Source organism: Narcine bancroftii, chromosome 1 (assembly GCF_036971445.1).
Source record: "Narcine bancroftii isolate sNarBan1 chromosome 1, sNarBan1.hap1, whole genome shotgun sequence".
In the NCBI taxonomy this organism is placed as follows: Eukaryota; Metazoa; Chordata; class Chondrichthyes; order Torpediniformes; family Narcinidae; genus Narcine; species Narcine bancroftii.
Window position 1 is genome coordinate 400,292,428 of NC_091469.1, and position 72,089 is coordinate 400,364,516.

Sequence of the window (72,089 nt, forward strand, 5' to 3'; positions counted from 1 at the left end):
TTCAAAAGGACATTAATCCAGCTCATGAAGACCTTTTCCTCTACCACTGTGGCTAGTACAATGTGAATTTGGACACCTCTCTCTCACACAAAGCTTTCAGGTTTACAAGCAACCCCCTAAATTGTTTAATACCATTTTACATGGCTCAGTTGACAATGTAGTGATCATTTCTTTTTGCTTGTTATTTTAAGCCCTACATCTCATCCTTCTGCAGAAATGAGTCTGTGTTGTTATCTCTTATATGGTCTGCAAAAAAAAAAAAATTCTTCCATTCCAATTCCTCCAGCATCAGACAGAGCAGCAGAGTTAGCCCCTTCAGCCCATCAAGCATGTTTCATCATTCAAATCATGGCTGATGTATATTTCCTTTCATCCCCATTCTCCTACCTTCTCCCCACAACCTTATTAAGCAAAAACTTAACAACCTCTCAAGTATACCGAATTACTTAGCCTCTACAACTATCTGTGGTTCCACACGTTCACCACTCTCTAATTGAACAAACCTCTCATTATCTCTGTTTTAAATGGCCTTTTGTTGAGACTGTGGCCTCTGATCCTAGACTCTCCCACCAATGGAAACACTTTCCATGTCCAATCTTTCTTGCCCTTTCAATATTTGCTGTTTTGATGAGATTCGCTGTCATCCTTCTAAACTCTAGTGAGTACAGTCCCAGAGCCATCAAATGGTCATCATTTGTTAACCCTCTCGTCCCTGGGATCACTTTCATAAATCTCCTCTGGATCCTCCTAAATACCAGCATGTCCTACATTAGATATGGGGCCCAAATCTGCACCCAGTACTCAAAATGTGGTCTGACTAACACCTTGCAAAACCTAGCATTAGATCTCTGCCAATATATTCTAATCCACTCAAAATGAATGCAAACATTGCATTTGTCTTCCTTACTACTGACTCAACCTGCAAGTTAACCTCTAGGGAATCTTGCATTAGGACTCCTCAGCCCCTCTTTACCTCTGCTTTCTGAATTCTCTCCCCATTTAGAAAATAGATGTATTCTTTATTCCTTCTAACAAAGTACATGACCATAATCTTCCACATATTCCATTTGCCCCTCTTATGCCCATTCCTCACAACTTATGCCAGTCCCTTTTGAAATTCCACACTTCCTCAACCCTAGCCTCTCCACCCTCGACAATGTTCAGCCTGCATGTCATAAAAAATCATAGAAATGCATCTATCATTATAACCACTGTGCCCACCCCCCCCCCCCCCCAGAAAGTATCACATTCCTTTCCACACATCCCACCTGAAAAGCTCCTTGTATCACAGAATCTGGTTCTCGTTCACCCACACAGATTGATAGATTCTCACACCTACTGGGCCAGTAGTTTCTCTGTAATAACATTGTTGCACACCTTCATTCCTAAAAAAAAGAGAAAATCTAAAGGGCTTCTCAATCTTAGTTGCATAACTGCCCCCTGAAATGGAGAGATCTCTATGACATCTGGATTCAATATCCCTGCTTTAGAACTCACAAAACCAAGGTGTTTTTTTGTTAAGGGTGCATGTGTAGAAGTCAATAAGAGTACAGGATCACCAAGTCCTTATGACCCAAATGATCAATCTCTAGATTTAAGATTTCACTTGAATTCAATCTAAATGCTCACTCGTGAAACATCACTGCTTGTGCCTTTCACCAGAGAAAAACTAGCAATGTGCAAATTGTACACAGCCAATGACATCCAAGACAGAAGGAGAGCTAAAATTCCAAGTGAGGAACACTTTTTTCCATATGAATATCAACACAGAAATTTTGGATTGCCAAAATGAGTTTCATAATGAGCTTATTGTCATGCACATTGGACAATGTACATATGCATGTGCATCCAAATTCTTACTGAACAGGTTCTTGTGGAAAACAACACCACAACAACTTTTAAAAAAAAAAAGCATCTACAATAGTAGACTTAATTTAATTAGTGTATTATAACTCACTGTTTCCAGACCCAAGAGAACCAGGAGTGGGATTGTAGTCATTCCTCCCTGAATCCATTCTTCCAGAGTCACCTGACCATCATGATCATAATCTATCTCTTCCATCATCTCTTGAAGAATCTAACAAAAAAAAGAAAACCTTTTATAAACACGGGCATCTGATTTTGCACACAACTTAATCTATGTATTGGCAACTTGAAAATCCAACCATCATATTGACCAATTCAACATCCCCAGTGACCCAGGTTCAATCCTAACCCTATGTGGAGTTTGGGTGTGCTCCCCAAGACCACATGGCTTCCTCCCACACCCTGAAGACAGCGGTTGGTAGATTGATTACCCACTGTAAATTTCCCCAACTGTGTGGGTAACTGATAGAATCTGGGAAGGGGTTGAAGGGAATGCAGAGAGAATAAAATGGTCATGGTTAGTAAAGATCCGGTTTGCTGAAATGCCCCTCTCTGGGCTGTATGACTAGATGGAGCTAAAACAGAGACTAGAAGAAATGAAGAAAAGGAAAAGCCACCATGCAAATACATGCTGCTGGGTTCAACCAGCCTGCCGATACAAACCAACAGATCGCTGCTACAACTACACTCCACGTTCCAATATTCTTTCACAATCCACAAAAGTGCTGGAGAAACACAACAGGTCACATAGCATTCAACTCATGTTTCAAATCTTTGTACAATGTAAGAGAGAACTACCGTGGAAAAAAAAAATGGTACCCCATTCTCTGTACACGTATAAATGGGTCTCCAATAATCAATGACATAATTTTCTTTTCCAGCTTGTTCACCCAGTTAAGCTGTTCAGTTACTCGTCTATGACAACTCGTGAAGAAATAATTATTCTCTTCATTGTTCTTCTGCAATACATTTGTTATACAGTAAAACCCCTGGCATCCTGTACCTATGGGGATTGGTAGATGCCGAATAAGTTAATTTTCTGGTTGCTTGAGATTCAGTGTTGTGTGGATTAATGAAATAACATGAGGCACACCAATTTTAAACTTCCACATTTTTAACTTTTTTTGTGATTTGGTCACATACTTTGTTAGAAAGGATAAAGAAGGGACTGGCAATTCTTTTGCCAGTTGCTTGAATTCTGTATAACAGGGGATTTACTGTATTTCTAAATAAAAGGTAGATGTTCTATGCAATCTACTAGTTATAAAGATTATAATAAATTACGTAGTTATGGTGGAAATATGGGATACCTCACCATTTTATTTGTACTGCGTTGGATCTGTTTTGGTGCTCTGTCAAAGAGCACATCTGGGAGGCAAGATATTTTCATTTAAACTTGAATGGTGATTATCACAGTTCTACATCTTGGCGCCTCACAGTTCGGCGGGCAGCAACCTCCTTTGAAGAAGACCACAGAGCCCACCTCACTGACAAAAGACAAAGGAGGAAAAACCCAACACCCAATCCCAACCAACCAATTTTCCCCTGCAACCGTGTCTGCCTGTCCCGCATCGGACTTGTCAGCCACAAACGAGCCTGCAGCTGACGTGGACATTTACCCCCTCCATAAATCTTCGTCCGCGAAGCCAAGCCAAAGAATTTGGATTCAGAGTTCAAGAAAATAAACAACACACTAAGGCAGTTCTAGGCAAACACTAATTCTATTTAGAGTCCTTTATTATTGTTGACGCTGCTGATCTCCAGAAACACCTACACATTCAGTTATGCCATTTTAGGGTGAAGTATTGAGAGAAAAATCTAAATTGTCTACTTTTAAATGACTGAGCATTTTTTTTGTGCAAAAGGAATCTCTCTTCCAACTGAACAAGGGACAAGCCACTTTAATACAACAACATATCAATGTTTCAATCAAATTAGCAAATTGTTATTTTATGAAATCTTGGCATTTAAAAAATTAGGTTAAAATCAGTATGCTAATTTTTGCCACAAAATAGATTAAATGGACCAAAACAATGGAGTAAAGATAAGGTTTTACTATCTTAAGTTGGAAAATAAAGGGGAATTCAAGAAAAAAATTAATTCTATAACCATTAATTATATTTTTTTAAAATCATTGCCTGGAGCTTACTGCATTTTCATCAGGAAATTGGCGAGGAAGTTCTCAGATTTTTATTTTAGTAGATTTTATTATTGTTCCCTCTATTTTAAAAACAGAAATGTACTAATAATTATTGTTCAGATTTCAAATTTATTGTCAGATTACATACATGACATCACATACAACCAAGATTCCTTTATGCTGTGGGCGTGTCAAAATTACCACTAATAGGTAGTGTAAAAAATAAACTGTACACAACGTAAAAAAAAACTGTAAACCAATAATGAATGTAAACAAACTGATTGTGCAATACAGAGGAAACAAAAGAAAATCAATAAAGTGCACAAGTAAGAGTCCTTAAATGAGTCATTTGGTCTCATTTGCTTATGATGGATCATGTCAGCACGGGACAACACGGCATCTGGCCGGGACTGCACGGCAGCCTCGCATCTGGCCGGGACTGCACGGCAGCCTCGCATCTGGCCGGGACTGCACGGCAGCCTCGCATCTGGCCGGGACTGCACGGCAGCCTCGCATCTGGCCGGGACTGCACGGCAGCCTCGCATCTGGCCGGGACTGCACGGCAGCCTCGCATCTGGCCGGGACTGCACGGCAGCCTCGCATCTGGCCGGGACTGCACGGCAGCCTCGCATCTGGCCGGGACTGCACGGCAGCCTCGCATCTGGCCGGGACTGCACGGCAGCCTCGCATCTGGCCGGGACTGCACGGCAGCCTCGCATCTGGCCGGGACTGCACGGCAGCCTCGCATCTGGCCGGGACTGCACGGCAGCCTCGCATCTGGCCGGGACTGCACGGCAGCCTCGCATCTGGCCGGGACTGCACGGCAGCCTCGCATCTGCCCGGGACTGCACGGCAGCCTCGCATCTGCCCGGGACTGCACGGCAGCCTCGCATCTGCCCGGGACTGCACGGCAGCCTCGCATCTGCCCGGGACTGCACGGCAGCCTCGCATCTGCCCGGGACTGCACGGCAGCCTCGCATCTGCCCGGGACTGCACGGCAGCCTCGCATCTGCCCGGGACTGCACGGCAGCCTCGCATCTGCCCGGGACTGCACGGCAGCCTCGCATCTGCCCGGGACTGCACGGCAGCCTCGCATCTGCCCGGGACTGCACGGCAGCCTCGCATCTGCCCGGGACTGCACGGCAGCCTCGCATCTGCCCGGGACTGCACGGCAGCCTCGCATCTGCCCGGGACTGCACGGCAGCCTCGCATCTGCCCGGGACTGCACGGCAGCCTCGCATCTGCCCGGGACTGCACGGCAGCCTCGCATCTGCGCGGGACTGCACGGCAGCCTCGCATCTGCGCGGGACTGCACGGCAACCTCGCATCTGCGCGGGACTGCACGGCAGCTGCATATTTGCACTGCATCGAATGGCAGTCGCCTATCAGCACAGGACACAGCAGCCACTCCTTCAGCAAAAGACTGCATGGCAACAGCACATACCTAAGAGAGCTCCAAGAAGAGAAACCTCATCAGTTCCATTCCTCATAATCCTAAAAATGATTATGTTATGTGAAAATTCAATACCATTTGAATCTTCAACTGATTTGTTTCCAATATATGTGCAAGATGTTAATTCCAGGTCATACTTAATCCTCATGATAATAAAAAGCAAAGGATGTGAAGAAAATCCTTATTAAATTTTAAATTTTTGATCTCTCGTCCTTGAACCATCTAGTTAAAGAAATAATTTAATTAAAATACACAGATTAACAGGAGTAGGCCATTCACTCATTTGAACTTGCTCTGCTAGTCAATAACATCAAGTCGGATCTTGAATGTGAGGCTAAAACAATCCTGTCTATTCCTGATAACGTTCAACCTCTTGACTGGAATCAATCAATAACTGCCCTAAAAATATTCAGAGACACTGCTTCCACTGCTCTTTCAGGAATGCAGGTCCAATAACTCTCATCACCGTGGAACAAAAAAAAATCTCATCCCCGTTTTAAATGGGAAGTCTTTTTGATAAATAAATAGTGACTTCTCGATCTCGATTACTTGCATCCAGAAGTTACTGTATGTCCTCTCACATTAATATCTTCAAAGTCTCATATGTTTCAATAACGTCATCTTTTACTCTTCTAAACTTTAGCTGGTATAATCTATATCTGACCAACCTTTATTCATAAACAATTTAACCATTTTAGGTATTAGTCCAGTGAACTTTCTCTGATGTTGGTGCTTCAATTTATATACTTCCTGCCATGTGGAGATCACGATCCCCCCCTCTCTCTCTCTGCAATTTAATATCAGTGAGAATCTTCCACTTCTCTATCAATCTCCTCCCAGATTTCTTTACTCGCAGGCAGGAGAGGTAACGTTAAATTCTCCAACCCAATCTTGCATCTGAAATTAATTGTCTCTGGAACTTTTACTGTTGTATAATTCACAAGATCAAAGACAAATAAAATTTACAAACTAGAAAGATTTTTAAGACAATAATTTCATTGTCTGCATTAATGGTACTGGACTTTTTTTTCCCCCCCAGAGTTGTATAATTGTTGAAATCTAATTTCCCCAATTGAGGTGGTGGGATCAATCAGAAAGGGAACTGAATTATTTGTCCAGTAATATAAACCCCATATCATTTTGCATTTCACTGTATCAGTTTACGTGACATTAAACTATTCCATTCCATATCACAGAGAGAGATATCAAAATGACTTTTCACATGAACTTAGAGAATAGGTAAATAACAAGACTAACCTAGTGGGGAAAATTATAGGTGAGTGGGAGAGATTGGAGAATAGGGGAGGGACAGTGTTACAAGAAATAGGTTGCATGGGAAATGTAATTGTCAAGTTTGATTCAATTCATGCAGAAGGATGGGAGTTCCTATTCATCAACAGAAGACCTAAGTAAACCATAGGCATCAGCAGAGAAGCAAGAATGCAACTATGCAAGAACAAGAGGAGCAAGTAGACCATGTGGATGTTATGTCCATGAACACATACAATGCAAGATCAAGGCAGCCACAATAAAAGATCTTATGCAACAGGCATTCACACTCCACCTTAACCTCCATTATAAGAGGTAGTTAGACATAACATTAAAATAGGCAAGGCACAGAAGGTGTTGTTTGAATCTCATGACATTAATGTAGAAGGGCAAAAGGATCACCATGGAGAAAGTTGGCCAAAGGTCCCATTTCTATGCTGCAAGATCCTTTGACTTTTCCCGTCATAAGATGTACACATAAACAGTGCAATCTCACAACCCCACTTTACACCTATATATTCTTCTTTGGCTTGGCGGACAAAGATTTATGGAGGGGTAATGTCCACGTCAGCGGCAGGCTCGTTTGTGGCTGACAAGTCCGATGCGGGACAGGCAGATACGGTTGCAAGAGAAAATTGGTTGGTTGGGGTTGGGTGTTGGGTTTTTCCTCCTTTGTCTTTTGTCAGTGAGGTGGGCTCTGCGGTCTTCTTCAAAGGAGGTTGCTGCCCGCCAAACTGTGAGGCGCCAAGATGCACGGTTGGAGGCGAGATCAGCCCACTGGCGGTGGTTAATGTGGCAGGTACCAAGAGATTTTTTTAGGCAGTCCTTGTACCTCTTCTTTGGTGCACCTCTGTCTCGGTGGCCAGTGGAGAGCTCGCCATATAACACGATCTTGGGAAGGCGATGGTCCTCCATTCTGGAGACGTGACCTACCCAGCGCAGTTGGATCTTCAGCAGCGTGGATTCGATGCTGTCGGCCTCTGCCATCTCGAGTACTTCGATGTTGGTGATGAAGTCGCTCCAATGAATGTTGAGGATGGAGCGGAGACAACGCTGGTGGAAGCGTTCTAGGAGCCGTAGGTGATGCCGGTAGAGGACCCATGATTCGGAGCCGAACAGGAGTGTGGGTATGACAACGGCTCCGTATACCCTAATCTTTGTGAGGTTTTTCAGTTGCTTGTTTTTCCAGACTCTTTTGTGTAGTCTTCCAAAGGCACTATTTTTGCCTTGGCGAGTCTGTTGTCTATCTTGTTGTCGATCCTTGCATCCGATGAAATGGTGCACCGAGATAGGTAAACTGGTTGACCGTTTTGAGTTCAGTGTGCCCGATGGAGATGTGGGGGGGCTGGTAGTCATGGTGGGGAGCTGGCTGATGGAGGACCTCAGTTTTTTTCAGGCTGACTTCCAGGCCAAACATTTTGGCAGTTTCCGCAAAACAGGATGTCAAGCGCTGAAGAGCTGGCTCTGAATGGGCAACTCAAGTGGCATCGTCTGCAAAGAGTAGTTCACGGACAAGTTGCTCTTAAATATTAAATATTAAATATTGATGATACTGTTGATCCCAACCATATTGAAATGATGACCATTAAGTTTCAATGTGCAAAAGGTTGTGTTCCATTTCTGATGAAAGAGCACTGGTCTGAAATGTTATTTTGTTTCCCTCTCAGTAGATCAGACGACAGATGGACATAACATCCACATGGTCTACTCACTCCTCTTGATCTTGCACAGTTGCATTCTTGCTTATAGACTATTTCCTATATATTCTGTATTCACTTCAGATATTGCAGCATTTTCATCCAGAGTTCACGCTATATTAATCACCAAAAGTATTTTTTTTAATTATTCAAGCCACTTTTACGACTCGTTCAGAATATTTAAAATTAATCCTATTAATCTAATGAGGAAAGAAAATGTATATTTTTAGGCAATTCTTGATCCTTATGTAGTGAGCAAGTAACAGGGGTCCTTGAGGAGGAGAGACAACATTTAATTTCTAATTAAACTCATTAACCAAGGTTAAAAATCAGCTCATTACATTACATTTAACTTGACTAAAAGACAGCACTGCTATCAAATCAAAATGGTGAAAGTTTAAACTGGCCAGTATTTGACTTTTTTTCCCACTATATCTCTGACTGACTTGATTTTGAAACTATGCAAAGTTGCCTGAATTTGCATTGTCACTGGTCCCCAGAAGTTTACCAGAATCATGCACCTGAAATCCAGTGGTTAATCATAATCTCAATTAATATTCAGAAAACGTGCACTTGGGATCCTTCAAGCTTGGAATTCTGAAAACAAGCCTGCAGGCTTTGAGACCCCTTAATAGAGTTCTGCTCTGCACCGCAAAAAAAAGATGTGCAAAGTGTAAAGGTACATTGTAGTTATTTAAATACTAATTTTCTTCCATAAATAATATATTTAAATGATGAATTATGAATCAGTGGAAGGTATCAGAAGAGGGAGTATAGGAGGAAAAAAAATTGTAAGATGCTACCTTAGCAAATAGAGAAAAGAATGCAGAGCTAAATGAGATGATAATTCCAATCCACAAATGGATCTTTAAATAGTCATATGTTAGAACTGAAAAATCTCACTATTTGTACATCTGGAGAAGACATACTTAGACAAATAGTACTTAAACTCAGTTACATGAGAAAATACATAGGCAATTTGTTATATTTCTATACTTCTGAATCTACTGCAGTCATGCAAACCAGTTATGAACTAATCCCAACCATGGGGAAAGTTGGACTTCCATGGTTTATTATTTATAAAGCATTTTTAATCCATTTTATTACATTTTAGCATTTTAATATAAATATTTAAACAGAAGAAAATTTCCCTCAGTATACATGTTCCTAAAATGCTGACAATACCACTACATTTCAACAGTTGGGGAATAAAACTGATTGTCTTTTCTGTTCTGCAGCCTCCCTCACATCCATGACATTATTATTTTTTTTCTTTCACACTTACGGGACCATAAAAGCACAGATGGTCATTCAGCCCCTTGAGCCTGTGCTGACTCAAACAGCAAACTATTCAGTTCATTTTGTTACGTTTTTCCTTATGACTTGTAAAATACTTCCCTTCAAATGTCTTTTGACTGTGTTCCCACCACCTCAAAACCCAGTGAATTTCAAATCATCACCATGAGCTAAAAAACAAACTATTTTGCCTATCCCACACTGCTGCAATCCCACGTATTTTCCCTTCAATGTGTTGTTTGTGAATCATTGACTGGCCTCACTTAAATTATCCTCTCTAAACCAGCCATGATCTTGTCGATTTCCATTAACCTACTTTACTCTCAATAGAATTCCAGCTTCTTTAGTGTTGAAACCACACATCCATACGACCATTCTATAACTCTTCACTGAATTCAGGAATGGAGAAAGTGGAAAACCAAGCCAAGTCCATTGCCTGCACTATCCTCCCAACCACTGCAGAGATTTATGCGAGACAGTGTTTCAAGAAGGCAGTCAACAATATAAAGGACCCCTGCCACCTTTGTCTCTTCTTGCTGCCACCTTCATATAGAAGCTTGAAGACTGGGAACTTCAGTTTCAAGAGCAGGTTTTTCCAACATCTATCAGGCTCTTGAACATCCCTGTACTTCTCACACCACTACTCCAAGACCACCAAAAGATCTGTTTGCATCATTGAAATATCACTTTATAAAATTATCTTATTAAAATTTTTCCATACATGTAGTAATGATTCATTAGTGTAATACAGATTTCAAAAGAACCAAAATAAATGATGATTTTCATCCCATCACACTCAACCTCCCCCTCAAAAAAATTATAATATACATACTATAAACCTTTAACTATAAAAAGAGAGAAAAGAAAGAAATAGAAAGAATTTTTGATTTGCATAGAGAAGCATCAGCCAACAGATCTCCAAATTCTTCATAACCACTCAGAGGAGAATCTCACAGGTTGAGATGCATAGAAAGGATATTATTACAAATTTAGTCCTATTATTTGGCTTTATGCATACCAAATCTGCATGAACATAAGATACATTTCTTAAATTATATCTTTTTTTTTTACAATTTTGTATCTCTTCATGCCACCTTAACATACACTTAACATACAGCATCAAACTTCCAAGTAACTGCAATACATTTCCTCGCTACTGCTAAGGCTAATTTAACAAATTCCAATTGATAAACTGATCATTTTAATTTAGGCCTTCTCCCCTCTAATAAAAATAAAACAGGACTTTGTGGAAAGTGGTAACTTGTTCCAAAAAAATTCCATAGATCTATCCAAAAAGGCCTTACATTGGGTCAAGGTCAAGTAGAAGGTAAGTAAGATCATACATCTGCACCTCATCTAAAACATTGATTAAATAAATCTGATTTCAATCTATTCAATTTCTCTGGTGTAAGATATAACTGATGTTAAAAAAAATTGGACTAATCTATATCTAACATTGATAGTATTAGTCATACAATCCTTGCATAAGTCTTCCCATATTTTTTGACCAATTGTAATATTCAAATTTGTTTCCCATCTCTGTCTAGATCTACGAAGTCCATGTTTGGGAGTTCCTGCTTGTAAAAATGAATGTATCATAGAAATATTTTTTTAACAATTCCTCTAATAAGAATTCTCTAATAGATTTCAGTACAACTAGGTAAAAAAAAATAGTTGGTCCGAGCTTATCCCTTAAATGTGCTCTTAATTGAAAGCAACAAAAAAAGGAGAATTATCTTTTTTCAATTGCTCAAATGATATTAATTGACCCCTTTCATAACAATCATCATATTCAAAAATTGATTATGTCTTGAAAAAGCTCGAAGGGGATTTGGAATTATTAGCATTTTTGGTGATATAGACACTCTTACACCAATATCATTTATTTAATTCCAAATATCAAGCAAATTTTTCAATAATGGTGTCTCCTTATCAACAACCATCAATTTCAGTGGTCACTTGTATATAAATTCTTCTGCTCTCCTCTCTCCTATATTATTCAGTTCTATATCAACCCATGCTTACTTTTTATTTTCAAAAAATGAGGCAAGAAATCTCATTTGCACCACTCAGTAATGATTTCAAAAATTAGGAAGCTGTAAACCTCCAAGTTCATATTTGTATGTTAATTTCTCATTGTCACACCTCTTGCTTTAGAACAGTGGTTTTTGAAAACCACTGTTTTAATCATACCTAATTGATTTGTTATGTGCCTGGTTTCATAACTCCAAAAGAATGACAATTTTTCCCAAGCAAATATTTCAGAAACAATTGGGCCAAGAGCAGTGGTCCTCAACCTTCCCTTCCCACTCACATAGCACCATAAGCAATCCCTTATTAATCACAGATCACTTATGGCAGAGGGATTGCTTAAGGTGGAATGTGAGTTTAGCAGGGCAGTTTGAAAGTCACTCCTTTAGAATTAAATGAAGATGACATTAGATATTCCATCCAATACATATTTGATTTCAGATGTTCTTTTTCAATTAAATGAGTTCCTTGGAAGAAAAACTCTCAGTTTCTTAATATATGTTAATGCCCTCTTTCTTTTAATCTTCCTGTTTAACACTGAAATTTATGAACTTCATCAATTTACTCATCTAAACAAAATGTAATTGATGCCCTTCCATCGCCTCCCCCAGCAGGCCTCCTCGAATTCCAACAAATAATACTTCATGTGTCAGAACATACCTTCTCCAGCAATCAAAAAAAAAGAAAGATATCGAAATAAAGATATAAAAATAGTTACATAGTCATACTTGTAGTGATACAAAAGAAAACCCTCCCAATGAGTGTTGTCTAAAATTACAACACTAACTCGCTCCATTTTACGGGTCATAACCAAGTTCACAAATACACACATAATCCCACAATAATCAGGAATCTCCACTCTCCCACTCCCTTGGCATACTCCAAATACAAGATTTAATTATTTTATTAATTCAAATGTAATCAACTAACTAATTAATTAATTAGTTAACCACAAATAAAATAGCTTCCCAGAAACCAAAAGAAATATGATTATTTCTTCCATCTTACTTATAAAATTACATTTTTTTTAAAAACTTAATTGCATCAAAGACACGGCATTTTCTTGAGAATGCACTTCAGGAAGACTCCGAGCAAATTCTTCCACTTACAGAAAGTTAACAAAGAATTTGTTCTATTCACTCGGAATAAAAATATTCAAAATCGCAGGGTAACAAAAGCCAAATTTGTATTCTTTATGAAAAAGAACTTTCTTAGTTGAATTGAATTATTTTCTATTCTTCAACAAAATTCTATCCCCTTCCCATAACAATGGGCATTGACGCTCCCTCGCTCCTTTGATCGCAAGACTTAATTTTATTAATATAGAGCACGGCCCTTGATTGGGGAGAGGATTTGGTCTCAGAGCTCTATGAGCTCTCTCAATTTCAATTACATTTTCAAAATTCTGCTTATCCACTTTCACCAACTTTTTCATTTTATTCACAGCATCTACACTTTATTGGTTTCTTTTTTCATTTCAGCCTTTAAACCATTCAATCCTTCTTTCATTTCCCCTTTCATTACTTTAAACTGTTGCATTATCATTGTGGATAACTTCTACTTTAGTCTCTTCAATTATCTCCTCTTCTTGTAAATATTCTTGTTCTTCATATTCAGCCAACAATCCTCCTCTAGAGCCCAATTCTTCTTCCTCAGGTGCCGAAGCCAATGTCCCCAACTTTTCAGTAAGTAACTGCTTTTCTCCCAGTAATGCTTTGGGTATAGCTGGACTGTGCATGCGTGACTTCTCGCGCATGCACGATTCAACTCTAAGTCACTCTCCATCACCATCTCTCCATTGTAGTGGATGAGAGATGCTGACAGAGGTCCCTTCCAAGGATTCACTAGATCGGGAGGCAGCTCCATGCTTCAACATCAAGGTAGGCCTCACTTCTTTTTTCTTCTTGTCTTCCCTTCGGGCTCCAGAAGTAGATGTTTTTTTTTCTTTTCTCGGAGGCATTGTAGGAGTAAAGGAGAAAGGTTTATGTATGTTTAAAATTTATTATTAAAATTAAAGCAGTTCTTATTTGGCACTTTTTAAAATAATTTCCCAAGAGAGTCAGCAGCCTACATGTTGATCCTACAGCATCACGTGACATCCCCACCCACTTTATTTTCTTGCACTAACAACAACTATGAAGATTTATCTATTTGTCATCTCTTTTTCTGTCTCATAGTGCAGGATCATGATTTAATTTATACCACTATAGTTCATGTATCTTGTGCAACTGTTTAGCTGAAGACAGAATTTCAGTGACAATAACCTCTCATAATCACATCCCCTCTCGAATCTTCACATTCTCCATAGAATTGATAATTAACATTGGTCCTTTCATGGCAGTTAGGGCCAACCAACATTTTACAAAGACTCAACATTGACCCCCTCCTCCTGCTGAAAATCAAACAAAAAATCTTCAGGCATTGCAAATCAAAGAAATAAAAATGGAAAATGCTGTGAACGTCCATGAGGTCAGACAGTAGGATGGAAAGAACAACAGTTAATAGTTCAAGTTTGATGAAGGATTCAGACCCAAACATTAATTCCTCTCCCCACAGATGCTACGTGGCCAAAGCAATTTCAACTTTTATAATTACTCTGCCTTTGTACTCCAGATAGAGTCACAGAATCCCAGGATACCATGAGTTTTACTAATTGCTTTCAACGTGTCCTGCCCTTTTCTTTTTAAAGAAGTATATTTTATTAACATTTTACAATAGACATGTTGAACATTGCAATTATGAAATGTGCTACAAGACCAAAAAGATAAAGTTACAAAAATGATCATAAGTAAAAGTTACAAAAACATGATAACAAAGGGAATAAATTTCAAACTCCTTCCCTGAAACAAGATTGAAGATTAACGTTCATAAATCAAAGTGGCACAATCTTAGATTAGGACAATACAATGCCAGAATTCCACATTAACATTAAATCTTAAGGTTATGGCAGTTGTCCACAGGCTCCATATCATTTAGAATTTAATATTTGAATAATGGATTTCATATCTTATTTTTTTCCAAATTTAAACAAGCCATAATGTCCCTTTGCCATTGTACATGTATACATGGGGCATTATCTTTCCATTTAATTAAAATTGCATGTCTGGCTATCAACGAAAAAAAAGATAAAACGCGACATTGAATTGAAGTTAGTAACACATCATCTTCTCAGAATGTTCCAAAAAGAGCAATAAAAGGATTAGGTTCCAATTTTAAATTGAGAATCGCCGATAATGTTTGAAAAAATTCTTTTCAAAAATTTTCTAAGTGAAGGCATGTCCAGAACATATGAATAAAAGTAGAATGACTTATTTTACATTGAACATATCGGCGCTGGGTATCACTTTGCTGAGCACAAAGGGATGTAGCGTTAATCAGTTTAAAAATAGAAATCCAAACCTCATTGGACCAGCGAAAGCTTCAAATCCTGCTTCCAGGTGTTCTTGATTTTAATTAGCGGGACTAGTCTTAGACCAGTCAATTTATCATAAATAAGACATATTAAGTCTTGATAGGAAGGCTGTAGTCCAAAAAATGTATCAAGGATATTCACCTCAGGAATATCAGGAATGTGAGATTGAACAAAGTGTCTAATTTGTAAATATATAAAAAAAATAGCTATAGGTAAATGAGCTTTACAATCAATTGTTTAAAAGATGCAAAATTAATGTTAATAAGAAGGTCTTTAAAAAATTTAATACCCAGTTTGTGCCAGTCATTGAAGGTAGAGTCTTGAAAAGGTTGGAAAAAGGGATTGAATATAATAGAGGCAGTGAGAGAAAAACTCTGAAATTCAAAATATAGACCTTCTAAATTGTACTCATATTCTCAAACTGTGTTGAATGACCAGATTGTCAGTTAACTTGTAGAAAGAAGATAGAGAAGACCCAAGAATTGTCAAAATGGAAATATTCTTAGTAAAATTTAGTTCCATTTCTATCCATGTGGGGAAGACAACTCGGTTATAAAATTGTCACAAAAGGATCAGGTCACGTATATTGACCACCCAGTGTTAGAATCTGAAATTAGGAAATGCCAAACCACCATTCTTTTTTTAGTTTTTTGAAGATTAACTTTATTTAAGCGGGCATTTTCTTTGCCATATATATGTAAGAAGATAAGAAGATATGTGAGTCAAGTGAATTAAAAAAAAGGTTTAGGAATAAAAAAACTGGTATTGATTGAAAAAGACACAAAAATGTAAGTAAAATCTTCATTTTAATAGAGTTAATATGACCAATCATTGAAATAGATAAAGTTGACCATCTTAGGATAATTTAACTTGTTTAACTAAAGTAGAAAATATTTCCTTAAAAAAGATATCTATAACTCTTCATTATTGTAATACTGAGATATGTAAATTGCTCTCTCACAATCATGAAAGGAAAATTAAAATAACTTGGTATAGGAGCATTTAAAGGTAAATGTTCACTTTTATGCAGATTCAACCTATATCCTTAAAACTGTCTAAATTGAGATAGCAAAGATAGTATGAATGGTAAAGTACTTGGATTAGATATAAAAGGCAAAAGATCATCTACATAAAGGGAAACTTTATATTCAATACGCTTCCTGTAAATCCCTGAAAAAATCTCTGCACTCACGAAAGGCCATTGCTAATGGTTCTAAAACCAAAGGAAAAAAGTATTGGACAAAGTTCGGCCTTGACAAGTACCCTGTTGAAGATTAAAAGATTTTTACAGTTGTAAATTAGTAAGAATTAAAGCAGTAGGACATAAATATAATAATTTAATCCATTTAATAAAACATGCCGCAAAATGAAAATTTTCCAGGATTGCAAATAGAAAACCCCATTCAACCTGATCAAATGCTTTCTCTGCAACTAATGAAAGACACATTCAGGGACAAGAGTGGCAGGTAAACATAAAATTTTCCATAAAAGATGTATATTAATGAAGCCAGTCTGATCTTCAGAAATAATTTAATGATAATATATTCTCCAGTCTGTGGATGAGTACTTTAGTCAAGATCTTCAGATCATCATTTAGTAAAGAAATTGGCCTGTAGGAAGAACACTCAAGTGGATCTTTCCCTTTTTTGCAGTAAGAGAAATACAAGCTTCACTAAAAGATGATGAATGATTACCCTGTTTAAATGAGTCAGTAAACACAAAACTTAATTGGGGCACAAGCAATTTAGAAAAAAAGATTTTAAAAGTTCCACAGGATACCCATCAGGTCCTGGAGATTTACCTGACTGTCATTACTAAATAGAAAAAGTATTTTCTCTTGTGACATAGGCTCCACCAGACTGATACAATTATTCTGAGAAAGTGTAGGAATATTTAAGTGGTCCAAAAAAATCCATAATTAAACTATTATCATTATTATATTCAAAAGTATAGAGTCAAGAATAAAATTCTCTAAAAGGATAATTTATTTTATTTCATTCATCCAAATCTTTGTAATTTGTCTCTTAGCAGTAATTCCTTTTAATTGATTGGCCCAAAGGTTATCAGATTTTTCACCATGAATGCAAAATTGATTTTTACTCCTCAAAAGTTGCTGTTCAATGATAAGTAGAAAGAAGATCAAATTTAGTTTTAAGTTTTTCCATAATTCAGGGTCTTTAACTTGTGCATATTATTGATTGATTTGTTTAATCGGATTAATTAAATCTAATCTTTCTTTATTAGTCTTCTTCTTTATACTAGCAGTATAAGAAATAATTTTCCCTCTATGCTTTCAGTGTCATAAACTATCCAGCAATAAATTATTGAAGAAGAATTTATATTAAAGAAAAAAATAATCTGCTCCTCCATAAATTTCACCAAAAAAAAAATCCTTATCTGAAAGTAGAATTAAAATGCCAATGCCTCTTTGTAGAAAGGGATTCAGGAAAATCCACAGACAGAATGATAGAAGCATGGTCTGATATTCACATGATTTGGTCAATGAAATCAATTGATTATCTATTTAAAAATAATCAGTCTGTGAAAAAAGTGTGATGAAGATTAGATAGAAAAAGAGTATTCTCTTCTATTAGGGTAAAAACAAAATTGCCAAACATCTAGAATACCAAAATTTGTTAAAAAATAATGAATTACAGAAGCAGATTTACTCAAAGTAGCAAATTTAGGGGATGAACGATTTAGGACAAGATCTAACCAACAATGAAATGCTCCATCCAATAGCAATGAGTAAAGACTTAAATCTGGTAGGGAAAAGAAAAAAAACTATCAGAGATTCCTGCATTAATAGCAAAATTTATCATCCTGCCACTTCCAAAGATTTTTATTTTATTATTTCTATTGACTCATCACATGAACAAGAAGTCATCAGTTTGCTGTGTTATGTTGCACCATTTCGTGGTGGCTTGCATCACAGGACTACATGGGAATCTGCAGCACAGTACAGGCCCTTTGGCCCACTGTGCTGTGCAAACCAATTAACCTACTCTAAGAACTGCATAGAACAGGGGTGGCCAAACTTGCTTCATGCAAGAGCCATATATGACCAACTTCAGATGTTTGAGAACCACAAGATATGAAAAATATTACATCCATGTTTTTACTCTTACAAGCACATTTTGTTACAAAAATATTATTATAAATATTTATTCATGTACAGTATGTAGTTTTTAAACTGCTAATTTGTATTTGTTTCAATAATCAAAAAGCACACATACCATATTTACTCACGTCATTGTCCAAATTTATGGACCTATTTTTAGGGCAAAATTTAGGAGGTCGACTATTACAATGCATACTACTGTTGACCATCGCAAGTACCTGTGTCGTTTATGGCATTGGGAGCTCGGTTATGCAGGCGGGTGGCCAGATTGGTGGTAAGTCCTTGTTCAGGACCTGGTGGTGTAGGAGCTTCGGAAGGTTGGCGGATTGCATCACATTGGCACTGCACAAATTTCATTGCCCACAACACAGCCACGCACACCACAATCACTCAATCTCAACCCACATCCACAAAAACTACCATTGTGATCACCGGCTCCTAAGATTTCTGTCTCAGCCAAAGCATTTCCATGAGCCATACATTATATGTGAAAGATCTGCATGTGGCTCATGAGCCATGGTTTGGCCACCCCACAATAGAATTTCCCTCCTGCATAATCCTCCATTTTTCTCAGGATTATTTTGAATTAGCTCCAATCAAGATGATTAAAAAGAGCTTTTTTTTTCTGCATTTGGATTTCCAACTCTCACATAAAATGCTTTGATATTAATAACAAATTGATTTCCAAAATAAAATGTGAATTTGAAAAGTAGATGTTAAAAATGTAGCCTGAGTCAGAGTCAGAGTTCTTCAGCACAACATCTATGCTAACCAAGTCACCCTGAGGGTCCTTTTCAATTTTTTGCCCTCTCTCCTTAAAATCTAGGCCCTCATTTCAAATTCCCCTGGCTTGGTAGAAAATATATAAATAGTTGCATTATCTCTGCCGCTCATGGTTTTCTAAACCTCCATAAGGTTCCTTTTTACCTCCAGTGTTTCAGGGAGAAATGTTCCATCTTACCCAGCCTCTGCATATAATTCAAGTCACCAGTCTTGGTAGCATTCCTATGAATTGTTTTTTCTGCACCATGTTTGGCTTAATTATGCACATCTTATAGCTGGGTGACCAAAAGTGCACATAATAGTCAAAGATCTCACCACATCTTGTATAGTTGTAACATGACATCCATGCTCCTGTTTTCAATCCCCTGACTGATACCTTCATCACCCTGGCCACCTGGATCACATCTTTCATGGAACTATGTGCCATACCCCCAAGTCTCTCTGTTTATAATGCCCTCCAGAGCCTGATCATTCAGCATCTAAATCCTGACCTGGTTGAACCAATCAAAGTGCAACCTCTGACAGTTATTAGAGTTAAGTTCTACTTGCCATTCCTTGTTCCACTTTTTCGGTTCATCTAGCTCTAGATCTCAGATAAACCTTCTTCACTTTCACCAATTTTGGTGTCATTCGCAAATTTTAATAAACCTGCTAACCAGATTGTCATTCAACTCATTAATATAGATGACAAACAATGGTGGGCTCAGCACCAATCCATGTTACACATCACTTGTCACATACCTCCAATCTGAGTAGCAACCCACCTTAACACTGTCTCCTACCACCAAGCAAATTCTGTGTCCAATTAGCCAGCTTACAATGGATCCCATGCATTCAACCCTTAGGGTGCTGATGAACACATCTCTATCCTCATCAATCTTCTTGGTCATCTCCTTAAAAATCTCACTCAAGTTTATGAGAGATGTTCCCCAACCTGTCCTTGCCTTTCTAAATGGATGTAGACCCTGTCTCAAAATACTTTCCAGTAACTCACCCATGATTGATGTTAAGCTTCCTGGTCTGCAGTTGCCTGGCTTGCCCTTACAAGTTTTTTTTTAAATAAAGGCACAACATTTAACCTCCATCCACTCTTCCAGCACCTCACCCATACCTAATATCTCTGCAGAGCTCCTGCATTTTCTTCCCTCGCTTCCCATGAAGTCCTGGAAACACTTGATCATGCTCTGAGGACTTGTACATCTTTAAGCATTTTAAGATCTCCAGCTCCTCTTCTACTGTAATGTGATGTCTCTTCGGGACATCGCTATTTACGAGTTTTTGAGCCACAATGTTGATTAAAAAATGAGCAATACTCATTTCAGACCACATTTCCCACAGCTTCAAACAAAGACTGCCTTTCTTAATATTCAATGGGCCCTATTATTTCCCAAGTTACTCTTTTGCCTTGACTCTTTACTTTTTTTGCAGTCTTCACCTGATCAAGGACATCTAAAGGAGGTGGTATCTTAAGAAAGCAGTTTTTATACTCAAGGACCCCCACCACCCAGGCCATGCCCTCTTCACACTGCTACTATCAGGGAAAAATCTACGAGCCTAAAGCCAATGGCACAAGGACAGTTTCTTCCCCTCTACCATCAGACTCCTGAATCACACACACTACCTCACTTTATCCTATTCTCTTGCACTACTTATCAATTTATTTATTTTGAAATGTGATTCATTGCACTGTAATGCTGTCACAAAACTTCATGTTTATGACAATAAATTCTGATTCTCATATACTTTTAGCATCCCTCTGGATTCTCTGTAGCCTTATCTGCCAGAGCCATATCATATTTGCCTCTTTAATGTACTCCTCTATTTTTCATACTGTTCAAAGAATTTGCTTGGTTTCAACTGTCTATAACTGACAAGTGCTTCTTCCTTTCCTCAACATCCTATATTGAGATATTCCTCTTGATATCTCTTGCCATGCAGAATTCCTTAATCTTGCCAGCCCTGCCCTTCACTCCAATGGGAACACGCTTTCTCTGAATTTTCCCTCTTTTGAAAGCCTCCCATTTGCCAGTTACCACCTGAAAATAACTTCTGGCCAATCATTTTGAAAACTCCTAAATTGCCTTGCTCCAATTTAAGCATTTAACTTGTTAAGCACTTACTTTTCCATAACTTCTTTAAAACTAATGGAGTTATGATCACTGATCCCAAAGCATTCCCCCACTGACACCTCAGTCACTTGCCCAGACACAGTTCCCTAGGGTCCAATGTGACACCCTCTCTCGTCGGGCCAGCTTCACATTGTTTGACAAGATTCTCTCTGATGCATTGAATAAATTCCACCCTTTCCAAGCCCTTTTGACTGCAAGAATCCTATTCAACAAACATTTATTTATATGACCCTGCCATCCTCCAACTATCTATGATGTCCCAACAGATTTGCTCCTAAACCACCTGATCACTATCAGAAAGCCTATAATACAACCCCATCAATCATTGATTTCTTAGCTTCACTCAAAGCTTTTTAGACAGTCCTCCAAAAGTACATTCCCAGTTCCGACTTGATTTTCTCTTTAATCAGAAATGCAATACCTATACCCCCATCTCTATCTCACTTGTACATTCTCTATCTTTGAACTTAAGCTGCCAGTCTTGCCTCTCTCTCAGCCACATTTCGGTTACATCTATTATATCTCACTCCCATGCCATGAGTTCATCCTCTGCCTGTCAGAATTCCCACACATAAGACCATAGTACACAGGAGAAGAATAAGGCCATTTGGACCATCGAGTCTGCTCCACCATTCTAATCATGGCTGATGTATTATTCCTCTCAACCCCATTGCCTTGCCTTTTCGCCATAATCTTAGACACCCTTAAAATCAAGAACTTATTAGCCTCCATTTAAAATGTCCAAATCTGTCCTCCACGGCTCTTAGGCAATGAATTCCATAGATTCTCCACCCTCTGGCTGAAGAAATTTCTTTTCATCTCTGTTCTATTCTGAGGCTATACTCTCTTGCCCTAGACTCTTCCACTATTGGAGGCACACATTTGACATGTTCCTAATGCTAAACCTTGCTCACCTACTACATAGATGCTTTATGTTCCTTCCACTCACCCTCCACAAACCTCCCCCAACCCCTCTGGCATCTATGTGCCTACCAGACTATTTAAAATCCCAACCAATCTTCTCAGCTAGATATTGACACCTCTCCAGTTCAGGTACAACTTGACCCTCTTATGCAAATCAAAAAGCCTTCCCTGGAAGGGAGCTCAGTGGTCCAAGAATCTGAATCATGCACCCGTCTCTTAGCCATGCATTAAACTATGCTATATTTTTATTCATTGTCTCGCAAGCATGTGGCACAATATCCCAAGATTGCAACCTTGAGAACCCCTCTCTTAGTTGGCCTCCTCTCTCTTCCTGCTTATACCATATACAAATATGGACTACAACCTCATTCTCCTTTTTCAAAATATCTTGAGCCCACTCCAAGACATCTAATAATCCTGGCATAAGCTTTTGCTGTAAAGCAACAATTGATTTTGAAAAAAATCATTAACATTGGAAGAGATGTCAGAGACAGTATGAAATCCACTTGTTCTTCACTTACAACCTCCAGCTCAATTTCAGCTGACATTCATAGTCATCACACTAACTTTGTTACATCTCTGCAAGTCCAATTAAATTCTGGGTCTGCCCACTTTGGCCATCCTACAAAATGGCACAGCAAAAAAAGCAGTAATCACGTATCGCATTGCAAATGCTTCCAGTTCACCCTGAAGACTTTTGACTTCTTTGTGCTGTTTTTAAATGGCTTTAATAATCTGAGATAGCTGAAATAGGTTTAAGAAAAAAATATATTTTAAAAATTTAAAAAATATTTTAAATTATATTAGTTGTGGAAACACAAGGACTTCAAGCAATGTTTGGCAAGAGGACATAAGATGATGCACCAACGCCTGACTTCCAGCATCATTTGCACTTGAGTCAGTGAAGGGCCTAATGGCCTGTTTCCGTGCTGTAATTGTTATGTTATGTTATGTTATATTGGGCTATGAACAAGACAAACCAAATGGCTCTTTTCTTATTGCAGTTGAAAGTAGGTTGGCTTCAGCTCAGTAACTGATTCTATAAAAACACACTTTTATGTTGACAAAAATTGAAATTTGCCAGTATTTTAAGTGTGCTCAATATTTTCTAGCATATTTATTGATCAATATTTTGCTTCATAAATTGCTCAACAGGTCAATCAATACACTTAAATTAGAGAGTAATTTATCTTTGGGAACATCTACATGTGATTTCCATCATGTTCCATTGCCTGCAAATGTCATTTTTTTGGGGTAATATTTTTATTTATTATTTTAATATATTTAGCCATCAGCAATCAAACCAAATGTAAAACATCAAGGAAACTCCTCCATCCACCCCTTCCCCTTGATACAAGTCCTATTCAACAGAGAAAGAATTAAGAAAAAAAATCATCCCATTGTCAGTGCATCCAATAAAACGTATAGAGACACGCTAATAGCACATTGTTAAAATCTTTACAGAGGTCTACTGGCTATCCAGTAGCAATCGTAACTATATATGAGTCCCAGTGAGGTACCTATATGCTTTAAATTATGCTGCCAGATTTTTAGGAAGGTGTTATATCCCTTTCTGAGATTGGAAGCAAAATTTCAAATGGGATGCAACTACTGATCTCTGAAGACCATCTATCCATGAGTGTTGCCATTTTTGAAATCTATGAACACAAAATAATTTAGCTTTTAATTTTATCTTCAAATATTGACACAATTTTTAAGAGCCAATGCATTTTTGGGAATTCGATTGCAAGTTAAAATATAACCTATGATAGAAATGGATTACATTCAAATTATTAACTCTTAAACTGGTCTATTGCATGCACATTATTTCAGACTTCAGTACTAGTATGCAAAAGTGAATCAGGTTGTCAAATTAAACCAAGTTCTTAATACCAGAGCAGAACAAATCCAAGTACCAATAACTCAACCTTAAGCATAACACAACATTTCATTGTATTACTTATGTGGAGAAAGGAAGAGGATTTTGATTTATGTGCATGCCAAGCCCATTTACTAAATAGATCCTGGAACAAAAGCATTTGCTGAACAAAATCATAAAATGATGCTTCAAAAATATTTCATCTTTAAACAGTTTTCCCCTTATTTGTTCCATGAATGGAAATTAAAGAATTGATTTGTGCACATGTCTATGCATTCTCACACTTTAAATGTCCAATGGAATAACAACATGATGCACCCAATAGAAAGTACATCAATTCACATCAAAAGTGTTTTTTTATATGAGACTACAGTGTGAAATTTGAAATGTAGTCTGAGACTAAATCAACTCAGATTATGCATAGTTAATTCACTTAGTTCCCAAACAAAATTCTTGAGATTTTGAAGTCACTGGCCAGTAATTGTTTTACAATCAGAATGCAGCAGATGGAACTGAAAATGGGAACAAAATAACAATGCGACAGAAAATTATTAAAGGCAAGGTACGTTGGGGTCATATGTTCATCAGTAACACCACTGAATGAACTCCAATTTGTTCACAGTGAATTGTCATAAACTAAAGTTATCAAAAGACAGCTGTTTCATTCTGAGACATTTTCGGCATTTTGACGGCACATCTGCTGTCTGAAAAATGGCGACCCAGAATGAGGGGGTCATTTCTGTGCCAGCATTTTTCTACCAGCAGTGACCTAGTCACAGCTCTGGAACACCATGCTGTCTGAAAGTTGCTTACTTCATTCTGGGACCAGTTTGGGTATGGAAGATAATGTTGCAATGACGTGCAATGTCTGTGACTTTTCAGCAGGAAATGTAATCTACTGAGGCAAAATTGGGGATTCAGAATCTAACTGTTATTAAAAGTATGAAATTTGCTTCCGCTCTAGTGATGGTAAAGATATTCGCAACTAGTAGCTTCAAGCTATACAGTCATGATTCTGGTAGATGGATATGTCAGATGCGTATGTTTTACATCACAGTCGACACAGATGCTGTGGAATCACACCACCCGCCTCTTTTGGTCCAGAAATGCCAGTCTTCTGTGTGAAATAACACCCTGTCCTGGCATTTTACTGACTTTGCTCCATTCTGTGTGAACAACTGGGTCAAGCTTGAGGCCTGGATACTACCGAGTCCACCTTATGGTAATATCACAGCATTTCTGTGTGAAAATGTCTAAAGATGTCAGAATTTTACAATGGATCCACTACACAATGGAACAGCATCTAAATAAAAAATCATGTCCAGGCATAAGCAAATTAATTCACATTTCAAGTAACTGGACAATAGATCAATAATAGTAATTCCATAAAATTAACTGCATATGTGATGACTGCTATGAAGTGTACACATGAAATGTTTGCAACTCTGAAATAATCTTACTACTGGTTATTCTTTTGTTTTTGCCTTCATTTCGAGTGTGCATCTGGGGGTGGGGTGGGGTGATGATCACAGTGGGTGGGTTGTGCTTTTGAAGGAGGAAATTAGGTCATTGAGGTCATTCAATTGAGACCTGCTTTTGTGATTGCAGACAGTATTCATGCTTCAGGTCATTAATGCCTAACTACATCTAATTAAGGATCATGATGTCAATAGGTTTATTGCAAATTTATTGCAAATTTTATTTCTTGAATCAAATATCCTTTCACTTATTCTAATGAAAACTACCAATAGAAAATGAAAATGTCCAACTCATCAGGTCGAAATATGTCATTAATTATTCTACAGGGATGATCGAATTGCTCTGGGCCAAGCTTATCTGAGCAGATTACTGAACATTTTAATACAGCTTCATGCCTGTCCAGTCTTTTGTTCAGACTACATTTAGACCTCAAAGTCAATGTCCGAGAACATTCAAAAGGAAAACAAAATATACTTAAAGGCACAAATAAACAGTCCATGACCTGAAAGCCTTTCAGTTATTGATAATCACACAAAGGTTTCCAATCCCAGCCAACTAGTGTTCTTATAGCACCACCAAGTGAGTAATAGCTGAAGTTACATACTGGTTTGAGCTCTGTCACATCCCATTGTAGATATTCAGCAACGTGCATCATTTGACTGATGATCTGGTCAAGTTCCTGCAGAGGAAAAAACATATTATATTTTCTTCCATGCAATACAATTTCAAGCATCATTTCTATCTAATGCTAAAGTCCAAAGTCCCTCAAACAAAATGTGCATTACTGCAGTGATTCAGTCTTGTGTTTCTTCAATGTGCCATGATAATAAGTAATTCAATCTGGTAAAAAAAATAACAGTAGTCCAAGCTATGCATTGCCATCAACTTCAGACTGCTCTATAAATAAAAATTAATACCTGGATCAGGCCACTTCTTTCATATTCACAACACAATGCCAAGTATAAAATGTAGTCTATGGTTTAAAATAATTGGAAGCAAAATATCATCCTACTGACAATTTTCTAATGCTTTCCTGAACTTTCACTCCACTCTCACACAACATATTTAACCATAGGCCCAATGTTGCTTGTATCGGGGGGAGGGGGAGAGGGAAGCAAAGTTCCAAAATGTCAGTCCAAACACTGGAAGATGAGGAAATGCACCTGCTTGGCACTGATATGTGCACAGCAACAGCTGGGATAGATGGCATTAATGAAATCTGACCTTTCATTAGATTGCCTGTGTGTGGAAAAGATGCACATGGGGGCTAGTCTTCAAAACAATTGGCAACATGTAAGTTGTTTGGCAAGTCACTAAACTAGAGAGGGCTGAGATTTGGCAATGAATGTTGATATGGCTTGATCTTTTGAGAGTTCACGAGATGAGAATTAACCCAGTGACCTTGATCAAAACTACCGACAAACCAACACTGACCCTCATGCTCTCCAATGAGCAATCCATGTAGGGTCTAGATTGAATATTAAACAATCACCCTTAAAATGCCATCAAACACAAAATATTGTCGGCAATTTTCGTAAACAGCGTTATACAAGGGAGAGCTAAACAATGTGAGTGTGGAAGAGGCAGCTCAACAATTATTCTAATAAATGTTCTGATTTAAGTTTCCCTTTTGACACATTAACTGTTTCATTCCCCACAGATGTTGCCTGACCTGGTATGTTTTCAGTATTCTCTGTTTTATTTCAGATTACCATGATTTGTATTTTTATTCTTGTCCCTAGAATATGTAACATGTTTTCTTTGCAACAGTGACTGAGATCTTTTATAGAAAATGGTCAGTGGGAGGATGATACTATTTCCAAGAGTAATTCTGACTATTTCCAAATTCAAGTTTATTTGTCATCCGATTGTGCCAGTACCACTCAATGAAACAGCATTCTCCGGTTGACAGTGCAGAACAGTGCAAAACGTGTACAGATATAACATCCAAACAAACAATACATATATACATGACATATTTACATATATTAATCTTTCTTTTCTTTGGCTTGGCTTCGCGGACGAAGATTTATGGAGGGGGTAAAAAAGTCCACGTCAGCTGCAGGCTCGTTTGTGGCTGACCAGTCCGATGCGGGACAGGCAGACACGATTGCAGCGGTTGCAAGGGAAAATTGGTTGGTTGGGGTTGGGTGTTGGGTTTTTCCTCCTTTGCCTTTTGTCAGTGAGGTGGGCTCTGCGGTCTTCTTCAAAGGAGGCTGCTGCCCACCAAACTGTGAGGCGCCAAGATGCACGGTTTGAGGCGTTATCAGCCCACTGGCGGTGGTCAATGTGGCAGGCACCAAGAGATTTCTTTAGGCAGTCCTTGTACCTTTTCTTTGGTGCACCTCTGTCACGGTGGCCAGTGGAGAGCTCGCCATATAATACGATCTTGGGAAGGCGATGGTCCTCCATTCTGGAGACGTGACCCATCCAGCGCAGCTGGATCTTCAGCAGCGTGGACTCGATGCTGTCGACCTCTGCCATCTCGAGTACCTCGACGTTAGGGGTGTGAGCGCTCCAATGGATGTTGAGGATGGAGCGGAGACAACGCTGGTGGAAGCGTTCTAGGAGCCGTAGGTGGTGCCGGTAGAGGACCCATGATTCGGAGCCGAACAGGAGTGTGGGTATGACAACGGCTCTGTATACGCTTATCTTTGTGAGGTTTTTCAGTTGGTTGTTTTTCCAGACTCTTTTGTGTAGTCTTCCAAAGGCGCTATTTGCCTTGGCGAGTCTGTTGTCTATCTCATTGTCGATCCTTGCATCTGATGAAATGGTGCAGCCGAGATAGGTAAACTGGTTGACCGTTTTGAGTTTTGTGTGCCCGATGGAGATGTGGGGGGGCTGGTAGTCATGGTGGGGAGCTGGCTGATGGAGGACCTCAGTTTTCTTCAGGCTGACTTCCAGGCCAAACATTTTGGCAGTTTCCGCAAAGCAGGACGTCAAGCGCTGAAGAGCTGGCTCTGAATGGGCAACTAAAGCGGCATCATCTGCAAAGAGTAGTTCACGGACAAGTTTCTCTTGTGTCTTGGTGTGAGCTTGCAGGCGCCTCAGATTGAAGAGACTGCCATCCGTGCGGTACCGGATGTAAACAGCGTCTTCATTGTTGGGGCCTTTCATGGCTTGGTTCAGCATCATGCTGAAGAAGATTGAAAAGAGGGTTGGTGCATATATTAATATAAATATTCATAATAAATAGTAGAATCAGGGGAGTTGTTTTATCAGTCATTCAGCAGTCTAACTACTCAAGGGAAGAAGCTGTTCATCAACCTGGTGGTTCTGGCTCTAATACTTCTGCATCCTTTTCCTGAAAGGATTAGCTGGAAGATGCTACATGCAGGGTAGACGTGGTCCTCCTTGACACTGCAAGCTCACTTTAAACAACAATCCCAATATATCCAATCGATGAGAGAAGTGTGATCCCAGTGATCCATTCTGTCACTTTCAATGTCCTGTGGATTCACCTCTGATCCAATGCTCTAACAGCTACCATGCTACATTATGATGCAGCCAGCCAGAATGCCCTTGATAGAGCTCCTGTAGAAAGTTGATACAATGGTGGTGAGTAGGCCTTGCCTAAAGAATTTCAGTCATTGTTGTGCCTTCCTGACAAGTGAAATGGATAGGTCACTTCTTAAGTGGACTCCAAGGAACTTGGTGCTCTCCACTCTTTCCACTACTGAGCTGTTAATGTGCAGTGTAGGGTGATTGTCCCTGGTCCTCCTGAGGGCCATAATCCTCTCCTTTGTCTTGTACATGTTGAGACAGGCTGTTATTCTCACACCACATCATGAGATTTTCTACCTCTTTGCTGTATTGCGACTCATCTTCATTGCTGATGAGGCCAATTACTGTCATGTCATCTTGATGACTCTTTTGCTGGATCTGACAATGCATTGTGGGTCAACAAGAGTAGACTGAGCTCATAGCTCTGAGGTGCACCAGTGCTTAGTGTGATGGTGCTCAACATTCTGTTACCAACTTGGACAGACTACCATTAGGAACTCTAGAATCCAGTTGCAGAGAGGGATGTCGAGTCCCATTGATTGTAGTCAGTTCTATTGATGTTGCTTTCCTTTTAAGCAAACAAAAGTGACAATTATTTTTGAACTTTGCATCTTGTCAATTCAATGAAATTGTTGCTGGGTTATCCAAAAGTGCTCCCTATCCCATCAATGAAGTGGTGGTATGAGCCTCATTCATCTCACAATGCATGTTTCACATTTGCACTCAGGTGCAAAGCTGTTAAAAATAAGCTTGTTCCCAAAGTTCATCAATTCAGATTAAACATTGAGCAGTTGAGTAAGAAAAGAGTCACTGTTGTGTGGTAACAAAAATATAATGTTGCTGTCTTTAACTGAAGATTTATAGTGGGTGTCTCTTTCTAATGATGTGCACCCATGGCCTTGTGCAGAGGACGAACAGTAACAACCAAAATTCACCTTTGGAAAACCTGCCTTTAAACTTCATTTAAACATGACACAAAATTTAATGATCTTGCAATGAAGGATTCTCTGGCAAAGAGAGAACTTAGCACGATATAATGATACATGTTGCTTAAGAATGAGAGTCCTTGGGCTGAAACCAGCAACTTGAAGTTTAAAGGCATCGAGGCAGGTCTGGATAAAAGGTACTGGGTAAACAATACAAAAGTAAGATGGTGTACATTTTTAAAAAAATGTAATTAAAGAATTAATAATTAAGAAATTAAGGCTATGAATATTCCAAGAATGATCCATCTCTGATGAAGAAAGTTAAGAATGGAGAATAAAATTGGGGAATTAATGACTAGAAAAAAAGATTCTGCAATATTTCTTTTTTTTTTATTTTGACTCATTTTAATTCAATTAATTATACTTTTTGTGGATTTGTTTTCACAAAGTATCTGTCAGCTGCACCAAGTAAGATTTTTGATGTAAATGCAAATTGTACAATGTATACAACAAAAAAACTCATCACAATTAATATTTAATAACTGTGTTCAACATCAAAGATGCCAAAAGCAGTTTAATAATAGCATAATGTTGGGGAGGAAAGAGAGAAAGGGAGAAGATTGGCTTGGCAAACCAATAAGATTTAAGGTTGACATATCTGTCAAATCTGAATGCCTGAAGCACAAGGATTTTTAAAGAGGTTGAAAAGGTCGTGGATCCAATGGTCACAATCCTACAGAGATCCTTAAGCTTTGGAACATTCCAAGTGGATTGAAGATTCAGAAATATTCTCATGAGGATAGAAACAGAAGGCAAGAAAATATTAGTGACGGGAGCAGGCCTTTTAGAAAATCTTAATATATGGCCAGTCAGTATGTTTTGAAGGAATTTTTTTTTTTAAAGGATAAAATGACAGAATAGATGAAAGGGAACTGAAAATATAGTGTTAACAAAGAAATGCTGGAGGAATTCAGCAGGGCAGACAGCACTCATGGGTAGAAATGGTCAGTCAACATTTCAGATGTGAACCCTTTATTAAGAAATGGGTCCAAATTCAAAATATTGACTGACCTATGGATGCTGTCAGACCTGCAGAGTTCCTTCAGCAATTGTTTGGCTGCTCAAATTTCCAGTATCTGCAGCTAATATGTTTCTCAAAAGTAGATATAGAGTTTTGGTTTCCATAGTCGTTTAATGGAACGTCATTAAAGGTGACTGCACAAAGTTACAGCTCGTGGAATATTAGGGTAATTTATTGATAAGGGTGCGACCACAGAAAGCCATGAGTTCAGATTAATGAGTCATTTACCAGTTTGCAAGCTGTGACTCATGGGATGTCATCAAGATCAGTTCTGAGCAATATTTGTAATTTAGATGAAGAGACCAAGATTTTGCAAACTAATTTGTTGATGAGGCAAAGAGAGGTGGAATAGAAAGTTGCAAAGTGGCCTCTTGTCTGCAAAGACATATTGATACATTTAGCAGGTGAGCAAAATTTTGGAACATCAAGCATAATGCAGGGAAGATTCAGTTATCCACTGAGGTAGTTGGAATAGAAGAGCCATTTATTGTTTAGAAAGACAGACTACAAAATGATTCAGGGCAAAGAGATCTGTCTATCCTCGTATGTGAGCAACAGAAACGTGTGTGTGGATATGGTGAGCAATTGGAAAGGCAAAGAGAATATTGGGCCTTAATGCAAAGGAGATGGAGTAGCAATGTAGGAAAGTTTTACTGCAAGTGCACAAGGTGTTGATGATATGGACTATGTGAAGGTTTCAACCTGATTTATAAATCAGGAGAAACTTGCATTGGACATAGTTCAAAGAAGATCAATCACTATGTAATTTCCAGGGAGAAGGGGTCATCCATTGCACTATTGTACAAATTGGACTTCCACTTCAGGCCTTAGATGAATGACAGGTTATCTTATAGAAACATACAAGATTTTAAGGTGGCTTTTAAGGGTTGAGGAAACATTTTTTTTCTTGAAGGGGCATAGTGTTAGAATAATGGATTGCTCATTTAAGAAGGAGATGCTAAGGAATCCCTTGTATCTCTACATTTCTTTAACCTTGCCAGCAAGGATGATCATTAATCTATTCATTGTCAATATGGCAGATGATCAAGGATCAAGTTTATGGCAAACACAGGTAGAAAGATGAAACTGAGGACAAAATCAGATCAGCTGTAATTTCAAGGAGTTGCACTGTCTGCTCCTTCATCTATTTCTCATGTACTTTATTCTAAGAGCTATTCTGCAGTTTGCTTTACTGCACGAGATTTAATAACCTCAATTCTTACATTTCTCCCTTTCCTATTTGGATGATTCATCTAATCCCCAACATGGCCACTCATCTTTGATTGAGCCAATCTTTACATAGAACACAGATAAGGGAGTCTGCAAAGCAGCACTGATGAAATATATATGTAATGTTGAGGGCAAGTGGTAGTTACCTTGCACAAGTCAAGAGCAGGCTTTTGAATACACTGGAGAGATACAAATTGGTCAATTGATGGTAAATAGAAGTGCCTTGAAATAACAAGCTTCCCAATAAATAAGAAAAAGTGACATCTTTGGAGTGACACCGAATAAAACAATACATAGATGTATGTGTACAATGGGACATGCTTTTACGCAGAGGTTATTGACCAGAAGGAGATTAAACACAAGTTATGTTATGTCTTTAGTGATGTGCCTAATAAACATAGGAAAAGAATATGATAGATGCTATGATAAAGACTCTGATAATCTATTAACAATGAAACAAGTTCAATATTCAAAAATACTGATATAATGACTACACAAAACAAACAGGTAAATTGGGAATATTTGTTGAAGTATCTGGGAAACAAACAATGTTAACTATGCGATGATTGCTTTTAAAAGATTCTGCAATTAATACATCATAAAGCTCTTTGGCATTTAATGTTGATGAAAAAAATAAAAAGAGCCGTGGATTTTAAGTTTTTGAATATTTGTTAGGTATTGCTGTGAAATCTCGATATTGTCTAATGTGTAACACCACAACAGCAAATATGATTTATCAAGTTAACGTATTTCAATATTGCCTACTGGGAGAATTTGCTACACTTTGTTAAACACAGTGGGAAAGGTGCAGGATACTTTTTTTTTTAGACACCTTACCCAAAAATCACAATTCTCACCTTAAAGGTAGACCTTTACTCCCTGATGTTAGGTTAAGAATTCCCCAGAAATCTTCCTCCAAAAAATAAGATTGCACATAAATGCAAAATGATATTTTGTATTTATTTGATCATGCCAGGTAGATAAAATTGACAATGCCAGAATTTATTGTTCATCCACTATTACCCATGAACTACAGAGGCTGTAAAAAAAAATCAACCAGTAAATAATGAGTCAAATAGAGGCCAAACTGTTCAAAGACAGCATATTTTTCCCCCTGGAGAATGTTAATGGATTTTTGATAATACATAACTTTATTGCTATAATTCCTAATGCTGTCTTTTAAAAAAATACCAGAATCTGTTTCATCACTTGCATTTAATTTCCCAGCAGCCATCAGGACTCAAACTCATGACTGTGAATCAAGGTCAAGGCCTCTGGATGCAATGCAGCTTAAATATATAATGGCTCAAGTATTTGAATTCACGAGCACTTTATTCAAATTATTTATCTGAAATCTGAAAACAAGAGCTTCTTTAATATCTTTACCAATGCTTTTCTCTTAATTATTTTAGATTGGAAGAGTGATAGCAATTTTTAGCCAAATTATTTATGCCAAAAAGCAATGTTGAAACAGAACTTGAGATGGAGGATCGGATGGATTCCCTGCATGGCATGATTACTGTATGAAGAGAAATTGGGATGATTGGGACTATAGTTACAAGAGTCCAGAACCACGAAAGGGGCACTCTGAGGAGCTTCTAAAATTCTGATGGATCTGGGCAGACAAAATAAATGATGTTCCTGATAATAGGGAAGCTCAGACGAGGGGTGTGGTCACAGCCAATGGAAAACGGCAAAGTATTTGGGACTGAGAGGAAGAGAAAATATTATTTCAAAGAATAAAAACAACCGTGGAACTCTATTCCACAGAAGGCAGTTAAGACAGAATACATTTATTTAAGGAGGAGTTATGAAGAAGCACTCATAACTGAAGAGATGAAAGAATAAGGGGAGAAAGCAAGAACAAGATGGTGAATTTGGATTATCAGTTACAATTGTATAAAATGGAGGAACAGACCAGAAAGGCTATCCAATGTATTGCATAGAAACATTGTTTAGAGGTGAATTCTGAAAATAATTAGTTTAACTTTGATATTTACTATTTTGTTCACTGTTCCTGAGAAGTAATTTGTGGCAATCAATTAAGTATGTTGTTAAAAAAAACTTGTAAATAATTGGATTTAACATGAATAAAGATTTTGTTCAATTTTGTTTTGTAAGTTGTGAGATCTTCCAGAGGTCAGTCTCCCTGAATGAAAAGAAAATCATGTGGATGTCCGATATCACCAACCAAACAATGCCTATTAACATTTGACAATTGGGCAATGGTTATTCAAATTTCCATTTATTTTCATGCACACAAAATACACACAAAATATATATTTTTTTCCTTTTACAGCCAGTAACAGTGGCCAGGATTATTGATTCAGAGACAAATTCAAAATCTACCACAGATGCTGAAATAAATAAATCAATTTGTCCTAAAAAAAATCATTCATGGTGATCATCATATGAGCAGATTATCAACACAATGCATCTGAATCACTTTGGGGAATTACATCCAGCCAACTTGTGACAATCATTTGCGGCTAAGCCATGACTGCCCCTGAAATGAACTAACATTCCTAACCGTTCAGTAAATAGTCTCAGATGGGTAACAGATGCTGGCCTTGCTAGCAACCTTCAAATTCTGTGAATTAATGAACTTGTTTCCTCAATCTTTAGTAATGCCTTCTCACTACATGAATGCCAAACACTGATCCATGCAATGGTCTATTAAAGCCAACCAGTAACTGGTTGCACTGTTGATCATAGGGCTGACAGGTTTATCACTCCAGCTGAAAAACAGAGATTCAAATCCACAGGTGAAAGCACCATTGACTACAGCTTCAATACAGCAAAGCATAAATCATGATGAGACAGACATTTCTTTCAGAAAAGGAACTTTTGTCTACCCTGAAATTGAAGCAGATAAGTAACCTTCAAAGGTGTATCAATAGTAAATCATAATGAATAATACTTTTAGCGATCACCAGGTCTCTAGAGATCTTACCGAGCTATCTAGCGACCCATTTCCATCAGTGTCATAAAGACGGAACATGACTAAAAGAAGGGAAAATAAAAAGAAGTCATTCATCTTTGAAAAGCAACCCTAACATATCAACAAAGTTTTACCTAAAAGGGAGCATGGAGGGGTTATCCCCAATCAAGATATCCCAATTTCACATTATTTCTGCCTTTCTCAGAAGATTATTTCTTGGGTTGTATTAAGAGGCATGAATCACAGCAAGGTTGATGCATTTTAAGATACTCTTATGGCATTTTCCACACAGGGATGACAGAAAATGACTTCATTGTCAAAATCAACCAGGATTTCAAATCTGATGACTGTCTGTTTTGGTTTGATTGAACATTACAAATATGGGTGTTCACAGCTGCTCTTTCCTTCAGAAACTAAAACTAAACTAGACACTGGCTTTTTCAGTTATAAGGGGAAATCAATAATTATAGATGCAAAGAAGATGCTTCTAACCTGGGAAAGTCAAAAACAAAGGCTCTTTTTAAGCCTGATAGAGAAATCTGGAGGGACTGTCTTCCTTTGAAGGAAGAAACTGTGGAACCCATAACAATGAGGTTGTGGCAGACAGCAAAGGGGCATGTGATAGTACAAATTCTATCACCAATGTGTATATGTATAAATGTACAGATGGTAATGTAGGATGACTGTGATTGGCTGAGAGTGTAGCCACACCTACTGGCAGGTCTTAAAGGATTGCTCCTAGCCAGACCAGGTCATTCTGGACTGGTCAACCCACTTGTGATATGCTCCAGTCTTTTAGTTAATAAAAGCCTTGGTTTGGATCAACAAGTCTTTGGTTCTTTCGACGCGCACTACAGGGCATAAAAAGCAAAAGGGGTAATTAATCTAGAGGAAAAGGAATATATACAATATAACAGTTGAGATGAAGTAACTGGAGCTGAAGGAGTCTCACATGGTGCATTAACAGCAGCATTTGCTAAAGAAAACTTGTTTGTGTGATGCAATTCCAGGAATGATGAATCCTCATATGAAAAAAAAATAAACGATGGGGAACAAAATGAGCTCATGTGCAATTTTACCTTCTGGCAATGGGGTGGGAGAGGCTGTCAACTTATACCAGCAGTAATCTGGGCAACAGAGCCAGCCATACCATTGAATCATTAAAGCAAAGTTTGATTTCTGTTTTGAAGTCACAAACATCAAATGACAAATTGCAAAAGCGCAATTTGCAGTGAGGCAGTTCGATTGACAGTATTTACCACTGGGAAGTTAGTTAAATTATACTGGAGTTCTAAGGTTCCTCTATATAGTTACAGCTAAATACTGTATGCATTTGACCTTTTTTTAATCATTCTCATGGCTGTCAGCTTATACTGTATTCCATTCTCATAGGTTTGCTGCCTTATTTTTCCTAAAGATCTAAAAATGTTCAAATATAGGCAATAAGGGAGAATTAAGAAAACAAGAAAATAATTTACACACTGACAACTGCCTGGATTATTATATCCGAAATGAATAATCGTTTCAAAGAGAAAATCAAAGCATGATAATGTTCACCAAGTGTAAAGACTGATTTGTTTTTTTCATTAACTTTTCATAAAGCAGTTAGTTGGTTTACTAAATGTGTTTTGAAATTATGCCAGAATTAAATGGTAATGTCAAAGTACTCCAAAAGCACATTTATACTTTGGACAGTTTCAGAATGCAGAGCATTTGATTCATCAAATCTACTTGATCCATTATTAGATTTAGAGTATGTCTCAATAATCATCAAAAGGGCCTTTATTAACGTCTTAATAGCATAGAACAAAAATGGCAACCACTTGTTTTAAACAAAAGAGAACTATTGATTCGTGATGCTAAATCAGTCTTGAAATAACACTTAAAATAAGAGACTTCAGCACTCCAAATAAGACAGCAGCGGCATCTTTTCTTGTGTAGAACACTCGCCTTAATGAAACCAATTATGTGGTTAGTGAAATGATAGCAGAAAGCAATGAAGTTCATCACTTCTCAATATTTCAATAGAATCTGCACAACTAATTGTTATTAGAATGGAATTTGAATGTGCATGTCCAAAGAACACTCCTTATTATGCAAATAGAGCAAATAGTGACTGGACAATATGGATGCAGATGGGATGTTTCCAATGATGGGAAAATCCAGAACCCGGGGCCATGGTTTGAGGATAATAGGCAAACCATTTAGGACCGAGATGAGGAGGAATTTCTTTACCCAGAGGGTGGTGAATCTGTGGAATTCATTGCCACAGAGGGCAGTAGAGGCAGGTTCATTAAATATATTTAAGAGGGAATTATATCTATTTCTTCAGTATAAGGGTATTAAAGGTTACGGAGAGAAGGCGGGGACAGGGTACTGAACTTTAAGATCAGCCATGATCTCGTTGAATGGCGGAGCAGGCTCGAAGGGTCGAATGACCTACTCCTGCTCCTATCTTCTATGTTTCTATGTTTCTATGTTTGTTAATGAATATTTTCAAGTTCATGTTGTGCCTACATGTAAACATAATACCACACAGAGCCATAACCTAACTTCCATTAGAGCATTGAATGCTGCCAATGTATCGCAATAAGGGCTCAAGAGAGTAGAATCGAGCTTCTGATGCCTCTTTGTCTGAGGAACTATAAACATGAGAAAATAAAATTAGAATTACAGGGCCTGAAGCCTTCATCATTTTACTATACCCAAGCAAAAAATCTTAACTACTGAATTTGTAAGAAAGGAGAAATCAACATCCATTTATAAAATCCTTCAACATTAAAACTAATATTCAGCCACATGACTACTTATTGGGGTGAGGATGTTGCAATATTTTCAGGAAATCTCCAGCAGGGGTTGCTCAATACCTCTGCTTTCCCTCACTATTCTCTCTGGGACAAGAGCAAGAAAAAATAAATTCCCTTTGATTAAAAGGCTGCCAACAAAAATAACAGAATTTCAAGGTAACCATTTCAGTTTAAAATGATCCAAGAATATTTCATCCAAACCATACTCTTATATAATTGGAGCTTTTCCAAAATATCAAAGATTTCTTAACTTGAAAAATTAATTTAAGGGCAGGTTGTTCGTATCAGTACAATGCAGGGACTCTACATTCACAATTCACTATTTTGAGTCATTTACCTAATGCAAGGTATCAGCTGGCATCAGTTTCACACAAGAACAAAATCATTAGGAGCAGGAATAAGCCATCTGGCACTTTAAGCTCACTTCACCAATCAAGAAGATTGTCCTGATTTCCAGTTTCATCTATATAATACTGCATTCCCTTAATGTCCAAAACTCTGTTTTAAATGGACACAATAATTGAGCCTCCAAATACAAAGCAGAGAATTTGAAAAGTTCTCTAACTTTCATTGAAAAAATTTCTCCTTTTCACAGTCATATATAGCCTACCACTTTCTCAAGCCCCGGTCTTGAACTCTTCAACTAGGGAAACATTTTTTTTCTCTATTTAACCTACTGAGAACTTCAAGACTTTTCCGAAGCCCCTTTCACACCGGCACCTTGTCCTAGTAATTAACAGCCTATATGCCAGTTAAATGTGAAAGCTCCTTAAGTTTCATTGAATCCCCTCTTATTCTTCTGAATGGCTTCAGAATCTTCCATTCTCCTTGGAACAAAACAATGGGACAGATCATGCTGATGGAAAGCCAACAGTTCAAACAGAAAGCCAATTCTCAGCTGGTGCCCATGTACATAGCTGCACATGGACGGAAGGCAGTGGAAATCAGATATGTTGTGTTTGACCTCTCAGTCTGCCCCTGGTCTCCCATTGAGTTTAGGAGAGCATTCCTCAGTGTCCCAAGACTCAGGGCACAAATAAATTAAAATTTAAAAAAATCCAAATAATAATGGTTTGTAAAAGTCTAGTATTCAACTACAACAAGCAATGAGAAATGTGGTCTGGGATGTTAGCAAAACATTATCATTTATTGGTGGGGAACTAGAGTACAAAGTCGAGAGACTTCTCCTGCAGTAATAAATACATAGAGGGCACTGGTGTGCCACATTTGCAGCAGTATCTATAGCATTAGTCTCTCTGTTTAAGAAAATGTATTAATGCATTGGAAGCAGATCACAAATACATGCAACTTGTCTGTTCCCTAGAAGGTTGGACAAACTAACCTTGAATTTGCCAGAAAATGAGAGAAATTTTTTACTGAGGGACACAAGTTCCGAAGGAATTTTGACAGAATGGATGAGGAGAGGAGATTTCCTCTTGTGGGAAAATCTAGATCACTGTTTAAACACTGACAGAGTCACCCGCTGAAAGCAGAGATGAGGGGATTTTTTTTCTCTCTCTCAGATCATCACAAATCTTTGGACCTTCTTTCTTGAAAAGGTATTGGAAGCAAAGTCTTTGAATATTTCTAAGGCAAACATAAGTGAAAAGTTTCTGAGCTAAACCAGAGTATAGAGTTAAGATTACAATCAGATTAGCTATGATCTTATTAAATGATTAGCCACAACCTCAAGAGATAATATTTGATGTTCAGGGGCTGAATGGATTATTGAGGTACTGAATGACCTATTTTTGCTCCTAATTCATATGGTCCTATGATTATATAGTTTAGGACATCATTTCTCCCCTTTGTTTATGCTCTTTCAATTGGTTTGCATATTCGTATCCATTTTGGAATTCCCTTGAAATCACAAAATAACATTAATAGGGGCCAACATTCGGCTATCCAATTTTCCCTGCTGAGTTCCTTAACAAGTTCAGAGGGCCCTTGCCAGTTATTTTTTTTAATGTGGCTCTGATATTCTCATGCTTACAACAAGCATGAGAACAGAAAGATCATCAATGACACAGACCTTTCATCTGGAATCTCCTAGCATTTTGGAGAGTGCAGAATGCAGGGATCACAACTTCAAACATGTATGTAGCCATTTGATAAAGAGTTCCACAACATGTCACTCCATTATCTGTTTCTATTTATCAGCACTTTATTAAAGATAATCCTTTTAAAGTATTGGAACAATATGAATGTTGCCTGCTGTCGTGAAGCAATTCTCAGAGGCAGCTAAAGTGAAATCTATCTCGTACAGACCAGATTTATAGAGGCACTTGCATCTATCTTGTTTCACAATATCTCCAACCTGAAGAGAAATGCCAGTGCTTGTTCTTCTCACAAGGTTAAAGGCAGTTAACTTGTATCGGTGTGATAGATCAGGTGGCCATCCTGTCCTCTCCCATGATTAAACCTTCTTCAAATCTGACTTTGCAATTGGTAGGAGGACATTACATTTGCTCTAACAAGTGGTCTTCTTCCCTTGGAATCAAGTAAGTTAGCTCACTGACTTGATTCCCAAATTATATCACCACATTCATGTCAGAAAAAAAATAATGGTACAATAAGCAAATTAATAGAGAGTACTGTTTAAAAAAAAAACATTTCTTTGAGAGCTAGAATTTGGTGTTTAGCTTTTCTTAGCTAGTTTCACAATATGAAAGAAATACTTCTACTTACTTTCAACCCACCTGATTTATTCTCACTTTTTTAGTGGAACCAAAGGAGGGATACACAACATGCAAAACAACCAATTTCTTCTGGTCCTCAGAATCCATTTAAAAACATACTCTTCCAGTGGGAAGTCTTGGACACTAGGCAGAAGGCCCCAATACATCTCTGATGTGTTCACCAATTTCCCACGATTAAAATGAAAAGGTGTAATTAATGTATTTTACCACTCTGTACTTACATTCAGAACTTCTGTACAGGTAACTTCTTCAAAATTGCTCACAACTATTATTCTAATCTTGCCTCATGGATGAACATTTAATTAAGTATGTTGACAAAGGATGAATAGCTGCATTTTACAACACTGGCTTTGAAAGGCAGGAAGGAAGAAGGCAGGCAATTTGATCTACTGTATTTAGTTGCAATATTAAGAATTTCCACCTTTTCAAAAATAACCTAATAAAGTCAAAGACTTTCACAAACATTCAAGCTCTGGGACACCTTTGCAGCTCTATCTTTTCTGATGGTCAGACCCATGGAAATGGGTTCACAGTTAATTTCGTTGAAGAAGGTCACAGAGAGGCTGCTCCAGGAGTGAAAGCAGTAACTGTGTATGGTATGCCTTTCTGTGGAAGTTCAGTGGCATGCAAATGTAACAAATGGACCAATAACTGGGACCAATAACAGTAGACCAATAACTTCACAAACCCGACAGACCCAAAGCTCCAGGTGGTCAACTGCATTCATAAAATTACATAAGTTACATGAAATTTTCTATTATAGTTGGTTTAACCCAATTTAAAGTTGAAATCCTTCATTGACCATTTTCCTAAAATTGTATTTTATGTTTTTACTTTCTTTCAAAGGTCACAAAAATGACTGCCACCTAGCTAGAGTACGAAGGTACAAGTTTTCTCTTGAATAAATATATTGTTGGCCTGAGGTATTGTCAACCTTTCTCAGACAATAACAGGAATGAAATCAGGATTGCAAAGGTTTAAAGGATAAAAAAAAACTTCAATTCTTCAGAAGTTCCCATTGCTGAATGTACATGTAGCAGATATTGACTAACTTACCCTCACAAGGAAAGAAGTTCTTCAGGGGAGCCAGTGATGAAAGAAAACTCAAGCACAAAAGACTTTTTGAAAATGCCTCAATATTAACAATACCTTTTTCTTTACCTTTCAATCCCCATATACAAAAAGCAGAGTTTAAATCAATATCACTTCAAGCTTATTGGTGAGTCACAAACAAGAATGAACAAGTTAAAAAACATCTCCTTCACCCCCTTCAATTCCAATGGGCTTTTACATATTTATAGGTATATCTGCAGATGCTGGGGTCTAGTGTAGGACACAAAAGTTCTGGAGACATATTTACGTATCTGCTATTCTCTGTCAGAGACTCAAAACAAATTTCAGATCTTTAACATTCAAAAACTCTGGAGTAGAAGTAATAGTAATTAACATACATTCCAACTTGTCCTCAGGTCGACCTCCCTCCAGTAATGACAAGTAGCAAACTATATCCTTCAGCTGAACCACATCTGACCCATCAATGCTAGCAAGGGACGATGTGATAGAAGGAGATGAGGTTTCTTGAATATTCTGCAGATCACTTTTTGTTTCAGAACTTTGAAGTCCTGGGGAAGAAAACAAATGAATTTTAAAACAATTTTAGCCGTTGTTCATTTTTACTTCACAAATTCATAGGGAAATCATTTTAAAAACTTTTAAACTCTGCAAAAGATGTCTGGTCACAACAATTCTTGCAAAAAAATGTGTATTTCAAATATTATTAAATGGAAACTGATCAGATCAGCAAATATAATGTTGCAAGACTGAGATTAGAAAAGTTGAATACTAGTAGAATAGCATTTATTGCTTGTTTTTTCCCCATCATTTTTCAGTTTTCCTCCATTTCATTTGTCCTGCATTCCCCAACTGTTCTTAATTTAAAGGATTTAAAGGCAAACCATAATTGATGAGATGCCTATCAATTCCTTTGCTACATTTTCACTGAAAGTAATACTTGTATCCATTATTTTAATGTAGTTTTCCCTCAACAACTCCAGGCCAATATCTATAAATCTTCATGAGGATTTTTGGTGCAAAAGTCATCTCAATGCTCGCAGTAGTAACACATCTCCTGGAAAATATTTATGAAGCATCATTTGACGTGGTGTGCAGAATTGTAAGAGAAATTCACAATTTGTCTGTGATATTGTTTCACCTTGCATTTCACATAATTTTACCTGCACACATGAATTCTGCACTAAACCTATTGTACTGTGATAAATTATAAAAAGGACCAAAATCATTTTTTTTCAAAATAAAAAGTAATACAAGACAAATGCACAAAAGTATGCACACTTTGTTTTTCCATGAAATGGTCAGGCCACATTTCCAGCCCAGTGTGCAACAGTAAGCACCCCTCTATAGAAAATGAATTAAAAAGCTAACATTAAGATTTTCAACAAATGATACAGATTGCCTTTTTTATCAGCTCAAGCAAAACACCCAATAGAATGGCCCAGTTAAAAGCTACCCAATTACAAAATTGCTTTCATTTATTAAACTGATTAGAAAAACAGGGTACCACAGACAGCACTGGCCTTCAACCACTGATAATTTAACCATAGAATTAGTTAATAATCTGGGGAACCATACAATATATACTTGCTACTTTGTCTTACAATTTTCCACCAGCTGTTCCATTCAGTTCCTGGGAGGAATATAAATTATATATCAGAGCAATGTTAGATCAGAGCAAAGAGTTGTAAATACTTCTTCATACAAAGGTAGACAGAAGTGTGGCTTTCTTTCCAACTGAATTTAGTCACTGAAATACAAAATTGCCAGATTCATCTTAGCCAATAGGATAAAGAGTTAAGGTATGGATCAAATTCAAGTCAAGATAGAGCTATGGATCAAGTGGAATATCTCATTGATCACATATTCATGCCAAAAACCTTATTTTGATGAGATCATTTTGCACTGCATTCCACCACTTAGTGACAGTCCAAAGTGAGTATTTTCCAGCATGTTAAATATTTTTTTTGTCCTTGAAGATATTTTGAAACTATTATTAAACAAGAACTGTGGATCTCCAGGACCCTAACATATTTTAATTCCTACAAAGCTTTGAAATTCCTACCTACAAATTCACTTTGGTCATGAGAAAATGATGGATTGATGACGATAAAAATTTATAAGCATAGACTTGACCAACTATTCACAAATATAATTATTCCAAAGGCAGCATAGATAAGAATACAAAATAGAAATACAATATTGCAATGCCTAAAAATTATTATTTTAATTTCAATTAAATGCCAAAATTCCCATTGGAAATACCACAAAAGTATTCAGTATTTTCTGCATTCATTAATATCAAAGTTTAAAACTCTTTGCAATTTAAAAATATAGCTACTTCACATTTTCTAATCAGTAATTGACAAAAGACGCATCTGAATCATGAAAGCTTTGCATTGTATCTTAATTTTACAGTAAAATTTGATATCATAAACAGTGTTCCCTGAGAGAAAATTTGCTTAATGGCAGTAGCCATTGGAACTTGGGGAAGTCAGAGGACCCTTAGGATTTCCCCTCCATTAATTATCAGTTTACCAAACCTTTGGTTTCTGTTGAATTCTCAACCATCGAGTGCCTGTATGTCTAATGTTGATAGTTAGTGGATAGATTTTTCATCAAAAGCCCTATATGTCTCTCTCTCTCACACACACACACACACACACACACACACACACACACACACACACACACACACACACACACACACACACACACACACACACACACACACACACACACACACTCATTAATGTACAGAAACATCCTTATAAGTATATTGGCAGCCTGCAAAGGTCAATACATGCTGAGACACTTCTTATTTAAAATTCATTGATACATAGATGATCTATAAACAGCATAGGGCACTGATGCCAAGGCAAGTTTTCACAATGTGAAGCTTTAGAGCATAAATTAGAGGATGCCTGGCTTCTTAATGCTCTACCATGGAATGGAACACCTGGATCCTTTTGTAAGTGAGAATTTATTAGCCCTCCACTCTCCCTCTCCACCTCCGCCACTGCTGATACTCCCAGCTTGACCTCAGCAACTTCTCAATGAGTTTTGTTTCCCAGATCATTGACAATATTTTTGAGGAAGCTAACAAGAGAGAGCGCTTGCAGTTGCTCCAGAGTTTGCATCCCAGCAAGACCTCTATGTCAGCATGCATGTGTAGCCAGCATGCTGAGTGATTAATGAAGATGGAACATATCCTCCTTTCCCAAATCTGCTAAAACTGCAGCTGAGTAAACACCTTTTTTATTGATTCTACATAGTCTGGCCCACACTAGAAACTGCAGGTAGCTGGGAACAGTGCAGTAAGCTGGTTCGTCTTCAGCTACAAGGAAATAAAACAGGGAAAGAACTTAATTTAAAGAAAGAAAACTAAACAAGGTACCAAATCTGATGCCAATATATCATTCAAACCGACATTTTGGAAGAAATTCTGTTCAGATTTGAATCTTTCAGATCAGAATGTTATAATCTAGAAATATCAATTCTGCCCATGGAAATCAGCAGAATTTGATAATAGGGACATTAACTACCACAATTAATAATCCCCTTTACTTATCTTGATGAAGGGGTCAAGCACAAAATGTTGGTTACATATTTTTATCTTTGCGACATAAAGTACGCTGTTTGACCTGCTGAGTTTCTGCAGCATTGTGCTTTTTTTAGTTTAACCTCCCCTTTTCTTACCTACTGTGATACAGACTGAAAGTCTATGGGTAAATTTGACACAAATGGCATTGTAATTGATGAAACCAGGTGGAATTTCAACCATCACAGGATCTTGATAATTTGCCCTTATTACAATTCCTGTTTTCCACAGAGAAGGCAGATGTGAGCTACCTTCATAATGCAGTCTTTCTAATGAAGGTACTTGGACAGTGATGTAAGAGAAGGTTCCAGGATATAGAATCGTTGATGATGAAAGAATCGCACTATAGGTACACCCCGACTTATGACCATAACTGGGATAGAAGGGCTGGTTGTACCTTGAAATGGGCCTAAGTCGAAATTTTGCAGGCGCACGTGAAGCACCAAAGTCTTAAAGCAAACTTTTTAAATCAAATGTTGTATTTGACAAACTATAATAGGGATACAGCACATGTAAGAGCTAAAATGTGCATACTTACTTTGTTAGTCGGTGTCCTGGGGGTGCATAGGCTGGGCACACCCATTATGATTCCTGTGTGCATTTGTGAGTCTTTGACTGGCACATGCACGGTTTTTTTCATGTACTGGAGTTCAGTTGGTGCAACTGCAAGAGTTATGTGCCCTGACGATATTGAATTTGTGTCCTTAACTCTCATACATGATGACACATCACAGTAGCCATGGCACTCCACTGGTAAAGGGGAATTGATGTTTAAGGATACAAGGAGAATGAATAAAATGAGCTGTCTTGGATAATGCTGAACTTCGAATGCTGTTGAGCTGGATTCATCCACTAAAGAGAAAGTATGCCTCCTGACTTAGCAGATGTTTGAGGTCAGAGACAACCCACTCATAGAAAGTAGATAGAGTATCATGCAATCATTATCAATTATGGAAAGACTCATTTATCGTGAGACTCATTTATCATTACTCAATACATTAGAAACAGCCCATAGATTCTCAGTTTGGTTTCCATGTTTAGTCCAAATGACTGTTCCAAGGATGACACTGGATGAGATTTGTTGGTCCTGAATCAAAGGTATCAACTGAGTTCAGTTTCTAAGGAGTCCTGATAAAATCAAAATTGTTGTGCAAAACTTACTGTGCAAGTACTGTCGATTTGAACCGAGGTTGTAGTTATCGAAGTTCAACATTCTCAGCTCCCGTATGGTGATGCAAAAATCACAGATAAATGTGCAGATCCCAGCTGCCATGATATATGATCTGCCCTCTATTCTAAGTTGAGAAATGGAAATGTTTTTGCTGTTCCGTTTGAGAAAAATGTCTTGGGTAGGCCAAGGACAATAAAACAGAGAAATGTTACCCCTGAAATTTACTAATGTTTCAGCATGGACATGGGCAAATAATCATCCTTTCCTCTCCACACCTAAAGGGTGGCAAGAATGGGAAATAAATACTCACTTTATTTGTGATATCTGGATCCCGAAAAGAGAATGCATCTCAGGTGGGAAGAGCAAAAGAGTGGAATTTATCCTTGAATATTTTACTGATCTACCTGTAATGGCTGGCTTTGTAAAATATACATTTCCAGCATAACAGCCCAACCTGAGCATCAAAGTACTTGGCTCAAAATCACATTATACTTCTTAAACAAATCAGGTTCACTCTTCTACAGTACAGCAAGATATACATTTTCCAAATATTCAATCAGCCTCTTGAATTTATGGGCAAAATTTGGAGCAGGAATAGATTATTTTTTTCTGTTTCTGAAGTCCTCACAGTGCATTTGATACAGCTGATCCTACCATATTTTTCATACTTTTTCCATCCATTGCCTAGGCCAGGGGTCCACAAATCTTTTACACCATTGACCCCTTCATGGAATACTTGATCCCTCATTGACACCCAGGCATGGAATCCTGGCGCTGGATTGGAGGGGTGGGGTGGGGGAGGCGTGTGGTGGTGGTGCTGGATGGGGGGGTTGTGGGGGTTGGTGACAGTGCTGGACGGGGTGGGGGGGAGCATTACCAAAGCTACAAAGAACACATGCTTCTTTTTTTTTTATATGTTCAGTCCATTCTCCTGTTCGCTCTCAACTTATTGAAAGGTCGAAGCCAAGTACTACATGGTGGCCACCAAGGCCCGCTCTCAGGAGAGGTTGGCACCTCTGCCCCTGACATTTATCAACACCCAGGGGTCGATATTGACCACTTTGGAGACCCCTGGCCTAGGCTATAGAGTCCTTGAATGGTGGGGGGGGGGGGGGGGGTGGGGGGTGGAGAGTCCCACAAATGACTGTTGGAGGTCCAATGACTTTCTAATCTCAATTTCAAATGAATTCTGGTGAGTTGCAAAATTCTTCCCTTCTATTGCAAAGCATGCTGTGTCATTGCTTGAATACCCCTAAATAGGCCATCTGACATCAAACCCCAAATCGCCATACTTGCCTCTACTCGTCACTGTTGAAAACAAAGCCAATGGTTCGAAAATTTGCCAGATACACTAGTCATTCTCTCAAGTAGACAAGACAATTATGGGGGATTTTTTTTAAGTAGGTAGCTAATGTCAGAAAGGAAGTTAAGACATATTTACTTCAAATAAGGTCCCTATGTGGCTTAAATTTATCCACAGATTCAATAAAAATGTGAAGAACTAATCCAATCTCATACAATGGGCTGGCCATTGAGATCATCGGTAGATCAATTTACCACAAGCAAAAGTCAAAAAATGTTGGATACTATAAGATTTTGTGCATGAGTACATGTCAATAAAGGAATCCTGATAAAGGAATCTTGATCCCCACTTACCTCAATTACCCTCCCTCCCTTGAAACCACTAGTCCTTCTGTGGCACTCTTCCAGTCCCACCAGTGTCACTAATAGTGGATCACAGCCTTCTGAATTTTAACAGTCAGCCAGATCTATAAATCTGGCTGAGAAAGAAATACTACTGGGAATTGGTGTGATGGAAACACACAAATCCTGGAGTTGAAAGTTCTCCACATACGACTCCTACCCAAAGTTTTTCCTGACTCTGCTCCTAAACCATCTCCAAATAAATATTTATCCCTTCAGAATTCTAGTTCTATGTCTAATTCCAAGTTGACCTTGAAACCCATTATCGAGCCATAACTAATATTATTTAAACCCATATCAACCACATTGCCCACTTCTCAGCTTCCTTTTTTCAAAAAATACTTACAAAAGAATGCATCACATCCAGTCTCCATTACCATAGTTCGTCTCCACCCCCCCGCCCCCCCCCCCCCCCCACCGCAACCACCACCACCTGGGTTTTCTTCCCATAAGAACACAAGAAATAATAACAGGAGTAGGCCATTTGACTCAGCGAGCTCACTCCACACTTCAATAAAGGCATGGCTGATCTGGCAAAGGATTCAGCTCCACTTATGTACCTTTTTCTCATATGATGTAAAAATCAATCAAACTCTTAAATATATTTAATGAGGGGCATTCTGGACTGCTTCCTTCCCTAGTTTGAGTACAACCTACCAGTGAAAACAACTTTCCTGCCTCTATCTATCCATTTCATAGTTTTGTATATTTCTGAGATCACCCCTCATTCTTCTGAATGCCAGTGAGTACAGTCCCAGGCAACTCAATCTATCCTCATAGGCTAATCCCTGTAATTAAGCCGTTGAACTTCCTCAGCACCATTTCCAAAGTTAGTGACTCTTTTCTCAAGGAGACCAGAACTGCATCAGTACTCCAAGGGCAGCCTCACCACTGTCCTATGCATTCGCAGCAGATCCTCCTCTTAAATTCAAATTCCTCCAGCAATGAATGCCAACATTCCATTTGTCTTCTCAATTACCTGTTGCACTTGCAAATCAACCTTTTGTGATTCAAGACCAGGCACTTTGTCTAGTCTCACTGCATAAATACCTTCCAAATTGTTCAAAAGCTTCCTGAATTGTTTTGCTATTTTGCCCATTCTTGCTAGCTTCTATTTACTCTCCATTAATTAAAACTCTGAATTCCTTCTATGTCTTTGGTCTAATCTCAATTCTGTGAACTGACCAAGCATAAATACCCTTTCTGAATGCTTGGATCTAGATTTTTTGTGTACATTCATTCACCCCTTCACTTCATCTCCAACAACCCTTTCTGTCATACAGGCACAGCTTATTAAAACAAGATTCAAATTATTGGCCAGAAACACTAGTTCTGTTTCTCACACCTGACTAATTCCAAGGTTTCCTGTTGTTTTTTTTTTTTTGCAGATTTTTAACATCTACAGTTTTTGTGTTACTTTGCATTGACTGCTGTTTGAAACTCCAATTCTCATTTCTTTTCAGGCTTCTAATGCACATCGAAATTCCCCTCAAAATACTGCTGCTGAGCCTTCAGCTTACCGATTTAACCTTTCCTGTCCAGTTTTGTACTGAATTCAGCAAAAAGCTGTAGCTGCATTTTGTTAAATGTTGGGTTGGAAGGCTGTAACCTGTCGGGTTCTACAGGCACCAGGATTTGCTTTCAGAGACTTTCCAATCTAGATTAATGACCTGATGGGAGGTAGAAAGACTCAAGTCCAAGGTTTATGACAGGTGGAAAAGAAAGTGTGAGATATTGAAAGAAATAAAATTAAAATGAAGCACTGAAAATACTCATCAAGTCACCTGGAAATGAGGATAAAGAAGTAAAAACATACCAATATCCTGGAGGAGCCAGTCTTTTCAGCATCTATAGGAGACCTTCTTCAAGGAATAAGTGGAAATCTCAAAGTCTCAGAATTCAAACAATGGGAGATGAATCCAGACTAACAAAAGGTTCTAACTGGATATGATAAAGGAAGAATTTATCATGTTTGTGCAAAAAGAAGACAGAATGGAGAGACAAAGATAGGGAAAGGCAATGGGGGAAGTAGGGGTGGTGTTAAAAGACAACCAGAGAAGTTGATATTAATGCCATCCAGTTGGAAGGTGCGTAAAAGGAAGATGAGGTGTTGTTCCTCCAATTTATGGGTAGTCTCATAGTGGCAGTGAATGAGACTATGGACAGACATATCAGCAAGGGAAAGGGATGGAGAACTGAAATATATGGCTGTTGGGAGATCCACACTATTGTGGGGGATAGAGCCAAGGTGTTCAACAAAGTGATCTCCCAGTCTGCGTCCAGACTCTCCAATGTAGAGGAAACCACAACAGGAGTACTGGATGCAGTAGATGACCCATGCAGATTCACAAGTGAAATGTTGCTTCACTTGGAAGAACTGTTTGTGCCCCCAAATGGAGGTGCGGGAGGAGATGTGGGTGCAAGTGGAGCATCTCCTTCAGTCACAAGGGTAGGTCCCAAGATGACAATTGGTAGGGTAGGAGAAGTGGCAAAAGGAGTCATGAAGGGAGCGGACCCTGCAGAAAGTGGAGAGGGGAATATGTTTCAAGTGGTAGGATCACATAATAGGTGGCAGAAATGGTGGAGGGGGATGTGAAGGCTGGTGGAGGGGGAGTAAGTGAGGATGAGGAATCCTGTCCTTGTTGCATGTGGGAGCAGAAGGGGCCAGGGCAGTTGTGTGGGTAATGGAGGATATGCAGGTGAGCACAAAGTAAATGGCAGTAGAAGGAAAGCCATGTTTTTTGAAGAAGGAGGACATCTCTTGATAATCAGGCATAGAATTCCTCATCCTGGGAGAAGATGTGATGGAGATGGAGGAATTGAGAGAATGGAAAGAAATCCTGACAGGAGATAGGTTTGGAAGAGGTATAGTCGAGGTAGCTGTGGGAGTTGATGGTTTGGTAGAAGATGTCTATCAAGAGTTTGTCTCCCGAGATGGAGAGAGAGAGAGAGAGAGATTGAGGAAAGGGAGAGTGTTGCTAGAGAAGGACTAAGTGAATTTGAGGTCCGGGTGAAAGTCGGCAGCAAAGTGGATGAAGTCAGCGAGCTCATTACGGGCCATCCATAATTGTCTGAATTCTGAGATTTTCTGAAATTTCCTGCTTCTGGCTTATTCTGCTTATTCTTTGAAGAAGGGCTCAGGCCTGAAATGTCAGCAATATATCTTGTCTCTTACAGTTGTTGAAAACACTGGCTGAGTTCCTCCTGTTTTTAGTAAAATCACAGCACCAGCAGGCTTTCGTGTTTCACTCATGAGGAGTGAGAAGAAGGCTTATAGTTTCAGGTTCTGTTAAGTATTACTGAACTTTATGATTTTGTTTCAGATTTCCCGTGGCTGCAGATAATCTTCTTTCAGAAGCTCAAAATGATTGGATAAGAAATTATAAAGTAATGTAAATAAAAGAAAGATTCTCTTTGGCAGATCAACAAAATTTCACTTGTAATTGTTTATCGACTTGATGAGATTTTACCTTGAGTGTCATTATAATAATTTTGGCTCCCTTACACAGATGAATGGCGCACTTGCCTTAAAGGAAATGTAACAAAAATTCACTGGACTGACTTCTGGGATTAGGAAGTTGCTTCATATGGAAAGCCTTGGATTTGATGAGTGGATGAAGTCTCTTTTCCCCAGATGTTTGAAAAGCGAGAAGTAATTGTAGGAGTCCATAAAGGTTTGACAGGGTGAATAATTAGAGAAGATTTTCCCCCTGAATTGGGGAGTTTGGAGTTGAGGGCAAGTCACAGACTGAGGGCTTGACCTTCACTTAAAGGAAAATTAATCTACAGAATTCTGAGGGTTATGGATGGTCAATTATTGAGTGCACGCAAAACAGAATGCATCAGATTTTTAGGAATCTATCAGGATAATTGCAGGGAAACAGAATTGATGGAGATGATCAGCGATTACTGCATTTAATGGTGATGCAGGTTGGATGGTGTGAATAATCCACTCTTGTTTACATTTCTCTGATCCATCAACATTTCTTGAAACAAAATGACTCTTGACCTCTCCTCTTCATCTCCGCATTTTCTACAAATCAATTCTTCAGCACAAGCTGAAGAAAAAGAATAATTTATATCACCCTATTAAATTTCTTTTTGTTTTTTTTCTGCTCCAATAGAAACAATCTTTAGAGCTTCATTTCTCTCCATAGCACCACCATTCAAGCTATTATTTAGGCTTTCTGAAAACATAAATACAGCAGGCACACTGATTCCAAGGCTCCTATTACTTACCCCCTGCACTGAGTGAAGGACTGCTGGAATTTCTCGCCTGTGATGAAGGACTCGGAAGAGATGATTTGTTCTTGAATGACAGGAACAGATGCTGACAGAAGTCATCAGGCAACTCAGCTTCCAAGAATGTTTTCATAAACAGTTTGAAACCTTCAAAGTCCATGGGCTAAAGGTAAAATAAACAACAGTCAGTCTCAGAGACAAAAAAAACTGAAAAAGAAAGAAAATAGCATGCAATTAAAATGATGACATCCAAGTTTTTTTAATTGCTTTTATGTGAAACATTTTTATTCATTACTTTCAATATTTTCTTTATCATATTATAATCTCATAAGTATTACAGTCTTCAACAAAAAAAATTGGCCTAATATTTGTCATTATTTGCTCAAGTTCAAGCAAATTCCTCCAAACTGATTGGATGGCACCTCGTCCTACAGCAAGATAATGATCCCAAATGAACTGCAAAAGCAACAAAGGAGATGTTCAAAGCAAAAAACTAGAAAATTCTTGAAAGGCCACGTCAATCACCTGATCTAAATCCAATTGAGCATGCTTTCCACATGCTGAAGAGAAAACTTAAGGGGACAAGCACCCGAAACAAGCAGGAGCTAGCGATGGCTGCAGAAGAGGCCTGGCAGAGCATCACCAGAGAAGATGCTTAGCACCTGGTGATATCTATGAATCACTGACCAAGCAGTCATTGCATGCAAGGGATAGACAACAAAGTACCAAACATGACTTCCTTAATATGCATACCATTACTATGTCGCAAATATTACGGTGCCCTGAAATGTGGGGACTATGCATATAAAGTGCTGTTAGGTTGAAACCAAAATGTATACAAATACACCAATAAAATTTGGAATGTGCACTTTAATCACATGTGAATTGTTTGATTACAAATTTAAAACCTTGGAGCACAAGCACAAATGAAAGAAAAAAGTGTCTTTGTTCCAATCATTATGGAGGGCACTGGTCATACACGTCAAACACCAGAATTGCAGAACTCAACTGATTAGCCTATATAAGCTAGCTACAGAAGAATGACTTTCAATGTTTAACTTGCAGATCGACAAATTCAGCCCCAAATCTCCCATTGATTACTATTGCTGGTGTAAGGGGCTGAGAATATGAGAAAGGAATTCTGGTGGCCTTATATTTATGGAACACAGCAAAAAAGAGTCACAAAAATTGAACTGCTTAATTAGACTTGTTGCAGAAATTTAAAAAAAAGAACATAATTTAAACCAGATGTGGTTGCTGTCAACCTCCTTAATACGTCATGGCAGTTGGGCATATAAGAACAAAATTGGGAAGGCAGCAAGTTCTAAAAATTCCATTCTTTTCTCATGCTGTTCCTATTATGACAGGTTTGCAATCAAGAACAGAAACATCATTTATGCCCAAGAAGCATTATAGCTGTTCCTATGTCATTCTGTACTCAGGCAACTCACACACACACACACACACACACACACACACACACACACACACACACACACACACACACACACACACAATTTATCAGTGAGGTATGAGACAAGAAAATAGTCAATCTAGAATTGACTTCTGATTTTAGCAGAAAAACAAATAAAATAAAAAGTTATTTATTTTCACTACATATGTGTACCTTTGACTATGCTTGTTAAATAAATTGATCATGTTGAGGTCGGGAAGGTTTGATGAGTAAGGTAACACAAGGATCAGTCATGAAGACCCAGCTGTTCACAATTTATGTCACTAATTTGGATGAAGAGAGCAACTCCAAATTCACAGAAGGTACAACTCAGTGTGTTAGTGAAAATTATTAGCAGGCTGCAGCCAGACTTCATGGCTCATGGATAAGCCAAGTAAATGGGTGAGAATAGGAGCAGATAATTGTTTTTAAATTTAGAAACACAGCATGGAAACAGGCCCTTCTAGCCTACAAACCCAGCCTGCCCAAATACCCAATTAATCAGATATGCACCTTTGGAATGTGCACTAAAATTTGAGCACCAAAATATATAGATACAGGGAAAATGTACAAACTCTTTAGAGATGGTGGTGGATTTAAACCCATGTTGCTGGGACTGTTATAGTGTCGTGCTAACTGTGCCCCCATAAATATAATCTAGAAGTGCATGTCAATAGACACAAGCAGAATATATTTTCTAAATGGAGAGATTTTGAGAAATATTGGTGTTCTAAGGAACCTTGACATTGTTATACATCTTTGTACATTAATGAAAGTTAACATAAGGCAATAGCAACTGATGGGGAAGGCAAACTGTACATTGGTCTTTATTACCGTGGATTTTAAAGAGGACAGTTGTCCCTTACTTTAATCCCATAAGGTGCTGATGACATTACTTGTCAAATGTTATTCATAGGTTTTGTCTCTTTACTAAGAGATATGTTCATAACAAAGATGTACTAGAGTCCTGGGCCATGTCTTCTGCAGTTACCTTTGAGCTCCCTGATACTTTGCTCTGGTATCTCAAATGTCAATAGCATTGGGCGTGATATCATTCTGACTGCTGAGAGAATACAGGGCACTAAGTCATCCATTTGCCTCGATCATGAGCTGAAACAGGAGGCAGTGGAATCAACTTTGAGGGATACAGATATAGAGATGACTGCAGCATTCACAAATCAGCATGCCTGCAGTCAAAAGCACCCTTCATCAAGAGGAAGACTATACTCCAGCAACAACAACAAAAAAAAAAAATCAGACCACGTATGGACCGGTCTGTGGTAAGGCAGAATGGTGTACTCAACAGTTCAGAAAGATTGGCAGTAAAAGTGGATATCAATAAAAGTGGTTAAGTCTCCTGGTCCTGATCGCATTTTCCCCAGGACGTTAAGGAAGGTCAGGGAGAAAATAGCGGAGGCATTGTTGGTGATTTTTAAATGATCACTGGAGGAGGGTGTGATGCCGTGGGATTGAAGGGTTGCTAATGTAGTTCCATTGTTTAAAAATGGCACGAGGTGTCTGCCAAGTAATTATAGAATTGACTTCAGTGATAGGAAAAGTTATGGAGGATATTCTTAGAGATGGTATCTACAAATATCTGGATAAGCAGGGATTGATTAGGAGCACCCAGCATCGGTTTGTGAAGGGGTGGTCGTGTTTGACGAACTTTGTTGAGTTTTTTGAAGAAGTGACAAGAAAGGTGGATGTAGTCTCTCTGGATTTTAGCAAAGCTTTTGATAAGGTTCCACATGAAAGGTTAGTCACTGGGGATTAATAAAGAAATAGTAAGATGGGTTCAGAGGTGGCTGGAGGATAAACAGCAGAGGGTCATGGTGGACAACTGTCTGTCAGGATGGAATCCTGTGATGAGCGGCATGCCTCAAGGATTGGTGTTAGGTCCCCTGTTGTTCATAATTTATATTAATGATTTGGATGATGGGGTGGTTAACTGGGTAACTAAATACGCAGATGATACAAAAATAGGGAGATTGATGGATAGCGAGGAAGGTTTTCAGGGATTACAGAGGGATTTGGTTTGTTTGGAAAATTGGGCTGAACGATGGCAGATGGAATTTAATGTAGAGAAGTGTGAGGTGCTTCACTTCAGAAAAAATAATCAAAATAGGACATTTGTAGTAAAGGAGAGGACATTGGGGAATGCACAAGAACAAAGAGATCTTGGAGTTATGGTGCAGAGTTCCTTGAAGGTGGATTCCCATGTTGACAGGGTGGTTACGAAGGCATTTGGTATGTTAGCCTTCATAAATCATAGCATAGAGTATAGGAGCTGGGAAGTGATGCTGCGACTGTTTAAGGCATTGATGAGGCCAGGTTTCGAGTATTGTGTTCAGTTCTGGTCTCCAAATTATAGGAAGGATATAGATAAGGTGGAGAGCGTGCAGAGAAGGTTTACAAGGTTGTTGCCTGGCTTAAAATACCTAGAGTACAGAGAAAGATTGAAGAGGTTAGGATTTTATTCATTGGAACGTAAACGGATGAGAGGGGATTTGATAGAGGTGTTTAAAATTATGAAGGGAATAGATAGACCAGATGCAAGTAGACTCTTTCCCCCTGAGAGCAGGGGAGGTTGAAACAAGAAGACATAAGTTGAGGGTAAGGGGACAAAATTTTAGGAGAAACATTAGAGGATGGTGGTGGCTGAATGGAATAATCTTCCGGAGGAAATAGTTGAAGCAGAGTCAATTCTTTCATTTAAGAGGAGGCTGGAGAAATACATGGAAAGAGGGGGTTGGAGGGTTATGGGTGGAGAATAGGTGGGGGGATCTAATGGAGTTGTTTGAGTGAACCGGCGTGGACTTGAAAGGCCAAGATGCCATAAACGGTTATATGGCTATTCACCCTTAAACAACAATGAATCATCAACTGTGAGATGTTATAAATTCCTCAAAATCCAGCCTAACAGTCACACATAAATGAAGTAATCCAATGCTCTAAGGTTGCACTTCTGACAAAAGAAGGCTGTAAAACCGCAGTAAAACCATCCCCACTGAAGGACCGACATCGCACACAGTATTCCAAGTAAGATTCAGATAAACATTTTATTCTCCGACCACTCTGAATGGTCATGATATGCTAGGGGAGTTCCTCTCCCCAGTGTTTTATTTTGTCTGTATGCGAGGAAAATGCAACCACATCTGTTTTGTGCCAGGTCAACTCCTTCAGCATTCAGCACCCCACTCACTGTAGCCTCGTCAACTTTAAACCATTTTAGATACTCTTGAATGTCACAGGGTTAGACCAGACCATGCTGTCACCTCACAACTCTGGTTGTGTTTAACCATGATCTGGAGTGTTGACTGTGTGTCATTTGTATATTCTCCCAGTGAACAGTTAGGTTTACCCAGGTACTTGCATTTCTTCCCATATGACGCAGCTGTGCTGGTTGGAAGGATCATTGATCATGGAGTTAAATAGCACAGACACACTCCCTTTAATTTCAATGTCTATGCTGACCATCAAGAACTCATCTACACTAATTCCATTGACCAGAAGTTCATATGTAGTCTTTGATGCATTGGCAAATCAAGTGTTCAATCAGATACTTCCTAAATGCTCTGAGAGTAGCTTCCCCTGCCGCCCACTCAGGCAGTCTTCCAGATTCCAATCACCCTCTGGATGGAAAGGTTCTTCTTCATTCCACATCTAAATCCCTTGCTACTCACCCTCAACTGCACCATCTAGTTTTAGATATTGCTGTTATTTACCTTATCCATACCTCTCATAGCTGTGTATCCTTCAGTCAGGACACTCCTCAGCCTGATATGTTCCAAGAAAATAAAATCAGGTCATTGGGTTTGATAAACTGTTATTGCAGCTGGATGCAGGGAAAATCAAGGTGAAGTTGATGGATCTTTGAAGAGGAATAGGTTATGGGCGATGAAACTTTGAGGGTATTGTTCTTAAAATTGGTATAGACACCATGAGCTGAATGGCCTCCTTCTATGTAAATATGAAAAAACATGATCAAAAAAGTATTACAGCAACACCCAATCAAAATTAATCAGTTACCAACTTGAAAGTAATGGAAAATCTCTATAAATAGTATCAGCAGCATCCATCCTACCACAGAAAATCGGAACAAGTTTCAAATAAGTCACCAGGAGGCATTTTGAAACCTATTTAGCAACCTTTGAAAGCCTTGCTTTCAACCCAAATTTTGTGGCTTTAGATTTCAAAGAATTATATGTCAAATATGTACATTAAGATAATTAAAAAATATATATTAAGAATTTTTGGAGAACCCTATGTGGTAGATTTAGAAAACAGCCAATTCAAAGATTTATGCATATAATCTACTAATTAATTTCAAGATTTAATCTCGGTGTAGTGCTCAGGAAACAAGCAATTTAATGTGGATAAAGAAAAATGGAATTGGTTTAATTGTTTGCAATAATTAACATTTGGCAAAAAAAAATTCACTTGGATGTTTCCCAGTTTAATTTTGACCTTTAAAAACTCTCGGATCTGTCATATTTTAAGCATTGCCAATATAAAATAAAGCAGAGGTGCATGATTTCCAAATGGCTTCCGTAAAAATCAGATGACTTAATTCAATTGAGTATATAAACTGTCGTGAACAATGAGAGAAATGCAATCATTCATTGCCATGGAAGTTTTACAGTGCTGACGACATAGGGTTGAATAAATTTGATGGAGGGAAGAGAACCCAAGCATTGAGTCAGAAGACAGAGGAAGTGGAAGTCAGCGGATCAGTATGCAAGGCAGGCAAAGAAGATAAATTATGATAAACTGACAGGAGTTTGAAGTGCTGAATTGTGTGCATTGCAATGTGAGTGATCAAGTGAATTAAAAAAAAATCAAGCAGATTATTCAGGTAGCATAATGTCACTGTTATTAGTGAAACACAGCTCAGGTTGTGGTACTACCACTATGTGTGTGATATATACTGTATGGGCTGGCCCACCCCATGAACCTGTGACTCCTCCCTCCCAGATATCCCCATAAAGACCATTATACCCAAACCCCTCCCCCAGAACCTGCTTTGGAACTGGCCAGCAACATGCAAACTGTGCTGACATTTTAAGGTGATTAAAGCCTATTAATCACAATTCTCTGTCTGATTGTGGTTGATTGGTAGTACAATTTAATCATCTTAACTTTAGACCATGGACAAGTGTCTTGGGTAAACTTATACCCTCATTTTGTTCATTTTAGATTGGTCACAGTGTTTGAACTACCGAAAGAAAATAGACACACATACCGAGAGCAGTTCAGTTTATACAAGGCTTTATTACTAAATCTAAAGCTGAATTCACACTACAATATGCAAGCCCTTCCCAATTATACTTATCAACACCTGGACTGGTCCCAACTGCCAAAGCGAGGCAACGACTGCACACTTGTAGTAGGTTGTCGGGGCGCCGGTAGCAGCTTCTCCACCTCCCTCGACCGGGACGTTAGCTGGTCTCTTGAAGTTCTTCTTCTTGCTGAAAGATGTTGCCACCTCTTGGAGAGTCTCAAACTTCAGCAGTGGGACCATGGCTTATATTACCCAAAAGTTGTTTACTTCAGATCTTATCTCTTTGAACAAATGATTTAATGATCTTCAAGGTCTCCTGACAGTCTGCGACCAACAAAAGACAACTGCATCTCTGGGCCTCATGGTGGAAGTTGGATAATGTCTTCTGATTCATATGCATCCCTGGGCCCCATGGTGGAATTCAGGGGTGTCTACTAATTCATATGCATCCTGGGCCTCATGGTGTAAATTAGATTATGTCTGCTGATTCTAAAAAACAAGCAGGTTCCCAGCCTCGCAGAAGCAAAGGCTGCAAAAGTAAGAAACACGGTTTAAATCTTCCATTACAACAGGGGTGTCAAACTCAAATTCACAGAGGGCCAAAATTAAAAACTTGGACTAAGTCGTGGGCCAAACTAAATATTTATTGAAAATTTTCAACAACATCTGCATGTTTTCTCTTCTTTCAACATATGTAATGTTAAACTTTTTCTTATTAAAATAAATGTGTAATAATAGTTTTGGTTAAACTCTTTCCAGAAGAAGCATTAACAAATGAGAAATAAAATATTCAATAAATAATATTTCTCTATAGCCTTTAAGCTCCTTTTAAATATTTTTTTTTTCACAAGCCAACAAGTCAAAAAAATAACAACTTGCTTCAATGAAAATCCAATCTTTCAACTATGAACAGTCCAAAGTTAACCAAAGAAAATATTAATCCAAGCTTAGCTTGCTACACTGTGATTTATTCTGATGCACCTGGGTCTAAACCAGATACTTGGCATCTCTTCTTAGATGCAAGTTCATCAAACTCTGGGGTCAGAGTTTGCCTCCCACCTGTCTTGAAAGGTCCTGTTTTCTGTCTTTTGTTTGGCCATTTTTCGTAAGGGGTTTATTACATGTGAGTTGGGCGACAGGTCACAGAAGCTAATGAAAGTAAAGAGAGGAGGTGGGGGCGATTAGCGGGCTGACGGGCCGGCGCCAATGCATTTGCAAAGCATTCTGGGATTTATAGTTTTAGTGTGCATGCGCTATACTGGCATGGCGGCCAGCGGGCCTGCTCTAATACATATTTGATATGATCTTGCGGGCCAAATATAATTATATCGTGGGCCAAATTTGGCCCGCGGGCCTGAGTTTGACATGTGTGCATTACAACAAGGATGGATGGGAGGATAGATTAGACACTGACCCCCAAGGGTCCTGAAGCCTCAACTAAATTTGACCAGTGGGTGCACTGCTTCAACGCATTCATGTGGAGCAAAGAAGACAAGTGGGAAGTGCTCTTTGCTCAAGCCAGCCAAGGGGTTTTCCAAGTGATAAGAGACTTTGCTACTTACTCTGAAGTGATGAAGTAACTACAGAAGCAGTACTCGCCCCGACGAATGTCATATATGGATGATTCCTCATGGGCAGCAGAAAAGAAGCACCAGGTGAGTCGATCGATGAACACATGAGGCACTCTGGCAGCTGGGACGAGTCTGTGACTGCCGAAAAGTTTCTGCAGCTGCCCACTTCGAAGGCCTAATACTTGTGTGCGTGGCGGGTTCAGATCTGACTAAATGAGATGATGGAGGCTCCTAGAAAAGGGCGATTGGAGCCTGCAGGAGGTAGTGGACTTGACTAAATCGCTAGAGACCGCGCATTGAAACGCCAAAGCATTCTCTTCAGGTACTGTGGGCACTACCATCTTGAGACATGTGGCCCCACGTAACTGCTGCCATTAACGAGTGCCATAGGTGCTACTTCTGCGGCCACAGCACCCCCAGAAAGCTGCCCAGCCCCAAGTGTCATATGCTCTGCTTGCAGGAAGAAAGGACACTGTGCAAAAGTGTGGCCGGCAGACTCTGCCATCTTCTGATTCATTCTCGGATGTCTTTTCCAGTGGCCGGGGACAGATCAATGGAGCCCTGGGGATAAAAGGCAGGGAGGCACCACGTCCAGCTCCACTTCTGGTGACATGGGACAGCCATCTTGGCGAGTGCCCCCAAACCAGTACAGTAGCGACCCAGACAATGACCACATACTCACTCCCTTCATCCTCAATCAAGACATTTCACACCAACTGCCTAAAGCCATGAATGTTGAGGTAACCGGCCGCCCTACGAACTGATTATTTGACACTGGGAGCTTCGTCCACCTGGGTACTATACAGCAATACTCCCTCGTGGTAACCCTGATGCAATATAAAGTCTCCTGAGACTCCCAATCCCACTTGGCCGAGATCAGCAGCTGCTGCACCGTGACACTGACTGTGCAGGGCACCAAGTAGAGGAATTTTAACTCCTGGTCATGCCACACCTCTGTGCACCAGTTATACTGGGATTGGACTTCGAGTGCCAGCTACAGATTGTCCCATGCAGTTCAATGGCCCCCCCTCTCCCGCCCCTCACAGTCTGCAACACCAACTGGCCGACCCCCCCACACCTCTCCCCCCCACCCCCGAATGTGACCTGTGGCATCTCTACTCTCCAGGTATCTCCACCACCCCTGTTCGAGAACCTCACCCTCAACTGCGAGCCAGTAGCCACTAAGAGCAGCCCAGGGAATAGAGCCTTCATTAAAGTGGAGGTCAAACAACTCCTCGCAGAAGGGGTCATAGAACCCAGCACCAGCCCATGGAGAGTCCAAGTAGTGGTGGTGAAGAGAGGAAAGAAACAATGTATGGTCATTGATTACAATCAGACCATAAACTGCTTCACCCTGCTGGACGCCTATCCACCTCCCCGACATGGTCATCTCCAGGTGGCCAAATGCCTCAACCTGACTGATAATCAAAAGAATTGCATTTTTAGCACCTCAAAACTGACCATCCTGGGCTACGTGGTGGAGAATGGCATAATTGAGCCAGACCCTGACCGCATGCACCCCTGTTGCAATTCCCATTACCCAGACTCTCAAGGCCCTGAAAAAAGTGCTTGGGATTCTTTTCCTATTATGCCCAATGAGTCCCCAATTATGCCAACAAATTGATCACTTTCCCCCTGTCAGCAAAAGCCCAAATGCATCAAGGGTAACATCGGCAAGGTGGCGATGCATGCTGTAGATGAATTCATCCCCTTTCACTTCACCCTGGCCACCATGCTCAACCAGGCGACAGGCCCGTGGCATTCTTTTCCAGAATGCTTCAGGGCCCTGAGCTCTAGCACTTAGCCATCAAGAAAGAGGCCCAAGCCATAGTGGAAGCTGGGCACCATTGGAGACACTACCTGGCTGGAAAACTGTTCACCCTGCAGACTGACCAAGGGGCAGTTGCTTTTATGTTCAACAACAAACAGCAGGGAAAAATTAAGAATGATAAGATCCTGAGGTAGAGAATTGAACTATCTACCTATAACTATGAGATCTTGTACCAGCCCAGGGAAGTCAACGACCCTTTCGATGCCCTGTCACGGGGGACACGCGTCAACGTGCAGCTGGATTGCCTCCAAGTCCTCCACCACAACCTTTGCCACCCTGGAGTCACCAGGATCTACCACTTTGTTATGGGCCGCAACCTTCCCTACTCGGTCGAAAACATCAGGGAGTTAACACGTAACTGCCCGGTCTGCACCTAGTGAAAACCACAGTTTACCAGATGGACAAAGCCCACCTTATCAAAGCCACCAGCCCCTTCAAGCAGCTGAGCATGGACTTTAAGGGACCCTTCCTTTTCATTAACAGGAATGTATAGTTTCTAAACATCGTAGACTAATAGTCCCATTTTTCCCTTTTGCCATCCCCTGCCCGGAATATTATTCCTTGTCTAAGTTGAGGAAAAAAAATAGGTATCATATAATTGATTAATTGGTGAAATTTGAAGATACACAGTGACCTTTTATGTCTTATTTTCATGTGATGTAAATGTTTCTAATCTGAGTAAGATGTATTTATTCTTCCAGATGGGATATAATTTTACCTTTGTTTTTTAGATTTATGGTTGGAACCAAAAACTACAAAATATATATAACCCTCAAGATAAGCTGCTCAGCTGTTTTTGTTAGATTTTTTAAATTATTATAATAGGTTAGGTGGGGTTTTTTTACACAATACTTAAGTTTTTTTTTCATTTTCATCCATTGCAGTGGATGTGATCAAGTTTATACTGTTTGAAGTTTGATATTTATATATATATATATATATATATATATATACACACACACACATCCATATGTGATACTGCATTTTTAGTTTTGTTCCCTTTTCTTCATTGTATTTCCTATAAAAGCCAATAATAAAACATTGAAAAAGATCCTTCATCCTCTTAAAATTCACAATCATCTCTTTTGTCTACATTGAAACTCAGGTTGTTGTTCTTGCACTATTTTACAAGCCTTTCTACTTCCTCTATGTAATGAGACTCATCATTGTTGGTGATGACACAAACTACTGTTAAATCATCCACAAATTTGATAATTCTTTTGGAACTAGATCTGGCAGTGCAGTCATTTGAACAGTAGTAGACTGAGCACACAGCGTGATGTGCTTGAGGTTTCGCTGCCAACTTGGACAGATTGTGGTCTTTCCATCAAAAAGTTCACAATTCAGTTGCAGATAGGGGTACTGAGTCCCAGTGAGGACAGTTTATTCCACCAGCCTCTGAGGTATGATTGTATCAAATGCAGAGCTGAAGTCAATGAACAACAGCTTAGAGTGTTCTCCAGATGGGTCAAGGCTTCAGAACACTATCCCTGAAAATATGGAAGGTAAATACATGGCCAAGACTCTTCACAAAGCACGTCTGCCCCATGTCTATTTTTGATGAAGTGACTGGATGGACAGCGTGGGTGATTTATAAGATGCAAGCAACACTTTTTAAATAAACATTAATTTTGATACATATACAGTACTTACAATAAGACATTTATTTTTATTTGATTGAAGGGAATCAAACTGTTAAATCTCAAGAAATAAGTCTCTTCAGCATTTAGTTTTCATGCATGCATCTTTCCTCCAATATAAATAAATAATATTGACCACACATATGCCTTTCAAGATTATAGAAACTCGAGAGAACTTGCTAAGGATCTGTGCCAAGACATCAACAAATTTATGATCAAGTAAAATATTGAAATCTATAGATCTGGAAGGCAGAAGAATGAAGAAAATATTTATCTTCTTTCACAAATTGTCTCTCTCTCTTCCCCAGTGGACATGGCAATTGATTGGAGTTAAACTAGAAACTCTGCAGATGCTGTGATTGTAGTTTACTCAAAAATGCTGGAGAAATCCAGCAAGTCACACAGAGTTCTTTATGCAGTGAACATAGAGCTATGTAACCAATGTTTCAGCCCTAAGCCCTTCATCAAGGTATGAGCAAAATGCAGCCAGGTACCTGTATAAAATGGTGGGGGAAATGGGCAGGGGGAAAAGTACAAGTGATAGGGGTAATAGGCCACAAAAGAAAAAAAATGCTGAGGTGATGGGGGAGACATGGTAGCTCTCTGAATGTAGAAGGAAGGAGATGGAGAGCTGGAGGAGACAGAGGGATGGAGAAGAAAGGGAGTCAGGAGAGTGGAGAGTGAGCTAACAGAAACCAGAGAAGTCGAAGTTAATGCCATCCACTTGAAGACTGCGCTGAAGGAATATTGGGTGTGGCTCCTCCAATTTTTGAGCGGCTTTGGTTTGGCAGTGCAGGAGGCCATGGGCAAATGTGTTGGCGTGGGAGTGGTGGGTGGATTTGAAATAGATGGCCATTAGGAGACCCCCACCATTTTGTGCAGACATAATGAAGGTGCTCAGCAAAATGAGCTACCAGTCTGCGTCTGGTCGCTCCAGTGTAGAGAAGGCCACAATGAGAGCACCGTATGCAGTAGATTCACAAGTGAAGAAGTGTTTAGAACCCCATATGCTGGTGAGGGGTGGGGGGGGGGGGAAGACGTGAGTGGGAGCGTAGCGCTTCTTGCAGACACAGCAGGGGTAACTGATTGTGCTCCAACTTCCACAGGTGCTGATTGTCAAGTGTTCTATTTTAGTCAATCAGTCTTGAGAGTGAGTCTGAGCATTTTATTGTAGCCTAAACCTAAATTCCAACAGAGATCACTGAATACTGTAACAAACTATTGAAAAGCAAAAACCCTTGCATGTTGATGATCTACCAATCCTAATGGCCTGAAAAGTATCTCAATCTCCACAAACATTACATCTCAGCATTCCCCAGAATCTTTTTTTTTCTCTCCTCTAGAACACAAACAGTGAAATCAACCCTTAATGTCACTTCTCTGATCAGTGAACATGTGCTGGTACTCAAAAAGTATCAATTAAGTTGATTTAATTTCCAGATTTTTACCCCACAAAAACACAGCCTCTTGCCCAAGTATAACACATAGTAGATCGCTCAGTATCACAAAATGTGATGTGGTCTTCATTAAGTAAGACTTACTTGACTGAGAATATCGTCCTTCTGAAGAAGCAATTCAGGGAAAAGAGAAAGTAATATGTGAGTACAAGGTACAACATTGAAACCAGTTAAACAAGATGGAATAAATAATGTATTTGATCCATTGCCAAGGAGTCAAATTTTCATTTAAAGATGTAGGACATCAACAACAAGGAACTGTTAAGGGAGAGATTTATACCCACAAATAATGATACAAACAATGCAAATGCAACTTAAAAGGCATAATTACTGAATATTCCTGCATTCAAATAATTGACCTTATGGGGTAAAAACATTTGAGCAAGACTTGTTCCTACTAATTCCATTCTGGCCCCTAATTACTATGATTAAAATAATAATTACCAAAACAAATAAATTAAAAGAATGCATGGTAATAAATCAATTATTAAAATTTTTAGAATTCTCATTATATAGCAAAAGACAATTTTTGGTAATCGGCCAAATCGAAAAAAAAAGTTTTATTGTTGACCCAAACTTGACGAACTCTCACTTGGCTTGAAAACTGTTAATGATTTTCCCAATCAACCATAAATTATGAGGAGCTGAATCATCTATAGTGATCAAAACATAATTACGTGAGAAATTACACTTAGGAGTAAACCATTTTTGTCACTTCTGTAACATAGGAAGATATTCTTTTACCCTTCTTTTCCAAAACTAATCTGCCATAAATGGACCTGCCTCCACCTGCAGTGAGAATATATATCTTCCTTCCAAAATTGTCCAGGTAACATCGACGGCTTGGTCTTAAGGAAAAGGTGATTTGGAGTAAGAGCTTTGAGATCATTTGGATCTATTGAAGCCTTGGTTATTGGATGGCTATTAAGAATAGCTTCAATCTCACACAAGCCTGTGTGAAGACCTTTTTCGTCAAGATTTTGTATTTTAATGTAGAATTAAGAATTTTGCTTACTGAACAAATTAACTTTTCCCATATACCTCCATGATGCGATCCAGTAGGAGGATCAAAAATCCAATTAACACCCTTTTGAAGCATTACATCATAAATTTGATTCTTATTCCAAACTTTAATCACTTCTATCAACTCTCGTTGGTACCATGATCAGGACCTAATTCTTTCACTTGACCATGTCTGGCAATAAATTGCCAAAGAGCATTGATGAAAGAATCGGTATCAAGAGAGGCTGAATCTTCTATATGAATTGCTCTTATAGCTAAACAAGTGAAAAATCACACCATACCATTTCACAACACTTCTTCCTCTTTTAACATCAAAAGGCCCAAAGTAATCAATTCCAACATAAGAAAATGGAGGTTCATCAGGAGTTACCTGATGCAGGGTAAATCTGCCATTAACTTGGTGTTCTGATGTTGCATTTAATCATCAACATTTTACACATTTAGATATGATTTTTCTAATGTTTACTGTAGCTCTTGAAATCCAATATTTTGATAATATATAGTTACGACCACCATGTCCTGCTTCCTCATGAATATGATGAAGAATCAAATCAGAAATGTAAAAAATCTTTGGCCAATATCAGTGGATGTTTAGTTTCTTCTGCCATAGCAGCTCTACGTAGAAGCCCACCTACTCTCAGTACCTCATTTCCTAGAATGGGATTAAGATTTCGAATATTACTTGTTTTACAGATATTTATTCCTTCTTTAAAACATGAGATTTCATCAGCAAATCTCTCCTTCTGACAAAACTGGATAATTTCAGTTTCAGCATTTTCCAATTCTTTAATTCTAAGTGATCTGATTTTCAGTCTTCTTTTGTGAAAGATCTTGTTTGTCTAACTGATTCTGAACAAGAACATCGCCTGATCATGTTTTTTTGTCTTTGCTGCATTGAAGAAGTAGCTCTTTAAATCTTAAAATCCAAGCTACAGCCTTTTTCATGTGATGCCAAGATGAAAAGTAATGAATCAAACGAGTTACTGAATCAACCTCTTCTCCCTGTATTTGAGTAGCATTCATATTCATGCTTTTGACTTCAAAATCTTCAGTGGAAATTGCTCTTAATCCTTCAGAATTTTGAGGCCATTCTTACTGAGATCATTTCAGAAATTGAGGTCCATAAATCCACATTCTTTTTTTTCAAAAAACTTGGATCTTTAAACCTTGAGAAGGCCAATGAGCTGGATTGTTAACTGCATTAATATATAATCATTGAATTGCATTTGAAACTTTATCAATTGCTATAAGCTTGTTAGCTACAAAAATCTGAAATTTTGTAGTTCCATTGTTAAAGTATTTAAGTACAGAAGTACTATAGTTCCAAAAATTTGAGTCTATTAGTTCCATCTGCAGTTCCATTATCAACATTGTGTCCATTCGACTCGCTATGGTAGCTGGTACCAATTCCATTCAAAGAATGGCTTTAATGGTGCCACCCTTGCTTTGGCCAATACAAATCCACAATGATACACATCAAGGTTATTACGCAATAACAGATACCGGACAGTTCCGTAACTATCTTCACACGCATCAGCAAAATGATGCAGTTGTGTTGATGTCACTTTTCCAAAATATGTGGGTCAACTTTAAAGTCTTCCAGCTTGTAAATATCTTTATTCCAACTCAACCATTCTTGGGCATCAGAGTCAGGTACAATATCATCCCAACCAATTCATTTTCTACACAAATCTTGCAAGATTTTCTTAGCAATTAGGACAACTGGTGCCAGTATTTCTAAGGGATCATAAATCAAACTAACTATGGAAAGGATCCCCCCTCTGGTAGTAGGTCTGACTTTCAAAGTTAACTTGAACTTGAAGACATCAGGTTGAACACACCATTGTATTCTTAACACTCTTTCCACAGGAAGGTTCATCACGTTCTTAATCCAAATCTTTTATTTCTACTATCTTTTGTGCATCAGGTAATACAGAACAAATGTTGCCTATCAATTTGGAACATATCACTTGTAGTTCTCGATATTAGAGTAATTGCCTTCTCTTCTGAAGCAGCAGAAACCAGGCAGTCATCAACATAAAAGTTATTCACGATAGTGTTTACAACTTGAAAGCTAAATTGATTCTTATTGTCTTCAGCATACTGCCTAAGGGCATAATACGCACAACTTGATGAAGTTGCTCCAAATAAATGCACTGTCATTCTTTATTCTACCGCACAATTATTGTAATCCCCATCAGGCCACCAAAGAAGCCGTAATAAATCACAGTCAGTACTTTCACTTGGTGAAACATTGCTTCAATGTCTGCAGCAATGACAACAGATTCTTTACGGAATCTAATTAAAATGCCAATCAATGACCTGGTCAAATCTGGCCCTTGTAAAACTGAGAATTAAAAAAAATCTCCATGGAATGTTACTCCACAATCAAACAGTACTCTTATTTTTTTTTAATGTGGATGCCAAACCATTTTTTAACCATCAGTACATTCCAAAGTATCATCTGGTACCTTTTCAGTGTAGCCTTCGGTTATTATATCAGACATACTCTTGGTATAGTCCAGACAAAAGGAGATAGCTTTCTTAAATCTTCCCTTTAAATTCAACCCATGCGATACATTTATTGTCTGCCATGCATATTTCTTCTTTCTTTAATGGTAGTCCAATACAATAATAACCTTCTCCAAAAACTGCTGATCTTCCTTTGAAAATTCATGATCATCTTCACAGCACTCTGGAAAATCATTCTGGAACTGCTGTTCCCACAATTCTTCCAGCTTAACAACTGATATTTTGTTAACAGTTGCAACAGATTCATCTTGAATCTTATTCCTTCCACCTTTGGTCCATTGATTGTCCACCCAAGTGTAGTTTTCTCTGCATAAGGTCCTTCTTCCACACTCTGTATTACAGCCAATGGTTCCAAAGCCTTTGGTACATCTAGATCAACAAACATCTCTATCTCAGAGAGAGTTTCAGATAAATAAACTTCTCTAAGATAAGAGCAACGTTTGATATTATTTAGATATGGGATATTTTCTTTGTGAACAGGTAAAGTTTCCAGCATAAATATAAAACCTGGAAGATCATAAAATTCATTGTTATTCAGCACAGCAATTTCTAAATCTGAAACTAAATTAGTTTATATAAACCTTCCTTGACCCTTAGTCTTCAAAAGAATGTTCGACTTTCCTTGTAGTTTGAGCTTGTTCATTCATTCCTCTGTACAAAATGATGCAGTACTACTTGCGTCAAGAATATGTATATATTATTTCATTTCATTTTTTGGACTCGACTTGTACAGATACTCTTGGAAGTTTGCAATCATTTTCACCTTTGGACTTGGACTCAGTCCTCTTATTTAGCTGCTTTCTTGGTTTCATTTTGCTCTTTTTCTGTTACTTTCTTGTAAAATATGCAATATCCTAGGATGCTTCAAATTGCGTATGTTGCAGCTGAGTTGTTTCTTGCAATTTTTGCTGATGTGTCCTTTACACAAACAGCCAAAACATATCTTCTTTTCCTTCAAAAAGGTAATTTTTTTTTTCATTATGCATCTTCTTCTCATACCATGAACATGTTTCCAAAGCAACTTCTTTACAGAACCAATAGCTCTTCTCAGCAGGCTTAAATTCCTTTTCCTTCACTCCTTTTTTTTTTCTCTTCATTCTCAACAGATATAGTTGTGGCAAAAAGCTTTTCCCTTTGTTTTCTGTGCCTTATTCTTCTTTACATCTTTACTTGAAGTAAAAGTGCCTTTGATATTACCATATACTGGATCCATTACAATCTCCATTTGTTCCTCCATGAATTCTGCCATATTTATAAAAATAACTTCTCGCTCAAATTCATTAATGAAAATACTCTATAAGTCTCTCATCCTCTAAGATTGTTTACTTATCATAATCTTCAAATTTGCAGATGTATTAAGCTTCTGCAAACTATTTCAGCCATAGTATTACAACATACTCTTAGAAATGGAGTGTAAGGTTGTAATCCCTTTTTGTCTTCTGCTCTAATTGATGACCATGAAAGAATTTTTTCCTTATATGCTGTAGCAATCTTATGCTCACTGCCAAAATGCTTCTTTAGTAACCTCTTGGCTTCTTTAAATCCTGCTGCTGGCAGCATGACAACCTTTTACCAATTCCCACGGTAATCCACTTGTAAACTGCTCTAAATAATAAAGATGTTCCACAGGATCTTGAATTTTGCTTTCAATACTACATTTTGCTTTCAATACCAAAGGATCTCATGAGCACTCAATACTGTAATAAGTCAGCACAAAAAAAAAACTGAATTTCTATTTTGGGTAAAGAAAACAAAGAGTGTAACTGTGTTATCGATGAAACCAATTCTGGTTGCCTTGTCAAGCTCGTGCGTACATCACTTTGCCCCCCAGGTAATGTTGTTGCTGAAAGTTGCCTTTCCATTCTTTCACCTGTATTCCTGACTGATGGTAATGTCAAGTACTCACTTTCTTAGTAAAAGATTTTAATCCACAATCAGTGTCACGTTTGTTGACAAAGACCTATTCTTTTCTGAATGTCAGTATGTTTAACTTCGATATTGACACTCATCTCATTCTCTGTTCCATAACATAATCCAACAGTAAGTTCAGTTTAATGGTGTTTGTTGATGTAAATACAATTTTAAACTGTGCTGCATTTCATACATGATAATATACGATTTCTTCAGTTGTAGAAACATTGTTAATAATTAAAATTCTTTGAAATTACTTGATAACTTGAAATAGTTAAGATAGCTTAAAATATTTAAAATATCATAGCTTGAGGTTGAGGTTATCAAACATAATCGAAACATGTTCTTACCAACCATCAAACAAGACTTCTTGGGGGGGTGTGGCAAGATGGTGTAGAGTCTAGATGTGCAATCTCGACCTCTCTGGCCAGACTTTTAAATACCTGTTTTTTAACCCTTTGTTTTCAAGTTTAAACTTTTTAAATTTTAGTTTAAAGAATTATTATGGCCACTAATGGTAAAAAGACTAAACCTCAAGGTCAGAAGAAGATACATTTTCGAAGTGTGGAAGATTTGGGGCCTAGATGACTTGATACTGCCCCAGGCTCAATCTCTTCATTGTCTAAACCCCAAAGATTCCCTGTGGAGGCTGAAAACAAAATATCTATTGCTCACCAAATGAAGGATGGCGCTGGAATTACCCATTCTCTGGAAGAAGGTGCATGTTCCCAAGAAGTGTACCCCGATTTGGAAAGCCTTTTGATTTCAATGGAGGGAGCATGCAGGAAGACGACTCCATTGTTGGAAATGCATCACGTAGCATTTCAATCTGAAGAAATCGTTTTTCTTTGTGTATTGATGAAAAAACAACGAGATGCAGGGGAAGACTAGCGGTGACCCCCTGAGGAAGTCGGGGTGCCATCGCCGGGAGTCC

General features: G+C 38.5%; 1 long non-coding RNA gene across 1 annotated transcript; it reads right to left on the bottom strand.

Moving 5' to 3' along the window:
• Positions 1-1,963: 1,963 nt before the first annotated feature.
• Positions 1,964-35,223, bottom strand: LOC138751468 (uncharacterized). The gene is made up of 3 exons (XR_011349964.1): positions 35,174-35,223; positions 26,084-26,158; positions 1,964-2,077 (listed from the first exon to the last, which is right to left on the bottom strand). It is a non-coding gene; the product is annotated as an uncharacterized lncRNA (long non-coding RNA).
• Between the last annotated feature and the right edge of the window lie 36,866 nt (positions 35,224-72,089).